Source organism: Capsicum annuum, chromosome 8, assembly GCF_002878395.1.
Source record: "Capsicum annuum cultivar UCD-10X-F1 chromosome 8, UCD10Xv1.1, whole genome shotgun sequence".
Lineage (NCBI taxonomy): Eukaryota > Viridiplantae > Streptophyta > Magnoliopsida > Solanales > Solanaceae > Capsicum > Capsicum annuum.
This window is the reverse complement of record NC_061118.1, coordinates 138,493,072-138,565,160: the sequence shown is the minus strand read 5'-3', so window position 1 is coordinate 138,565,160 and position 72,089 is coordinate 138,493,072.

The window sequence follows — 72,089 nt, the reverse complement described above, 5'->3', positions numbered from 1 at the left end:
TCTGAAAGGTGTTAGTCTGCCGAGGTGCGATGGCTAGACTGACGGACCCTCAAGCTAGTGATGGACCATCAAGTTTACCATCAATAGTTAAGCATTAAGCTCATTTAATTGCAAATATCTGATGGTTGGAGTGATGGTCCATCACCAGACTGACGGTCCGTCAACCAAATCGTCTGTTGAGGGTGAATTGCACTAAAAGTGCATTTTTAAGGTAATATTTTGGAACTTTTCATCCCCAGAAACTTCTCACACGAATTAAATAATTTTTTAAATGTTATTATTCAATCATTATCAGTTATAAAACATCAAAAACCTCTTTTCACTCTAAAAAATAAGATCAAACTATAGTTTCCTTCAGGAAAAAGAAATCAAGAAAATCACTATTTAAGTCTAAGATTTCCAAGGAACAAATAAAGATTCAAGTTTTACTCTTTGAATCTTGTAATCTAAGGTATGTGGGGGGTTTTTCTAAACTACATGGGAATGATGAAATTTTTTCAATAATATTTAAACATTGAGAAGTCATGAACTTACAAAAAGGTATTGAAATTTCAACTACAACTATGCATTTTGAATCTTTCTGGATAAAAAAGTTTTGGTCTTGAGGCCTCTCCCCTTAAACTTAATTATTGTTCATATATAAACATGTATGTATATGGTTTGACATTTGAAACTTTAATTGATATCATGAATATTTATAATCCCTCTCTTGTTATAAATCCCCTTGTGTCCATATGTTTTGAATTGTTTAATTTCATATTGAGAAACATGTACAAACGTCTTTACTATTGTTAAGACTTGGTTTTGATTATGACTTGAAGAGAGAGGGTTTTATATATTGATAAATATTGAAGATATAAAATGAATAAATTGCATGGTTTGTTACAAAATACTTGACCACGATATGTTTGTTGAAATGTTGAAAAGATAGAATTTCTTCATAGTTTGAAACATGTTTTGAAGTTAGAACTCTCTTGCAGTGTTAAATAATTTTTGTGGTTAACTGAATCGATTGGATCGGATGAGCTAATGCATATTGTTATATGGCTTATACATACGACTTTCAAGTGTTGATATGACGATACCAGAGCAGATAATGCCATGTTAGTAGAACATAACAGAATATGGAATTTCCTTTAGATTTTTAGATTTCGCAGTTTAGAATGATGCATGTTTAGACAGAATTAAAAAGGGGCATAAAGAAAGTTAGGTGGTTAACCGAAGAAGGCATGAGCTATAAATCTCATTACCCAAAATCGTGATTGCTGATATAGGTTATGATATCCCTAAAGAGGGATTATATGTTGGCCTAGTTCCCTGTGGCATCTTAGAATTTTAAACGTCGAGTCAAGGGCGAATTCCCTATAGTCCATGGGATTTTAGAATTGTACAGTCTACCACCTAGATCAAAAGTAAAACAAAGAAAGGAATTGCATCTATAGAATTATTTTAAGATTATTGAAATTGCTCATGTATTTTAAATCATTTCATGCATAACATTTTATGAAATTCTCTCACTTATGTTATATGTAAAAGTACATTATTTTGGGTTGCTCTATGTATCATGACATATGTATTGACCATCTTTATCTCAGGATCTGATGTATAGTCCCGGGGTCCCGTCCATCAATAGGCTTGAGTGTGTCAGAAGTTGGAAGTTTTCAGCCTTTTCTATTCCGGAAGGCCTGATTTTTAGATTTTGTTGTTTCCTTCTGTTTATGGTCTACTGGGGGCCTGTCCTAGTTTTATACAAGATATTAGAACCTATGTATTAGAGATTTTGTAGAATGTTATTAGATGTTGTTAGAAGTTATGGAATTCTATTTTGAATTGTTACTTTGAATTATATTATTTAACCATGATTCTATATCGATATGTATTTCTGCATTGTCTTTTATAGTATGTGAAAATGTGTATGATGTCCAAAAACTAAAGGGATCTCGGGCCTTTATGGTTCAGGATTCTCGTCATAGATAGGGTCTCGGCTCGGGTCGTGACACTTATCAGCAAAGTCGCCAGCCTTAACCAGAACGTGACCAACTCCAGCTATAAAATAACGACTTGAGGTGATAAGATGTCAACTAAGTGACGACTTATCAACCAAGTCGTCACCCTTAAATTGTAAGGGTCCAATTCCATCTATGGGGTGACGACTTAGTTGATAAGCCATCAACTAGTTGATAAGCTATCAACTAAGTCATCAACTGAAAATTTTTGCAATTTTTACGTACTTTCCCTTGACACATTTTAGTTTTTTCCTCACTCCAAAAACCTCCCCCACGAATCTAAATCATACCATAAATGTTATTAGTCATCTTTTCTCAATTTTAAAATATCCCAAATCCTCTTCACTCTCAAGAACATGAGAATATTAGGGTTTTTTCAAGGCTAGATTCCAAGGCTAGAATTCTAGCTAATTAAAATTCCCTTTCATCAAAAAGGTATGTGGGGTCTTCCTAAACTTCTTAGGCATAGTGAAATCATTTTTAGAAATTTTTAGAAACTATGAAATCATGTATTTTTTAAAGGGTTTTGAGAACACTATAACTTATATGCTTGGACCCATGTAGATGATATAAAGTTTTGGTCTTTAGGCCTTAATATGGAATTGAAACAATGTTCATGTATATATATGCATTTTCAGTTTTGCAAATTTGAATAGACAGCATGATTAACGAAACTCCCTCTATTGTTATGATACCCTTTTGATATAACATGTTATGGATTTTTAAATTTCATGATTGGAAGCTGATGATGAATGCTTTATTATTGTTTCTGAACTTGATATTAGTTTTGAACTGAAGAGAGGGTATTTTCTTTTTTTTTTCAAGTGCTTTATACGATAATTTAAAGAATTGCTTGTGTTTGACAAATGGACAATCATGTGTTGAAATTTTTAAAGGGGACAATATTTGTATGAGATTGCACATGTTTTTAAATAAGGACTCCCTTTCATGGTTTAAATGTTTTTGGAGGTCAAATGATTGAGTTGATTAAAATATCTAAAGCAGGATACTATATGGTTTAGACATACGACTTACAAGTCTTTGTCTGACGATACAAAAACAGATAATGCCATGATAAGCTTATAACGGAAAAGAAATTTCATTCAGATTTTTTGAATTTAATTTCAAAAAGATGCATGTTTAGAAAAGACTAAAAATGGGCTTAAAGAGAGTTAGGTGGTTACCAGAAGAAGGCACGAGCTCAGATTACTCATTTTCCGAAATTATTATTTGACGATACGGGTTTATTAAGTTCCAAAGAGGGATTATACACTGGTCTAGTTCCCTGTAGTGTATCAGAATCAAAAACTCCAACCCTTGCAGAAAACTTGGGATGGGGGATTAGCCGCCGAGTCAAGGTCGGACTCTATATATCCCTTTGTAACACCCCGTATTTTGGGATAGAAAAAAAATCATTATTTCTATGTGTAGATGATCTAAAATCAATAAATCCTATGCAAATTTTCTTTGTTGATCAATTTTTTAGTATGAGAAATGGAAAGAGCTTTTCGTCGATGTAAGATTCTCTCAAATCCGATACGCGGGCAAGAAATTATGGCTAATTTAAGTCCTAATCATAAAACATCGTCATTTTGGTGCTAAGCGCGTCGCGGAGGTAGTCAATTTAACAATTGTCAAATTCCAGTTGCCTAGAGCAATTGTGGTGCGTCAAGCTGAATTTCCAGGTCCCAACTAGTGGGACAATGCGATGGCTCCGCGTTGTGGTGACCCTAAGAATCCCATTCGTCATTTTCCAGTGAGCCACCCGATAGTGGCGCATCGTGGTGGCCTATAAAACTGGACTCCTAGTTATATTTTATTCCGTCTCATTGAGGGTATGTTGGGTAATTTCCACTCCCCTTATCAACTTAAACATGGAATTTTTCTCCCAAGTAACCACATTATTCAAATTTTCTTCAAAAATTTACAAGAAACTCTCTTTAGGGTTTCAAAATAAAAATTCAAATATCCTAAGATTTCACTATGGGTTTTTAATAATTCTTCAAGATTCAGAATCCCTATTGGGAGGGGTACAAGAAGCACCCATCAATTGTTCAAAAAGCATCCCCAAAATACGAGTTCATTCAAGAGTCATAAATTAAGGTACTCGGGGTTTTTCTAAAATATTAAGATCATAGAAATCATGATTTTAAGAATGAGGTTTTGGATTTATGAATATAATCATGTTTTAGAAGTTTTGACGGTATTGTTTTGGTCTTTAGACATTCCCCCAAATTGATTGAAAATTGTATATATATGTAAGCACGTGTCCTAAAGGTTGATGATTGAATTGAGAGCATGACTCATGAAAAATCCCTCTCTTGTTATGATTTTCCTTTACTCATGATATACTTTGGATTGTTTTGAAATGTATCTTGAGGAGCATGATAGGAAATGTTTTGATTTACACTATGACTTGAATATGATTTTGAAATAAAAATAGAGGGTTATGCATGTTGATAAATGTTGATTATACATATAATGAAAGAGTGCTTGGTTTTGCTAAAAGCATATGACCGACATATGTTTGAAGAATTCTTGCATAGTTTTGACATATGTTTCAGAACATGAAATTATCTCATACTATTGCAAATGTTGGGTGGTATGAATTGAGTTTTAATGAAAGAAATATGGTTATTGTATTATGGCTCAGAATTATCACTTTCAATTCTTGGTATGACGATACTAAAGTAGATAATATCATAACAGACTCAGACAAACATAAAAACTAGATTTTCATGACTTAAGATTTCAGGATGATATTTGTTTAGAATGGATAAGATTGGGCATAAAGAGTTGTTAGGTGGTCCCTCAAAGAAGGCACGAGTTCAGACAACTCATTGCCCAAAACTATGATATGCCGATCTGGGTATATTATATTACGCTGGCCTAGTGCCCTATGGCGTATTAGACTCAAACACTCCAACCCTTAAAGCATACTTGGGTTAGGGGCTTCCCCACCGAGTTAATGGCGGACTCTATATAGCCCATGAGGTTTTAGACTTGTAGGGGCATACCACCTAACTCAGAAGTAATACGAAGATCAGAAATTGCATTGAAAGAAAGTTTTTTATGATTATCAAAATAATGCTCATGTGTTTTGAAAACTATTTTATGTATGATGTTTGGAAAAATTTCTCTTCATTATTTAATTTATATAAAAGATTTATTTTGGATTACTTTGCGTACCAGTATATTTGTATTGACCCCTCTTTCTCCCAGGGTCTAAAGCTCAGTTCAGAGGTCCTACTAAGCCAAGTGTTTTTAGACAGTAGTGATGTATGCAATTGATAAGCCTTCTTTATTCCAAAAGTCCAATGTTTTTCAGATTATGTTATTTATTTTGATTTAGGTCCAGTGAGGGCCTTGTCCCAGTTTTTGAGAGTTGTCATTTGATTATGTAGTTGAGATTTCGCAGGCTGTTTCAGATGTTGTTTAGTTGATTTTGGATTTCATCAATTATTGTTAAACTAAATCTAAAGTATGACCATGTTTTCGTTTCGGATTATATTTCTGTATCTTTTTTTATTATATGAATGTTGTGCATGATTACCAGATAGAGTTGGATGCCCGAGCCTTCATGGTTTGAGGAGTCCATCACGGCCAGAACCTACTTTGGGTCATGACAAACTTGGTATCAGAGCACGATTCATGATCTCAGGGTGTCTGCAAAATCGCATTGTGTAAAGTCTTATTTATGGGTGTGTAGCGCGCCACACTTATAAGCAGGAGGCTACAAGGCATTTAAAAATGTCTATCTTTCTTTATGTTCTAGTTCATGAAATAGAGTCAGAATATTTCTCTTTCATACTCTAATTCATGCTATGGTGTCGCCCATACGAAAGTAACAGTCATCCCAATTCTTTCCTTACTCTGATGTTTTTAGACATGTCTCATTATTGGGGTGATTCAAGTACAAAAGTTTAGAGTCTAAATGACATGGTTCTTCTAATTGAGCCATATGAGATTTTAAAATTGTGCAAGGACTTTTGAAGAGTCCGTTAGTGCCTCAGAGCGTATTGATTCTAGTGTGAACTTTGATTCTAATAAAATGATGTTTTTCATCCTGGGATATTAGGTATATTTAGTCCTTTTCATAATTTATGTTGTAGATGTCTCGCTTAAGCGGGAATGATGTATAGCAAAATGTTGGAACTGTATTTTCACCCGAGTAGTAGTATGTTTTAAGTTTTGGTGTCATGACCTATTGGTGGTAATGTTGGACCAAGAAGTTAATGATGTGAAGTCACAAAGTTAGAAGTTAGAGTGTGGGTGATTTTTGTGTTAATAAATATTTTATTTGAATAACCAATGTTTGAGGATGATTTATCCCTTTATAATCATAGACTAATGTGGTAGCTAGTGGCATGTAGTGGCATGTGTTGATTGTATGATAGTCTGTGAGGGAGTGTTGGACTTAGATTTTTTTTTAATTTTATTTATATAGAGTAAGATATGTATTCTTAGATCATTGATTATTGTGTTTCAAGTTTTTGTCTCTTGTAATCTTGTTATCATTATGTTGTTGAAACTCAAAGTCTAGTGAAGCTGTGTGAGGCCTATTTCATTACTCTAGCAACTTATTTCCCATCTTTTTGGTTCTTGTATTGGTTGGAACTGGGGGTTTGGAGCTTAATGGCAAGAAAAATGGTAAGGGCAATTTATTGAATGTATGTATAGCCAAATATTTTTGCATGAGATTGAGTTTGTATTAAAGTGATATGTCCTTGTGTGTTAGTTTAGTAGAAGGTAGCAAAGGAGTTATTAGTGAAGGTGAGTTGTTGTTTGCTTGGAGTATGAAAATGGCTAGATTGGCCAGTGAATAATAATTATAGACACAAGGTTGTTTGTGGAATTTGAAGGTAGTCTAAATGTACGCTTGACTAAGTAAGTGTGATGTGAGAAAGTGTATAAGTAGATAAGGTTGTATGGGGTTATAATATAAGATTAAGGTTCACCATGTCTATTATGTGACTTTACCCCCCTTGACCTTTTTTTCATTTGTAGTTGTAAACTAGTACTACTTGTGAGAAGGAATGTAGTAGATTTTGAGGCATAGCAGTGATGTCATGATGGTGGATGTGATTATTTCTTGGTTAATGATACTAGTTTTAGGGAAGCGATCTAATAGGCTTGAACAGTGCATCCAAGAGTTTATGTTTTTTTTTGATTCGTAAGGGAGTATGATGTTGTATGTATGAAGTAGAAGTATGCCAAGGTGATATGAGGTTAAGGTATTTTTCTAAGGCTATTACATGTTGTGTGTGTCTAGTGGTGCCTTTGAGTCACTAGGTGGAGAAAGACTAGTTTAATGGTATATAATTTTCTAAATAGCCTAGTTAAGGAGTTTTGATTGATGATGTTGAGCCTTTTGATATAATCATGATTCTCATGGTTTAGAAATATAAGTTTGCAGGCATGATGCTGGTAGACTATGACAGAAGTGGTATGGTCCGTCAAAGGTTTGGAGATATCTATGTTTAGTATTAGGAGAATCTAAGTTGGTGAATGTTTAAGCTAATATATGATGACTTTTGGGGCTATAGAAACCTAAGCGTTGAATCTTAGAAAGAGGTAATAGCATTGGTTGCTATACACGAAGGTACCGTCTTACAGGGTAAGTTTAGTTTTATGTGTATTTTTATATCCCTGACTCTAGAGTAAAGTGATGTCAGTTTATACCAGAGTGTATATAGTGGTCATAGACATAGAATAATGGCTTAAATCTAAGGAAGAGATGATAGAACGAGTAACCAAGTCAAGTTTTCATATGCTAATAGATGTGCCAGTAAGTTGTGGAATTATCCGTGAGAAAGAATGATAATTAATCTATTCTTATTTCAACAGTTTACTTCAGTTATTCCTATACATACTCATGCTTTATGTTTCAGCTTCATGATTATTGTCCGTGTTCATCCATATGATAAGGAATCATGTACTCTCCTAGTTCCTACTATGATGATTTTCCAGTTTATTCAGCAGTAAAATCACTTTCCATAAGGTATAAATTCCAAAAAAATTCAGGTCATGCAGTTCATGACTCTTGTGTACATGTGATACTCTTAACAATCAGTGAAAATTCAGATTTACATCAGGTATGTCCTCAGATTAGATCCTTGTAATGATTCCATGCCATGAGTACTCTATTCATCATGCCTTAGTAAGGTATCAAGTTATGCTTAGCACTCTCCTCATGTTTCGGATTCCGGTATCCCAATTTTTCAGTGACCTTTTCCCTTAGGTCTAGATAGTGATGATGAATAGTTGTCTAGTGGGAAAGGGTAAACATTTCTTCTTGAAGAAAGATGATTGTGTGCTTATTTGAGTTAAGTTAGTAATCGTGGAGTAAGATTGAGTCCAAGTCTTTGATACATGTCAAGGTTAGTTGAAGTTTTATGTGTTATATTTGGGAAAAATTGTTATGTGCTTGTTTTATGTAAGTCCATAAGTTGAACGAATTTTGAGGTGAAGTTTTGTGTATGGCTTGGTTAGTTGAGAATATTTTATGTGTATCATCTGAATAATGTAGGGAAGTTGTTATGGATAGAAGTATTAGAGAATATGAGAAAGATTCTTTATGAGTGTTTGTTTAGAAGTGCATATCTGGGTATGAAGATAGGCTTGAATGTCATATGTGTATACATACGAATGGATGCTTCAAGTGTTTGTGAATGTCTAATGCGAAGTTGAAAGTGATTGCTGGGGTGGCAATAAAAATTATGCATGAGATGAGGAATTGCGAAATGCAAGGTGTATTAAATTCATGATTCAATCTAGTACTACATTATTATGTGGTGCGTTTTGTGATTTTGAGTTAGGCTTGAAGATGGTGAGGGGATTTAGTTCAGTTTAGACATTAGTAGATGCAAATATCAACGGCTATGTGAGAAAAAATTAGTGGAATCAATTAGCATGGTGTTTAAGGGAAAAGTATAGTTGAGAGTGTATTTTAGAAGTGTGTCTAATCTTGAAAGTAAAAGTTTGCAATGCCTAAGGTTTGGTAATTCTATCCTAGTTTACGAGTTATATGTTTATATTTCATGCTATACAGTAGTTTCATTGTTGTGATTCCGTAGTTGGATGTCTTGTGTAACTCATGTCAGATATTCCTTGCTCCCTGAAACTACTAGAACTTCTTTAGAAAGAGTGTTGAAGAGATACTTCAGTTAAGTATAAGTTTTAAGTCTGTGTAGCCAGCAATTCAGCTTAACAGTCAGGCAGACAAGTTACTGTAGTTTCCAACCTTTTCACCATGTCCTACTATCCAAAGTCTCATGCGTATGACCATCCTAAGAGATAATCTATTCCATCTATGTAAATTGAGAATTCAGTTCAGTCTAGGCATCATCTTTCAGACTCAGCTATGTAATCATGACTCAGTTCATAAGAGTTCAGCGCATAATCTTAAATTTTCCCAAGTATTTCAGCTCAGACAGTGTAATACCTTTGTACGATCTAAATCTTGTTGTCTCATGATTCATACATACATAAGTTATCACTTCCAAATCCAATGTGTATGATTTGAGCATAAACACTTCGGAGGGAATCCTAAACTCGCAGCATGAATCAGCTACTTAAAGCAAGTAAAGTCAAGTCAGCTCAAAATTCAGTTTTATGATAAAAGTTTAGATGTTACAGATCAATTATATCCTTTCTTAGAAGACACATCATGTCTGCATTATTCCATACCTTAAAACTTCAACGTTCCTACACATCATTCGGGGCTGAATGATCCCAAGGGGGAGATAATGTAACACCTTATATTTTGAGCTAGAATGAAAACCGTCATTTCTAAGAATAGATGATTCAAAATCAATAAATCCTATGCAATTTTTCTATGTTAATCAATTTTGTTGTATGGGAAATTTAATGAGCTTTCCGCCAATATAAGATTCACCCAAATCCGATACCCTGGCAAGAAGTTATGGCTAATTTAAGTCGTAGTCGTAAAACACCATCATTTTGGTGCTTGATGCATCATGGAGGTGGTCTATTTAACAATTGTCAAATTTTAGTAGCCTAGCGCGATTGTGGCATGTTGCCCTAAAGTTCTAGGTCCCAACCAGTGGGATAACGCGATGGCTCCGCATCGCGGTGACCCCAAGAATCCCATTCATCATTTACCAGTGAACCACCGTGATAGGGGCACGTCGCGGTGGCCCATAAAATCGGGCTCCTACTTATATTTTATTCCATCTCATTAAGGGTATGTTAAGTAATTCCCCCCGCCCCCCTTATTAGATTAAATATAGGATTTTTTTCCTAAGTGACCACATTATTCAAATTTTCTTCAAAAATTTACAAGAAACTCCCTTTAGGGTTTCAAACTAAAAATCCAAAGATCCTAAGTTTTCATTGTCGGTTTTCAATAATTCATCGAGATTCGGAATTTCCATTGGGAGGGCTGCAAGAAGCACCCATCAATTGTTCAAATAGCATTCTTAAAACACGAGTTCATTTAAGAGTCATAAATTAAGGTACACAGGGTTTTTCAAAATCTCATGGGCATAGAAATCATGATTTTAAGAATTGGGTTTTGGTTTTATGAATATAATCATGTTTTAGAAGTTTTGATGGTATTGTTTTGGTCTCTAGACCTTCCGCCAAATTGATTGGAATTTGTATATATATGAAAGCACACATTTTAAAGATTGATAATTGAATTGAGAGCATGACTCCTGAAAAATCCCTCTCTTGTTATGATTTTCCTTTACTCATGATATACTATGGATTGTTTGAAATGAATTTTGAGGAGCATGATACGAAATGTCTTAATTTATACTATGACTTGAATATGATTTTGAAATATAAAGAGATGATTATGCATGTTGATAAATGTTGAATATACATATAATGAAAGAGTGCTTGGTTTTGCCAAAATCACATGATCACCATATGTTTGAAGAATTCTTGCATAGTTTTGACTAATGTTTCGGAACATGAAATCATCTCATACTATTGCAAATATTGGTTGGTCTGAATTGAGTTTTAATGAAAGAATTAAGCTTAATTCATTATGGATCATAATTACGACTTGCAAGTCTTGGTATGATGATACCAAAATAGACAATGCCATAACAAACCCAGACAAACATAGAAACCAAACTTTCATGAGTTAAGATTTCAGGAAGATATATGTTTAGAAAAGGATAATACTGGGCATAAAAAGATTTTAGGTGGTTCCCGAAAAATTACGAGTTCAGAAAAATCATTGCCTAAAATCGTGATTTGCCACTCCTGGTATATTATATTATGCTGGCCTAGTGCCCTATGGCGTATTAGACTTAGAGACTCCAACCCTTGCGGCACACTTGGGTAGGGGGCTTCTCCCCCGAGTCAATGGTGGACTCCATATAGCCCATGGAGTTTTAGACTTGTAGGGGCATACCACCTAACTCAGAAGTAATAAGAAGATCAGAAAGTGCATTGATAGGAAGGTTTTTATGATTATCCAAATGATTCTTATGTGTTTTGAAAACTATTTTATATATAATGTTTGGATAAATTGCTCTCAATTATTTTATTTATATAAAAGCTTTATTTTGGATTACTTTGCATACCAGTACATTTGTAGTGACCTCCCCTACCCTCCCCTCTTTCCTCCCAGGGTCTAAAGCTTAGTTTAGCGGTCCTGCTAAGTGTAACACCCCAATTTTCTAAACCAAAATGCTACACGGTGCTCATGACCCCAAAGGACCACAAGCTAACCGATGACTGATATCTGTACCTGTATACTACATAATATATCATAAAATGCAGAAATATGAACAGGAAAGGCCATAATGTTCGAACTGAATAAACAACTGATAACAACATGTCTGAAAAAGGTATAACAATACCAAAACAAGTCATAAATACTGAAAATAATGAGATCTGAATATCTAATCTGACATCTAGTCTGAAAGCCTCTAACTAAACTTAATAAGGAGTTAAATGAACATGTCTCCAACTAACACCATCTAGCAACTAAATAATAAATATAGCAATAGTCATATCGTCCTTGAATGAGAAGGACTCACTGCAAACTCTGAACATTGAAATTCTACTGCTGATCAGGAGCTCGTGCCTCTGAACCTATGGTGTAACATAAGAGAAAGTACTATAGCGCAAATGCATCGGTACATCTGAATGTACTGAGTATACGAGTGAGGTAATCTAAATGCAAAGGGTTATATGTATGAACAATATTGACTGCTATGAACTTGAGAATACATACGTCCATAAGCAACTATAACTGAACTCGTGGAGATACTGACTGCTGAGTCTGAATATTGACAACATGAGTGTACTAATACTGAGATACTGAATAAATGAACGACTATTTCAAATAGTTCAAATTATGAAGAATTGGTCTGGTTGACTATGTCTAACAGTCTTGAAGGTGAATACTGATATCATGAATTCTAATAACTGATATGACTGATACATGAGTTTAAAAAACTGATATAACTGATATAACTGTGATGATTGTCCTAATCGATGTAACTGATACTGAGCGACTGTATCTGAAAGTCTAAGTTCTGATTGAACTATCTGAGTTTTATTTTGTATGGAGTAACTGAATTTGAGATCAGTCCTATATAGCGGGTGATCTTTAAATCTGATGATTCTGATACTGTTTAACTATAGATGAGATCAGTCCTATCTAATGGGTTATCTTGAAGTCTATTTATAGTGATAAGTATTGATTTTCTCTAATCGTACTAAATCTGTACTACTGAACTGAGTTGACTGTATCTAACAGTCCTGAATTTTTAACTGAAACTATGGGATGTATTCATCTAACCGACATGCCCCAAGCTAAGCTGACTGGGGTCCAATCTCTGCCATGACTGGAAGGGTGTCAATACTGAACCACTGGTAAGGACAACATGTGAGCAACACTCAAATAACAGGTAACTCTAGTGAGAACGGTGGGAACTCTCATATAACAGGTTAAGCCACCTCATCTACCCTCATATAAAAGGCTACGATGTCTCAACCTATGTTGGCTACATAGTTCTGGAACTTTGGGATTGCTTCTAAGGATCTCAGTCCTAACCTAGAGGGTGAGTCCCCATCCCTAGGATCGCTTGATGCTGAATCCTACTCCCATCTGAAAGACACTGAACTAAATAACTGCGTTGAACTTAATAACTAAATTGAACTGATACTGATTAACTGGATTGATACTAGTGGTATTGTTTAGCGGAGCTAAATTAAGTTTACTAGATTCTGGTGACTGACGGAATATACTGAGTTCTGAGGACTGGTTGAGAGTATTGAAGTTACTGAGATTGACTTTGAATGCTGAGGTTATAGATATTACTGAGTACTGACATCACTGAGATTACTGAACTACTGAGATTACTAAGGTTACTGAGCACTGAGATTACAGAGAATACTGAACTACTGAGATTACTGAGTTTTCCTGAGACACATGATTGATTGAATTCTACTGAATCATGGATTCATTTTGTATATCATGAAACATGACATAGCTCTAGGCACAAAGCTATATTTTCAGGTACGAATACCCCCAGGACTCGATGGAAGGAAACAGACACAACATGACTAACTTGATCATAAGATTGGAGTCCACAATTCTCATTGTCATAAGTAGGGGGTATTATACCTCATTTATTTATTCAATATCTCAAAAATGGTAGGATAAAGCATGGGTATATTTCATGTACATAATTCATATCTCTATTATCATACATGCTTTATATTTAAGTGTATAGCTAACATGGACTTGTCATATAGATATCATGGAAACATGTAAATATGAATTTCTAGCATCCTAGGCATTTTATCAAACACCTTGCATGCATTCTTTAAGGCATAGGTGGATTTCATACTTGCATCATATCAAACCACTCAAAGTTTGTTTTTTCAACTAACAACCACATGTATTCCATGAAAACACCTTTAGATATCATCTTGAAACTTAAACAACAATCATAAAAAAGTGCATGCTCATATCACCACAAAAAGTTTACAAAATAACATTTAAAAGCATGATTCTTGAGCTCTATGAACGAATTGAATCCATGGATGAACACTACGGATACCTTAAAGCTTGATCTTGAAAGAGATCTAATGTTTCTGAAGGTTCCTGAAGAATTCCTTAGGATTGACCTTGATTTTTCTCGACTAGGGTTTAACCCATTTGGGAAAGAATGCTCTTGTTCCTGAGGAGATGATCTTGAGAGGAAACCCTAAACTTGTGGTTGAAAGTGTATGGGAGAGCTTTCTGAGATATTTTAACTAAAGATAATGGAAGATAATACGTTTCTTGAGGGTTATAAGTCATGAAAAGTGAAGGTAAAATACCAAAATACTCTTATGAAATAAATTCCCAGTTGCTGAAAATCATAGATGACAACATTTGTGACTAGGCATCAAAAGTGTGGTAAGCCATCAAAAATGTCATCACACAGGAGCTGGAATTGATGATTTCTTCCTAAGTCTGATGAGATTCATGGTAGGGCATCACAAATGTTGTAAGCTACCATGAATTTCGTCACTTAGGAGCTGGTTTCTTCCTAAGACTAACGACCTTCGCGGTAGGGCATCACAAATATTGGAAGCTACCATGAATGTCGTCACACATGAGTTAGTTTCTGCCTAAGTCTGACGACATTTGTGGTAGGGCATCACAAATGTGGTAAGATACCATGAATTTCATCACACAGGAGCTGGTTTCTACCTAAGGCTGACGACCTTCGTGGTAGGGCATCACAAATATGGTAAGCTACCATGAATATCGTCACACAGTTTCCAGCCTGACATGCTGGAGTAAAATAGGAATAACTATTTGCTCTGATATCATATTTAGGTGAAATTAGTATTGTTGGAAATATGATTCAGTTATCTATATGTTGATAGGTCATGAGCTCAAAAATTCCAAGTATAATGAGGGATATGCTCATTTGAAGTTGACTTTACCAATATCCTTCTCAAGAATTCAATCCGTAAGAAATGTTTTGATTTGTCTGGTAGCTGGGAGTTATTTGAAGCCATAATATACATCTAAATTACTCATAAAACTACAAAAGAACCATGATGTACTATGCATGATCTTGGTACATGGCTCTAATATTGGTTTGGATTTTTTAGGGTATTATAATATCTCCCCCTTAGAAACATTCATCCTCGAATGATGCTGCTTGAGAACGGAGACAAGATAAAATGATGCATATATAGCATGAATGACTGATCATGATTTCATGGCTGACATGACTTAAAACTGAGCATGTCATACTCTACATACATATCTGATGCATGGGTAGCTGATTTATAAATGTAGGACTGAGTGTTTCGATAAACTAAGTTTCTCAAACTGAGAATGCATATCTGATAAGATGAATCCATGCATATCTGATGCATGATTATATGACTGACATGATACATGAATACATGACTGAAAGTACTGGTAAGCTGATCACACATATCTGATGCGGGAATACATAATTGAACTGAATCATGAACATGTAATGGTAATGATACCAAGTTTGAACTGAAAACTGAGCATGGGACTAAATACCAAGTTTGGTACTAAAATCTGAATATGAGAATGAGTAAGCTCAAATAAGATTGCTACCATGAACTGAAAATACTAATGAGTCTGAGATTCATTACTCAATATGTATGAGAGGAAACATAAGAACATAACTGAGTCTGGAACATGATACATGAACTGAACTGAGTCTATAATGTGTGACATGGACAGAGTATCGTATCGTGGCTACATTGAGCCATTGAGTACATGGCTTACTGCTGAACTTTGAAGCTAGAAGGTCAGCTCATAAGTAACACTTCCTCCAAGATAGATTTATAAAAAAAATGACATGTTTAAATCAACAAAGTTTGGGGGCTATAGTGTATCTCCCCTTTGGGATACTATGTCCCTTGAAGAATGCTGGACTGACCTTGCTGAGATATGGAGGAAATTCAAGTGATGCACAAGGCACCTAGGTACAAAATCATGATTGATTATTAGAGATCTAAAACTGAAGCATGATGCATGAATGCATAGACATACTGAATTATCTAATTAACTGAGTAACTGGTAACTGCACGCTGGGTATGCAAGACTGAATTACACTTAATCTGAGTAGCTGGGCTGAGGCCATTAATTATTGTGCAAATGATAAGAGACTGAATGGGTAACATGAGGTAACTAACCATGGATTTCATGAAAGCTATATTGTCAGAAAATACAGGACCAAACTTATTACATGATTTGGAAACATTCCATAGACTGAGGTATTGAAATACCTATAATTGAGTAGCTGATAACTATATGCTATGGTCAAGCAAGTCTAAACCTGAACTGAATTTCTGAGCTGAATACTGATCTAAAGCTGACACTATAACTTAAGACTATAACGGGGATCCATACTAGATCTAAATACTGGGTCCTGATAACTGAATACTAAAACTGAGGTTTAAATTGATACTGAAGTGCTTAATTCTGAGACTGAACACTAATTACTAAGTACTGAACTATAACTGAGATAGAAACTAAGTTGTGATAGTTGCACAATGAAGGATGACATAAGTCAAGGATCTGAATATACATTAACACTTTGATTTTTCCCAATTTCTAAGTACTACCTCTCGTTAGCTCCTTTCTTGCATACTAACAGGATATTTTAGCCTAACTTCATATCTACACCCCTGTATAAAACATGCACGTAGTAATCTACTCTTAACATGAAACATTAACTCTCTCCTATCTAAGCAATTTCTCAACACTACACTATTCTCAAAAAGAGAGCTCGCTGAAGGGTTAAATCAGGAGAACCTAAAACATGAATAGACACATAACTAAACTTGGCACTTGACTAAAGTTTGAGGGATCTAATATAAATACCATGTGTGTACCAAAAGGTCTAAACTGAGTGTATGCAGGACATATTCTAAATTTAACTAATCAGTGGAGGCGTATCATGAGTCACGGAAACATAGTATACTGGAGAGCATAATATATGTACATGAGTCATGAGCTGCATCACCTAATTCTGGAATGTCTGAGTTCTTTGAACATGATTTGTAACACTGAGTGATGTAGGACTAAATTCCCTATACTGGAAACTGAAAGTGAACACGATTCTATGGAATGCGTGTGAATGTAAGCAGTATTTATGGAATCTGATACATAAAGCATGCATAGGCATTATGCCAACTAAAGTATAAAGCTTTATGCTGAGATAAGGATGGGTCGAGAATCATCTTCCCTAATTACTTTTTTGTACATACTATCACTACTACTGGAATCTGAGAACCTGACTTGGGTACTTGATCTACCATCCCCACTTGGATTTAAGCCATCATCATAATTCTGTGAGCACTAAAATAAACTCTGAACTGAACTGCAATCATCATCACATACTTACACTCTTATTAACACATGCTTTCCTTACTAAACACATCATCTGCCCCTGTTTCTCTCACATACTACTAGAATCACATTTACACCTTCATGCTTAATTTTAAGTCAATAAACTTTAATTTCTAACTCACACTTTTCAATCCTACTGATTTATTCTAGCATAACTATCCCCATGAATACATAGTCTGTTCAATCTATATATCATTATCCCAACTCTACTACCACTAAACTCCTGGGTTTATGTTTCTGTCTCTAGGTCATATGCTATCATAAGATTCTGAGAAGAGATTTGATGACCTATCTAGATTTGGGTTCGAGAAGAAGTTGTCATGATCATGGATGAAATAGGGATAACTTTGGAACATAACTGAACTGATACGATACTATTGAGCATGTGGGAAATCCCATAGTTGTCTGCAAGGACTGTCTAAGAAAGCCCTATCTTTAGGATTTTAAGCTTCACTGCTTCTGTTACCTTAAAAGTAAGGTAAAGTTGACATGACTAAAGCATGATGAGAATCTACATGAGTTTTCTTAGAGAACCTTTCTATTGCATGGTCTGAGAGATGAAAGAAGGGAAATTATTCCTAAAACATCTCATAGCCTCATACATATAAGTGTGGTGCACAACACACGTATGTACAAGACTCTACTAGATGCGGCTTTCAGATTTCCTATGACTCTATTGAACCTGAGGCTCTGATACCAAGTTTGTAACACCCTAATTTTCTGAACCGAAATGCTACACGGTGCTCATAACCCCAAAGGACCACAAGATAACCCATGACTGATATTTGTACCTATATACTGCATAATATATCATAAAATACAGAAATATGAACATGAAAGTCCATAAGGTTTGAACTGAATAAACATCTGATAACAACATATCTGAAAAAGGTATAACAATACCAAAACAAGTCATAAATACTGAAAATAATGAGATTTGAATATCTAATCTGTCATCTAGTCTGAAAGTCTCTAAATGAACTAAAAAAGAAGTTGAAGGAACATGTCTCCAACTAACTCTATCTAGTAACTGAATAGTAAATATAGCAATAATCATATAGTTCTCAAATGAGAAGGACTCACTACAAACTCTGAACATTAAAAAGCTATGGGTGATCTGGAGCTCGTGCCTCTGAACCTATGGTGTAACATAAGAAAGCACCATAGTGCAAATACGTTAGTACGTTTGAATGTACTGAGTATACGAGTGAGGTAGGATAAATCCAATGGCTTATATGCATGAACAATACTGATTGATATGAATGTGAGAATACATACATGAATAAGCAACTATAACTAAAATCATGGAGATACTGACTACTGAGTCTGAATATTGACAACGAGTGTACTGATACTAAGATACTAAATAGGTGAATAACTATTTCTGACATTTTGAATTATGAATAACTGGTCTGGTTGACTGTGCCTAATAGTCCTGAAGCAGAATACTGATATCATGAATTCTGATAACTGATATAATTGATACATTAGTTTAGAAAACATATATAACTAATATAACTATGATGATCGGCCTAACCGATGTAACTGATACTTAGCGACTGTATCTGACAGTCTAAGTTCTGATGGAACTATCTGAGTTCTATTTTGTATAGAGTAACTAAATTTGAGATCAGTCCTATCTAGCAGATGATCTTTAAATCTGATGATTCTGATACTATTTAACTATAGATGAGATCAATCCTGTCTAATGGGTGATCTTGAAGTCTATTTATAATGATAAGGATTGATTTTCTCTAACCGTACTGAATCTGTACTACTGAACTGAGTTGACTGTATATGACAGTCCTGAATCTGTAACTAAAACTATGGGATGTATTCATCTAACTAACATGCCCCGAGCTAATCTAACTAGGGTCTAATCTCTGCCTTGACTGGAGGGGTGTCAATATCGTGCCACTGGTAAGGACAACATATGAGAAACCCTCATATAACAGGTAACTCTAGTGAGAATGGTGGGAAAGAATGATCTTGTTCCCGAGAAGATTATCTTGAGAGAAAACCCTAATCTTGTGGTTGAAAGTGTATGAGAGAGCTTTTTGAGGTGTTTTAACTAAAGAGAATGAAAGATAATATGTTCCTTGAGGGTTATAAGTCTTGGGAAGTGAAGGAAAAAGACTAAAATACCCCTATGAAATAAATTCCCAGTTGCTGAATATCATAGCTGACGACATTTGTGACAAGGAGTCAAAAGTATGGTAAGCCATCAAAAATGTCGTCACACAGGAGCTGGAATTGTTGGTTTCTGCCTAAGTATGATGAACTTCATGGTAGGGCATCAAAAATGTGGTAAGCTACCACGAATGTCATCACTTAGGAGCTGGTTCTGCCTAAGGCTGACGATCTTCGTGGTAAGGCATCACAAATGAGGTAAGCTAACACGAATGCCGTCACACAAGAGATGGTTTCTGCCTAAGGCTGACGACCTTCGTGGTAAGACATCACAAATGTGGTAAGCTACCACGAATGTCGTCACACAGTTTCTAGCCTGACATGCTGGAGTAAAATAGGAATAAATATTTGCTATGATATCTGATTTAGGCGTTATTGGTATAGTTGGAAAACTAATTCAACTATTTATCTGTTGATAGGTTATGAACTCAAAAATTCCAAGTATAATGAGAGATATGCTCGTTTGAAGTTGACTATACCAATATCCTTCTCATGAATTCAATTGGTAAGGAATGTTTTGATTCGTCTGATAGCTGAGAGTTATTTGAAGCCTTAATATGCATCTAACTTACTCATAAAACTATTAAAGAACCATGAAGTACTATGCATGAGCTTGTTACATGGCTTTAATATTGGTTTGGATTTTTTAGGGTATTACAGTAGGCCGTAGAGTTTTCAGACACAAGTCCTATGTCTTTCAGATTATGTTATTTATTTTGATTTAGGTCCACTGGGGGCCTTGTCACAGTTTCAAATAGTTGTCATTTGATTATGTAGTAGAGATTTCGCGGACTATTCCAGATATTGTTTAGTTGATTTTGGATTTCATCCCTTATTGTTAAACTAAATCCATAGTATTTACATGATTCCATATCAGATAATATTTTTGCAACTTATTTTATTATATAAATATTATGCATGATTACCAGATAGAGTCGGACACCTGGGCCTTCATGTTTCAGGATGTCCGTTACAGCCAGGCCCTAGTTTGGGTCGTGACACCCTTGGTGTCGTACAAATATAGGGTGTACTGCCTAGCTCAGATGTATGACAAAGAGTGGAGTTGAGATTTATAGAAATGTTTTAAAGCCTATTGATTATGATTATGTATTTTTAAATGTTTTATGATTACATGTCTTTTTATGATATTCTCTAACATACATTATATAACAGTATTTTGTTTTTGAATTATTCTACGTACTAGTACATTTGTATTAACCCCCTATATTTTAGGATCTGAGGATCAGTACCAGGGTCCCACTAAGCAGTAGATCATTATCAGATATTCAGAGTTGGCGAGCCTTCCTTATTTTAGAAGGCGTCTTATTCTTATGTGATGATTTCATTTGGTTTTTGTTAAGGGTCCAGCCGAGGGCCGTGTCCCGATTTTAGACAGATGTTGTTTTTGGTTTGGTAGAGATTTTGCAGACTTATAATAGATGTTTTTGAAGATTTATGAACACATTTCGGTATTGTCATTGAAATAAGAAGATGACCATGTTTCCATTTTATTTTTTGCATATATATAATATATGAATTATGCTTGTGATTGCCAGTTAGAAGGGCTCTTGGGCCTTTATGGTTTGGGATTTCCATCTCGGATAGGACCTCATTTCGGGTCGTTACAAGAATTCGTCGACTCTATCAGTGCAAAAGGTTTTGATGGACAGACTACTTTGTTTCTCAACATTTGCTTTGAAGTGCTTTAATTTATGAAATGTTTCTGATTTTCTTTCCAAAAAATATACCCAACTCATGTGAATATAATAACAAGATAAGAATAGAAAATAACGGCTCTTACCAAATAATTAGTATGTATAGGTACACATAATTCAGCATGTATTAATTTGAGACACTTTGAACTCCTCCTAGCCTTTCCAACAAGAAAATACTTTCTAGTTTGTTTTCCATAAGTTCACCCTTCATACAATTAAACAAAATAAATTATTGGTAGTCCATAAACCATACATTTACCACCTAGCTATTTCAATCCAATTATGATGAGGTGATCATACCTCGAATGACATAACTTTGAGTTATCCTATAACACCCCAAATATTTTAGAACATTCATGCATGTTATGTTGTATAAATTACAAGTACATGTATGAATCAAACTTCATGTTTTTATATTATTGGATGTGATTTATACATGTATTAAAGCCTCAAGTAACTCTAGAGTCATAGCCAAATCAAAACCTCCCTTATAATTGATTTCACATGAATTATATTGGTTCAGCCAGATTAAAACGAGAATAACTTTAAGATTATGATGTATCTTTGAGCTCAAGGCCCACCACATGAACGATATTTGAATAAGCTTTAGAATCCATCTCGTTTGGCCTTAATCTGACATTGGAGTAAGAATTTATAGCCATTTTACTGAATCCCTCTCAAAGTTGTCAGTGACCCACAACTCTGACCCACAACCTATGAGTCTAACCAATGTCCCATGGAATCAAGTGGTGAGTCAGGTTCTGAAAGCTCAAAAATTGGTATAATTTCCACACCTGTAACGGATGACAATTAGTCCAACCAACTTCCTTTGGAATCGAGTTTTGATTTGGGTTCTAAGGGCCATAAAACCCCTCTGATTTCCATGGATTGGACCCATGAGTCATGGACTTAATCCATTGCCCATGGACCAAGCCGTGGGAACTTGTTTTGGGGAATTATTTTTATTCAAGCTTAGGACATTTTTGTCATTTTTCTATTGAGGTCCAATGCATATATGCTTAAAACCTCTTTTGAAGTATAACTAACGACCCTTAATAAAAAGAATATGAATAGAAACTCTTCCCCCTCCCCTAAAACATTCTAAGAGGTAAGAACACCTAGGGTTCAAGATTCAAGGCTCAAATTCGAGGTTTGTTCATCTAAAAGTAATGTTGACCACTCCCTACTTATATTATTATCATAAACTATGAAATTTAACTAATCTTGTATATGTTTTAGTTGGTAATTTTAAACTAGGTTTGAGGGGGTTGCTGTGAAAAGCCTTATATAGATTTCTCTTCTTGTTTTATGGGTTTCTCCTAAGCATTATTAGTGTTTTAAGTTTTACATATATTATTTTAAAATGGTGAACTTGTTAACATGGATGTCATGATCCAATTTACTAGGTCATGATAGTGACTACTATAACCTACCTGTAAGGAAGTCAACCCATAGTCCAAAATGACTAGTAATGGACTATCAAATAGAATAAGGCAAGGATGAAGAATAAATATAAAAAAATATCAAATATCTGAATAAATCTCAAAACCTTGTGGAATGAGTATAAGATCTTCTAATATAAAAAGAGTACAAAAGTTGAATAAATGAAATAAATTACACTAATATACCTTATCTCCAAATATAATATAGAGACTAGTCTAACACATATGAGAGAGATAAGTAATACTCCGAACATCATGAGCTCACTCTAAGTCTCTGAGCCTTGACTGCTCTGCATGACACACACACCAACAATGATAATCCACACAATTATCTACAGGCTGCAAAATTGTAGTATGAGGACCCAACGAATGGTACTTAATAGGCCACTGCCAACTGAGCTCCAAAGATAAAGTAGGTTTTTATTACATATAAATAGAATAGAAACTACACCTAAATATCCATCAGACATATAATAAAGCCAATGACATAACAAGGATAGCATATTCTATTTATGTTGGAAAGACTAACATAATAGGACTAAGTATGTTTCAAGGATGAACTATCCTAATCATTCATACTCATGAGTCTCAATACTATACCGTATGTGCCAAACCATTATACGAATAAAGAATGAAGGAAGGATATACTATAATATACAAGGCCAAGGAATGAATATACAATCTGAATAAATAAAGACAGGGATATACAGTAATTACATAGTTACATATAGCTAGATACACACACATATATATACATATATATGTATACAAGGTCATCTTGAATCATAACCTATATCATTATATCTTCTTTTTAAATCCTCATTATCCTATCAGGATTTAATGCTATCATACTTAGGGTTTCGAATTCCACATGGCTAGACCTAAAACAATCATGCATAATAATGAAATTGTAAGTTAGAAGAGGCCGAAAAAATACCTCAAGCTTGATACTGAATCAATGACCAATCTATCATAAACTAGCCACAATAAATATCATAACAATGAAAATAACAATATCAATAATAATGCGAGTAATCGGCTATTCCGAATAACCAAATACCCAGCCGAGTCTATGTGTATTACCACTGCTACAGGCTCGGAAGGTTCAATCAACATATAATACAAGGCATAGTCATCACCTATATTTATCCAACCGTCCCACACTAGCTGATAGATATAGGTGCATACTAGTGACAGGCGATGCACTTGCAAGAATAAAATCAAGGTACACAATCAACATCACAATCTCATCATCATAACTATCTCTCTCATCTTAATCAACCTCTAACCTTGTCGTTTATAAACATATCATCATAGTGACCTCCAGCCTTACAAGGTATTAATATCTTCATCACAGTATCCTCCATCCTTGTTGGGTATCAATATCATCATAACTATATACTTTGACCTTGTCGAGTATTAATATTATCGTAACAATATCCTCAGGACTTGTTGGGTATCAACATCATCATAACAACGTCCTCCGACCTTGCTGAGTGTAAATAATAGGTGCATGGACTCAAGTCATGCCTAAAAGAGTGTAAATCCATAAGTCTTTTGTCCAAAATGATCTTCGAGATAAATCATTGGAACAAATATAAAAAGGATCGAAATATCTCATGACCAAAGTAAATAATAGTGTCAAGTCAAGGACTAAAATATATCTCGATCACATCATTAAACAGTATTTTTAACCTCTTTTATAGTATAAATATGCTATTTAGCAGGCAATTATTAGAGCAAAGAAATCCATTATTACAGTAAAAAGTGCATTTTAGCCCTTGTTTAGGACAAATAGTTATAAGGTCATATTTCATCTAGGATCACATCAATAACGATATGATTATCATAAATGTATCGAATCTACGCATGTCATCACCAGTATTTAATCAATGAAATCATAAGAAACATTTACATATATGTATCCATATTCTAAAACTGTATCCTTTACAAAGATAAATACTTCGTGGATATCAAAACAATATCATAACATGGCCCTCAGTCTAATATGTCAAGAATAATCACAACACCATAATTACGTCCTTAGGCCCATATACTTATCTAAAACTCATATCAATAATTATATTTATAAGTCATAGCTTATCTGTAATCATCTCACATATAGGAAGCATCTAATATATAGGAGGCATAATATATCGATAAAACATAACTCATAACTATGAGGCATTTATACATCTATAAAACATCTCATATCTATAGGTTATACATCATGACTAGGAGAAAATCACCTCTTTTAGCCAATTATTATATCAAAGAGGAATACCATGTCTCTATCCCTAGAGGGATAAAGTAAATGACAAATCCCACGAGCAAGAAAGTAAAAGAGAAGCGAGGAAGAGAATACCTTCATAACCCATCATTCGTCATCAAGGACAATTTATCCATAGGTATATGAATGCATATAACATGAATATTACAATGCATTGTCGGGCCCTTAGTATAATGACTCATAATATTAGCAACAAGAGGGCTTTCTAGCATAATCACTAGTTTAGTTACTAGAAAAAAGTATAACATTAGTAATATCATAGTTCAACACCCGAAATAGTAGGCTAGTCAATAATTTAAATGATAAAATAGTCATGGGCTTAATTAATAACATAATCCATAGCTACACATAGGATTAATGATAATATAGTCAATAACAATACACATAACTTCAAATATTATCCCCATAACTCATTTACCACGATTAGCCAACATGCTCCCAAAGATATTTCCTAAGCGTTTAATAAGCATTTAACGTCTTTAATAGAACTATATAAATCAAAGCTTATGGTGGGTCAAGATCCCACTTCAAATCCTTAATTTCCATTACTAGGAAAACTATGTACCAAACTAGGATAAGCTATCTAGTTTAACTTGTAGAGGTCAGGTAAGCCATAACCAATCCAAAGATATGAACTTCACCTAGGAATATTGGAATTCAAGCCAACACTATCTAAATTACGATTTCAAGATCATTAAAAATAGCCCAAATAAGGTTAAGAATATTAACCATGATTCCAAAACATAAACCACATCCAAACCTAGCATATTATCATATCCATTCTATGAATTAGCTTAATCTAAGAAAAAGGCAATAGGATTCTAAAAGGGTCACAAACATTCCACCTTACTAGTCTGAAACCATCATCTAATTCCCCAAACATAAATAGTTAATACTAGGTTATTTTATTCATAATCAATCCTAACATTCATATTCATATTCCATACTTAACACACACCATCTTTGAAGAAGAGTAGGTAGAATCCTACCTCAACGCCGAACTACAAAACCTCATATCATACACCACATTCTTAACTTCACTTCACAGTCAACAAAATATCATCATGCTATCAAAAATATAATCTACTTATCAATATGAGTTTAATGACACCCATATTGCACTATTGTTCTTTAGGACCAAAACAACACCAAAAAATCCAAGTGGGTCCTACGTATGAATATTGCATTTTTGAGGTCAACCCAATACTTATACATCACCAAGGAATCATAACCCTCAATTAATGGGTGCAAACAAACCAAATTTGGAGCCAAATTAAGTCCTAAGCTAAATTAGAGTTTTAGTCATGAACTAAGAAATTCACCAATAAAGTGATGAAATTTTACCTTAATCTGAATGATAATCATGATAGAAGATTTTTATCAAGCTCCCTAGTCACTCAGAAGACTCAATTTTGAGTTTTCATACTCGTTCAGGGTTTTAGGGTCTAAAAGATGAATGGAAATGCTTAAATTATTGACCTTGGGGTCTATTTATAGACCCTCACTCCCCCTTCCTCAGCAAAGAGATGCTGCATCTCCCTAATAACAGAGTCAAAAAATTATTTTTGACCTTCGAAACTCATTCAAAACCCAAATAATATGATACAATAGTGAAATTTTAGTGTAAACCACAATTCAATTCAATTAGAATCATCAAAAGTTTCATAAGATACTGTTTTGAGAAAATGTGGGGACCACACCTATAGTTCCATTTTCTATAAAATCCGTTCAATAACCCAAAATAAGTATGGGAACCTTGGGGACCTAAACTAAGGGTCACCTTAGCCTATAATAGACATTTTGGACATGATGAAAAAGTCATATTTTCCATCTGAGAACATTTTGACCAAATATGGGTCCCACACTATACCCTATTTTCTCTATTTTTCAGCCAATAGGACAAAATGATCTCGAGTGAATTGGGACCCAAACTAAAGGTCTACCTATACTAGAATCAATATTGCAGATCTACTGAAATGGTTGGAATTTGAATTCGAGATCTTTTCAATAAAGTTTTCGCTTAGTGGCCATTTTGAACCAGCAAAGTCTTTAAAATAGGGAATTATCTCTACAACTAAATTAACTGCCCAGTAATTAAATCGCCAGTCCTAATAAATCATAAATGACTTGGAGCAGCGAAGTTAAGTGGAAATATGAAAAATGACCAGAATGGTCATTATAATAGATTCACAACTTTTAAGATTGGGAATGATGAAAGTATGATACTTATTTCAAAACTATTTTTCAGGGGAATTATTGATAGGTTAAATGACTTTGAAAACCCTTGGGGGTAAGTTTTTGAATTTAAAGATGGACTTTGAGAGAATTAAATATTATAAAAAATGGTTTCGCATGTTATGGATGGATTACAATTCATGGTATGACGATATCAATGTGGGAACCACTTAATGAAAGAATCCATGAAAAAAGTGGTTTGAAAATATTTTAATTGGGCTTGAAAGGGAATTATGTAGTTTTACCAAAAAGGTGTTTGTGCTCGTGTCCAATGCCCAAAACCTATTTTAGTGACATAGGGATGTCATACCTTAATTGTCGTACATCCTCATGACTAGTGCCCAAAACCTATTTTGGCAACATAGGGATTTCATATAATAATTGGAAAATGAATGGTGTCCTTAGAAAGATATTAATATGGTAGCTCTAGTATAGTGGTGATTTTAGCTTAATCTCAGTAGTTGTAACAAATATACACTGAGGCCCTACCAGTTGGGACTTATAGGACCCTTATAGCCCATGGGTTACTTGGTGTAGCTAAAAAACTACGTTGTTCAACATTAATTTTTAAACGGTTATGTATTTATGTCCCATGTCCCCATTCCATTATATTATTGTTATTGTGGATGAAGAAAATAAGTTATAACTTTCTTTATAAAATGTTTATTTCCCTTTCCTTAGGTTGCATACCAGTAATCGTCGTACTGACCATTCTTGGATGCTAAATTATTTCATGATGTAGATTCGGAGGAATTTTTCTGTCATTCTGCATAACACTACGACATTCGTACTATTTCTTGTACAACTAATGACAAGTGGTGAACCCTCCATCACTCGAAATGTATTTGTACTTTCTACTTATGTTTCTATTTTATCATTTCATGGTTTTTATGGTATTGTCGAGGCCATGTTCCGAATTAGGATCTATTCTTAAAGATAGATTCTTTGTCGATGGTATTAGATAACTATTTGGATTATGTTCTTAAGATATTGATATTACTTTATTTAAAGTTATAAATTTTTGCTTATAGACTTGTTTCCATAATGTTTGATATGACTATGCTTATGATAAAATGATAAGGGGTCATCTCTTGCCTTTATCGGTTTAAGATGTCCATCACAACTAGGGCCATGGTTTGGGTTGTGACAAATATGGCATTAGAGGACAAATCAGGGTCCTAAGGTATCTATGAAGTCGTGCCAAGCAATGTCCTTTTTATGGGTGTATAGCACACCATACTTATATCAGAGAGACTATGAGGTATTTAGAAATATTTCCCTTATTTCATGTTCTAGTTCATGTTATATAGTCTAGTTTTAATGATTTTTTTAACTCTTTACATTCTTGAATTTCATATCCTTCGTTCTCGTGAATCTAATGGAAAAAGTAATTCAACTGAAGACTCCATACCTATAGAGGCAAATGCTAAAGAGGTCCACCTTACCCATGGGATGAAAGCCCAGTATGGAGCCTTCCCTTCTAATTCCATTGCTCCTCATGTGGTTGAAGTATCCCCAACCTATCCTCCTAAGGCTCCTAAGACCTTCATTGATTGTACCTAATCTCCACAAAGAGAGGGTTTAAATATTGAGTTTAGACAGATTATTCAAGTACTAGCTCAGATTATATTGTCATTATCCTATCGATCAGATAGTGTTGTCATGGTAATAGTTTGTCAAATTTTACTTAAGTTGGCTTGTTTAGGTAGCTAAACCCCCTACCATCACTGGGTACAAAGATTAGGAGGACCCCCAAGATTTTATTGACAAAATAGAGATAATCTTTAGGGAGATATATGCTAGTGATACTGAGGGGTGGAGTTAGTGGCTTACTAGCCAAAAAGGATGCCTTATCAGTGGTATGCCTAAAAGGAGGTAATTAGGGGAGGTGATTCCAAAACTTCTATTTGGGAGGAATTTTTTTATGGCTTTCTCACTCACTTATTCCCACAAGAACTAAAAGAGGCCAAGACTGAGGAGTTTGTTAATTTGAAGAAGGGCAAGATGAGTGTGATGGAGTATGTTATGAATTTTACTTAGTTGTCTCGTTACACCCCCAAGATTATGTCTAACATGAGATATAAGTGAGGAAGTTTTCTTCATGCCTTTCTAGTGATTTAATACTCGAGTGTAAGGATGCCATGCTGGAAAACAATATTCGAATATCAAGGTTATTAGTTTATATGCAATAAGTGGATAATGAGAAAAATAAGTATGAAGAAGCAGAGTAACATGGCTAATCATGAAGATCAGGATACAAGTCAACAACTCAGTAGAAAAGAGCGCACACAGTGGTTTAAGAAGAAATATTTGGGTAATTATCATCCATATGCTAGTGCTAATTCCAAAAACCTCTAATTGATTAGTGATTCCATCCTAGTAGTGGCCCTATGATGCAAATTTCCCAGTCTTAGGCGGGTGTAGCTCAGTCGACTCCATTTTACCCTCCTTGGTGCACTTGTGGAAAGCTTCACTGTGTCTTTTGTAATTTAGGATGAAATTTGTGCTATGGTATTGGTCAGCCCGGTCATATGCAATGGGACTGCCCTATATCTAGGGTTCATAAAGGGATATCAAGGCCCTTGCTCCTACTTTTTTAGCTCCTAATATAAAGGGTGCAACTTCAGGGATTGGAAATCATTGTAATCATCTCTATGCATTGTCTACTCAGTTTAATTCTGAGGCATTTTCAGATTTTGTCATGATTATGTTATAGATTTTCTCCCCTCATGTTTATGTATTGCATGATCCCAGTTCCACCCTATCCTATGTGTCTCCTAATGTGGTTGTACATTATGTTTATGTTGCAAAAAGTATTTCTGAACCCTTTTCAGTATCTACCCTTATTGGTCTAGGAATTATTGCAAGGAGAATCAATAGGGGTTGTGTTGCATCTATTCTTTATTGGGATATGGTGGTAGATATGATACTTCTTGATATAGTATATTTTCATGTAATCTTTAGGATGTATTGGCTTCACTCATACTATGCCACCATGTATTGTAGAACAGTAAAAGTCACTTTTCATTTTCCTAGTGAACTATGGATAGATTGGGAGGGGAGATTACTAGCACCTAAGGGAAAGATCATTTCTTATCTTAGTTCCTAGAAGTTGATATGAAAAGAGTATTTGTATCATTTGGTTTGATTCAAGGATTCTAACTCTGAGAGGTTCTCCTAGCAGTATGTTCTTATGGTTAATGAGTTTCTCGAGGTCTAATTTCTCTTGATAGGGAGAGATTTTGGGATAAACCTTTTGCCTGATATTCATCCCATCTCCATTCCAACATATAGAATGGCTCTTATAGAGCTCAAAGAGTTAAATAAATATCTAAAATACCTCTTTAATAAAAGTTTTATCCATCCTAGTGTTTTTTCTTGGGGTGCTCTTATGCTTTTCATGCGAAATAAAGATGGGTCCCATCATATGTGCATACACTACCTCCAACTAAATAAAGCCTTGGTGAAAATAAGTACCCTCTTTCTAGAATTAATGATCTATTTGTCCAGTTTGATGGTGTTAAATGTTTCTCTAAAATAGATCTTCATATGGGTTACAATCAGTTAAAAATTAGGGAAGTTGATATTCCTAAGACTTCTTTTTGAACACATTATGGCTAGTATGAATTCTTAGTCATTTCATTTGGCTTGACTAATGCTCCTACTGCTTTCATGGACATTAGTAACAGGGTGTTTAGACATTTTCTAGATTTGTTTGTCATAGTCTTTATCGATGATATTTTCTTGTACTAAAAAGTTAGGAAGATCATGCCAATCACCTCTGAATTGTACTACAAACACTTAAGTATTAGGAGTGTATGAAAAATTTTCTAACTATAAATTTTGGTTGAGTGTTTTGACATTTCTTGGGCATGTTGTTTCTACTGACGGGATTAAAGTTGATACCCAAAAGATTGAGATGGCGAAGAAATGGCTTAGACCCACGATTCCAACTGAGATTAGGATCTTCTTGGCTCTGGTAGAATATTTTATAATATTTGAGGATAGATTACATCTATATATGCTTCACTTATGAGCTTGACTTAGAAGAAGGTAAAGTTTCCATGTTCTAACTCTTGTGAGGGAAGATTTGTAAAATTAAAGGATCGCGTGACTACTAGCCCTGTGTTAACACTTTCTAAAGGTACTGAAGGGTTTTTTGTGCATTATGATGCATCTCTGGTAGGACTTTCATATGTACTAATGCAGTAGATAAAGGTTACAACTTATGTTTCCAATCAACTTACGGTTCATGAGGAAATTACTCGAATCATGATCTTGAGTAAGCAGAAGTGATTTTTTCATTAAAATTTGGCAACCTATTCAAATGAATTGCATGTGGACATCTACTAATATCATAAAATCCTACATTATATATTCACCCAGAAAGAATTAAACCCTAAGAAAAATAGGTAGCTCGAATTGTTGAATGACTATGACATTAGATTACACTACAACCCTGGGGAATCTAAAATTGATGTTGATGCTCTTAGTATTTTGTATATGAGGATTCTCTCTCGTGTTAAGAAAGAGAGAAGAGGTTTGGTGAAGGACATCCATCGACTAACTAGTTTAGGAGTTTGACTTTTGGACTCCGAAGATAGAGGAGTAGTTGTCTATAAAGTGGCAAATTAATCTGTTGGGGCTGAAGTTAAGGAGAAATAGGTTCATGATCCCATACTTATGCAAATCAAGAAAGATATCAGTCGGCAAAATGTTATGGATTTTGAAATTAGAGGAGATGGTGTCCTAAGGTCTTTAGGGAGATTATGTGTCTTCAATGTAGATGTTCTGCGAGAAAGGATTTTGATTGAAGATCATTTTTCTAGTTATAAGGTTCATCCCATTTCAACAAAAATGCATAATGATTTAAAGGAGATGCATTATTATAATAACATGAAGAGAGATATAGCTGATTTTTTTGCCAAGTGTTGGAATTGTTAACAAGTCAAGGTGGAATATTTGAGACAAAGTGGACCTGCTAAGAGATATTTTTAGTGAAAATGAGAGATGATTAATATGGATTTTGTAACTGATCTTCTGTGGTCCCAAAACTAGTATGATTCAATCTGTCATTGTGGATAGAATGACCAAGTTCATCTTTTTACTCCTTGTAAGGACTAATTACTCAAGAAAGGATTATGCAAACTTGTACATTCAGGAGATATTTAAGTTGCATTGGGCCTCAATGTCTATCATATTCGACCGAGGTATGTAACTTTCTTCTCAATTTTGGTGGTATATTTAGAAAGGATTGGAGACTCAGGTGAATCTTAGCACTGGTTACCACCCTGAAATGGATGGGCAAGTGGAGCATACTATTCATATTTTAAAAGATATCCTAAGTTCCTATGTGATTTTATTTAAGAGTAGTTGTGTGGATTACTTGCCACTTATTGATTTCGCCTATATTAATAGTTATCACACTCCAGCATACAAATGAATCCTCTGGAAGCCCTTTGTGGTAGAAGGTGTAGGTCTCCGATTATATAATATAAGATGGTTGAGACTAGATTTTTTATATTTATCTTGTGCATTAAGCGATGGAGAAAGTCAAAATTATCTGAGAGAGAATTAAAACCTCTCAACTATGCCAAAAGTCTTATTCAAATATGAGACAAAGAGAGGTAGAATTCAAGGTTGCCAATTGGGTATTCCTGAAAATCTCAACTATGAAAGAAGATATGATGTTTAGGAAAAAGAGGAAGCTCAGTACTTGATATATTGTTCCAAACCAGATTCTAAAAGTAGATGCAAATGTTGCTTTGAAATTGGACTTATCGATAAGCTTATCATCAGTTCATTTTATGTTTCATATGTCAATGCTCAAGAAATTTGTGGGTGATCCTTTCCTTGTTAATGCACATAGAGGATATTGGTATGATGTATTCCTTATCTTATGTAGAATTTCCTATTAAAACTCCACATGGACAATTTCACAAGTTAAGAAGCAAGAAGATAATTTTGGTAAAGGTATTATGGAGAAATTAACGAGTGGAGAAAGCTACTTAGGAATTAGAGGTGGACATGAAAGCTAGATATCCCTTCACATTTCCATATTTGGATGATATTTCTTGAGGTACAAATCCTATACTTACCCTCAATTAACTTGCTTTCATGTTTTAAGTCCTACATTCTTTATTGCATCGTACTAAGTTCTTATTCGAGGATGAATGATCCCAAACGAAAAAATATAAAACCTCAAAAATTTTAGAACCTTCAGGCACCTAATGTTGTATAAATTACAAGTACATTTAAAATAATACTTCATGTTTTTATAGTATTAGAAGTGATTTATGCATATATTATGGCCTCATGTAACCCCGGGCTCATAGCCAAGTCAAAATCACCCTTACTGATTGATTTCTCAGGAAGTATCTTTATTCAGTCATATTCAAGCCAGCATAACTCCTACAGTTTGAAGTATTATTGAGCTCAAGACCAACCAAATGATATATAGTTCAATTATCTTACCAACATATCAAGTTTTTCCATAATCTGATGTGGGAGTAAGAAGTTATGGACATTTTACTAAAGCCCTATCAATGTTATTAGTGAACCATGACTCGTGAGTCTGGCCCACTCCCCATAGAATCAAGAACTAAATCAAATCTTGAAATCTGAAATATTAGTCTAATTTCCACGCCTCTAACCCATGACCTTTGAGGCCAACCCATAGGCCCTAGAATCCGGTTGTGAGTCAGGTTATATTGTCAAAAAACCTATATGATTTCCACGGGTTGGAACCATGAGTTGTGGATCTAATCCATAGCTTTGGGAATTTTTTTTCTCGGTAATCATAGAGGCATTTTGATCATTTTTCTTATGAAGTGGGACCCTTATATTCTTAATACCCCTTTTGGATAATTAGTTAAGACCTTTTCTAAAATAATACAAATAAAAACTCATCCTCCTACCCCAAAATATTCTATAAGGAAAGAAAACCTAGGATTCAAGATTAAAGGCTCATATCCAAGCTCTATTCATCTAAAAGGCATATTGAACACTCCCTTCTACTATTATTATCAGAAAGTATTGATTTCAACTATTCTCATGTATATTCTAATTGGTAATTCAAAACTAGGGTTTGGGGGATTGTTGGGAAAAGCCTTATGTTGATTTTTCTTCTTATTTTATGGGTTTTTCTTAAGAAATATTAATAGGTTTTGATCCTTAAATATATTATTTAAAAATAATTAAATTGTAAACATAGATTCACAACTTTTAAGATTGTGCATGATGACAATATGACCCTTAACCCATCTTAAACTTATTTTTCACGGGAATTATGGTGTTAAATCCATATTTTGAATAATGTATGGCATAAAAATATGATGAAAGGTTAAATGGCTTTGAAAGCCCTTGGGTGCTAAGTTTATGAATTTAAAGATGGAATTCAGGAGCCTCAAATATTATATGGAAATAAGTTGGCTGGTTATGGACAGCTTGGAAGTCTTTATATGATGTTACAAATATGGAAATGCCTTAATGAAAGACTCCATGGAAAAGAGGGTTATGAAAATGTTTTAATTGGGATTTAAAGAGAATTGTGTTGTTTCTCTAATAAGGAATATGTCCTTTTGACCAATGCCTGAAACTAATGTCTTGCAAACATAGGGATGTCCTACCATAATTGGACAATGAATGGTTTCCTTAACATTAGGATAATATGGTAACTCTTTACTATTACTTATCTTAGTGTAATCTCAGTAGTTGCGGCAAACATGGACTGAGGCCCCATCAGTGGGGGAGTATTGAACCCATATAGCCCATGGGTTACTTGGTGTTGACGAAAAACTAGATAGTTTAGGATTATGTTTTAAATGGCCATGTCTTTATTTCCTATGTCCCGGATCCCTTACTTTATTGTTATTATGGATGATTAATATAAGTTATGTCTTGGTTTATAAATGTTTGTTTCCCTTTATCTAGGTTGCACACCAGTACTCACCTTACTAACTGTCCCCAAATGCTAGATCATTTTATGATATAGGTTCAGAGGCAATTTTCCCATGATTCTATACAACACTAGCACATTCTTACATTCTGTTGGATAGCTGGTGATAAGTGTTGAACCCTCCATCATCTAAAAGAAATTTTATACTTTATATTTTATCAACTCATGGTTTTACGATCTAGTCAGGGCCATGTCCTGACTTTGAAGTTATTCATAAAATTAGAATCTTCGTAGATGATGTTGGGTAATTTTTTGGATTATGTTCTTAAGATATTAATAGTACTTTGTCTAAAGTTTTGAATTTCATTCCCTATGGGCTTATTTTCGCTATGTTAGATATGGCAATGCTTATGATGTAATGTTAAGGGGTTATCTCAAGCCTCCATTGGTTTGGGATGCCTGTTACGACCATGGCTATGTTTTAGGTTGTGACACATCTTTTTCACTTGAAACTAGAGAAAAAATTTCAATATTAGAAACATCCAGCATAAATATCTTATTTGGTGGCATGGCTATGCAAACTTTTTTTCTTGACTTCTTATTTGTAATGAAACAAGCATCATCATCAAACCAAAGTGAATTCCCATTATTCATTAGTTGTCCTACACCCAAAAAATTTTATGTTAAATCAGGTACAAATCAGACGTTATCTAATATTTTTACTTTGTTGTGACTTATGTCGACAACCATAGTGACTTTTCCTTCAACCTCTATCTCTTTTGTGTTGCCAAGATGCACAATTTTATTTTTCTTCTCATATAGCTCATTGAACAATGATTTGTGTGATTTTCATATAATTGAAATAACCACTATCTATAAACCATAAATCACTTGGGTTATTGTCTATATCAACGCAATTTATAAAATGATAATTCTCTCCCTAATTTTCTCCTACAGCAAAATTTAATTTTTGATCTTTATATCATCAATCAACCCTTATATACCCATAGCACTGACAGTCATAACACTGAATGCCATTATATATTCTACCTTGCTTATTGGATAGCTTGTGCCCTATATTCCTTCCTCTACCTCTTTTATAACCACGACCTGACCATCACAAAATACTTATATTCCTCGTCCTATTCTTATCGAACCATTGTTTTCTCCATATTTAGTTATTTCCCCTTCACTTGGAATAGCTTCTCTTCATTCTTTTAATTAGATCAACTGAGTCTCGACTCATGATGTTGAAGATATCCCATCAAGTCATCAGAGAAAAATGTTGAAAGATCCTAAAACTCTTCTATATCATCAACCATATGATCAAATTTTGGATTAAAGCTTCACAATATCCTTTTCACAATAGTCTACTCAGTAACATTCTCACCATAAGTTCATATTTTTCTTAAAATTTCCACTACTCTGGACAAAACTTCTACAATAAATTCTCCACTTTTCATCATAAAGGTTTCAACGTCATACCGAAGTGACTCAAGTCTCACCACAATGATCTTTGGATTGTCTTGAAACTCTTTTGGTAGAATGGACCAAGCTTGCTTTGATGTGTTTTTTGCCATGAGCTGTGCAAAAACATTATCATAGATAGCTTGCTGGATAAATAACAACGCGTTAGCATATTTTTGCAGGCAGTTTCGCAGTCTATAACAACACCTTGGCATCTTTTTGCATGTTGTTTTGTAGTCTATCTCCATCGTTAGGATTTGTAAGTCCACTTTCTACCAAGTCCCTAAGATTTTGGTAATTAAGTATAGTTTTCATATGATTACTCCAGAATTCTTAGCTTTCTCCCTTGAAAATGGGAATGAGTAGTTTTGTCATATCCAATAGATTGTTGCTACCTGATATGGCTCAAATACCAGAGATATTGGGAGAAAATACAGCAAAAACATAAAAAAAGAGGCTAAAAGTTAGAGTACTAGATGTGTGCTGAAATCTCATCTTTTTTATATGTTGAATCAAAGAAATGTGCAACTCTTATATAAGCTTACAAATAAACAAACACTAGGAAATTAAGCTAATCACTTATCGACTAACTGTAAGACCCCATAAACCCCGCAAAAATCCTCGTCATCCAAGTCCCTTAAAGCATGGCAAAAAAGGTCTTAGACTTAGAACATGTTTAGCTAAGTGTTAGGACTTAGTATTTTCTAAAGCCCTCAAACTTTGAGGAATTTATTTGTGAACTTCCCAACCTCTGAAAGTTAATTTTTAAGTTGATTTACGATTGGGGAACTTAATAGTACATCTCAGGTGAGCTTTGAAATTTTCGAACAAGCGTAAGGGAATGTTTGAAGCTCCATAACAACAGCTCAGGGGGATTAACCCGCGGTGCCCTGCTTAGTCTGGTGCTAGGGGAGACTACGATGAAGATCGAGGTGCTCGCCTAGAGAGGCATTCCAGAGCCCACGATGCCCTGGCATGTACGATTAGGGTAATTTCTTTAGTTTTTTCATCATTTTTAATGGTAAATGAGTCATTTTGCCCCACCCCAATCCGTCCAAACATAAAGATTTAAGACTCTTCTAAGATTTTTAGGCTTATTTTCATTACTTTTCTCTCAAGCAATACCCTAAGAACTCTGAAGCTCCTCCTCTAAGAAGTTTAGATCCTCCATTGTTACTCCAAGAATGTTTTAGATTCAGCATTCCTAAGTAAAGATACTCAAGAATCCATCTTCAAGAACGAGAATAGGATCTTCAAAACAAACCATCTTCATCTAGTTCTTCATCCAAGATATGTGGGGTTATGAACAAGGACAATCCTCTACTCCTTGTGCCCAAAACTTATTTTAATTCCAATTTTACTAAATTTTTATATGATTTCCCATGAAATTCAAGTTAGGGTTTATACCCATTATTTTTATTTACAAGCTTATGATATTTCAAGTGATTAAATGTTAAATTGCATAACTATTTTCATATAATTACGTGTATAATGCGATTTTCCATATTTTTGTAGTGGAGTTTAGGCATGATATTGAGATTCTAGATTTTATTATTTTGATATTGTTGAAGTATTTTTAGGAAGCATATTGAGAATGAAGTTTTACTATGATTTTGGATAATTTTGAAGCATGGTTCATTAAGACCTAATGAGTACTGCTATTTCAAGATTGATTGTGCTATGAGCACTTTATGACTAGATTCTTTTGAAATTATTGATAAATATTTGACCTTTCTGTCTGAAGAATAGATATAAAATCCAATTTACATATTCAAATTATAAATTTAGTTTTAAAGATATACAATTTATTTTCATTATAAACCATTATACTATTTCAAAAAGGGATTTCCATTAGAATGAGCATACAGATTTACCAGGAGTAGTATTTAGCACCGAGACGGGTACATTAATACGGTCTCATACCCCAAAACTACGTTCCACCATAGAATTTAGATTATTCTCACTTCTACGTGGATGACTGATATGTGATCACTTAGATAGGTTATACTCTTTGGCAAGAGTATGAATCATCTCCCCAACGTGAGTATTCTTCCATAGAAAGATGAAACGTTGGACTCAATGAATGCTCACATGATTTATTTTTGTTAGAAGAATCTCCCTAAAGCCTTTAGAAAGTATTTCCCTTTCAGATAAAGCATTTCCCCATGCAAAATAAGTTTTCAAATTTCTAAACACTTAGGATAAATTATTTTCTCGAGTACAAAAGAATAACATAAAATCTTTTAGATACTAAGTGTAAAGGCTCATAACTTTATTTCAGATTATGCTTTACAGAAAGATCATAGTTACAGATTCCAGCTTTCAGATTTCAGATTTAAGAGTGAGTTCTTTTTACACATAGGCAGTATGATTTAAAGAGAGAAGATAAGTACAACTTTTAGAACTAAATGTTATGGCTCATGAGATTTATAAAGTGTGTTTTGCTTCTTATTGCTACATATTTGGGTACTTCAGATATTCTAGCTTATGTGAGTCATTTACATTTAGCATGCATTGTTTGACAAATTATGATGATGAGATGATATTTTAATTATGCATTTAACCACCAAATACTCAGCACATCCTCAAAATATTGATCCACATATATGTTTATGTTCTACATTGTCTCATAATGTAGGTATGAGTTGTAGCACGCATACCCTATTCAGACAGTTTGTAGATTTTAGCCAACAAATGATGAGTCCTCCTACTTTGGGTGCTTTAGTTAGATGTTATTTATGTACATTACTTTCTTGCTCATATGTATCGATTAGTGGTAGTTGGAGTCACGCCCCAGCTATCTTTATTCACTATAGTAGAGGCTTCACAGATGTCAGTTAGAGTTAGTTTTGAAATTTCAGTCCCTCTTTGCAGATTTTATCAGAATGTAAAATTATATTAGTATTATATTTTCACAGATTCCATCATTATTCTATTTCCGCATAGTAAACTCATTATTTATTTTATATTTGATTAGTTTCTTAGCAGTATGCCAGTTCATGGGTTAGCTTGGGATAACTTGTGCTCCTAAGAATCGTGTGATGTCTCAGAATAGATTTTTGGCGTATTATAAACTTGGTATCAAAGCACAAGGTTCAAGTGTACTAGGGTGTCTGTGAATCCTTGTCTAGTAGAGTCTTGTAGAATGGTACGAAGACATCTGTACTTTTCTTTGATAGGCTACGAGGCATTTAAGAAAAGTTTTCTTTCTTTCCTACTATAGATCGTGCAGTAAAGTTGTTTTCTCATAATCTTCAGTCTATTCATGTGTTACCCAGAAATTCATCATCTATATTTTATTCTTAAGATAACATAATTAGCAAGTTTCAATTCCTCTCCAGAAAATGCTCATAGATTTACTAGCAGAAACTTCAGAAGTCACACAAGGGGCTTGAGAATAGCTCACTAGTGTGTTAAGTTCTTTAAGTTGAAAGTTTATGTTCTCATCCTTATGAGTTATTTGATTGAGACAAAATTCTATATGTATTCAGATTGCCCATTGACCCTTTTCAATATAGTTAATGCTCATGAGAGGAGATAGTATGAACCTAGACTATTAATATATTATGCATTCAAGGGAAATTATGAACTTCAGTGTTATGATTTATGAATAGTAGAACCTTATTATAATTTGACTTATGGGTATAGAAGAGTAGTAACAAGAAAGGGTTGGAATGACGATTGATCGAAAGCATAGAGGTAAACTATACATGTTATTAAGTTGTGTTAAGGTGGTTCTTGTGTGTTAGCTTGGTGAAGGATAGAGAGGGAGTTATTAGTTAAGATGAATTGTTTTTTGCTTGATGTACGAAAGTAGTCATAGATGGTATTTATTTTGATTAAAAGGTATAGGATATTAATGAAGTGTATGGTGGTTTAATATCATTAATTTAGGCTTTCCTTGAGGTTGCAAAAAGGAGCTTAGCTTAAACTTATCAAGCTATGCTAGAAATTAGATGTATAGAAGGGTAAATAGTAATGATGTGTGGAAGGAGGATGTGTTAATGGATAATGATAAGATAGGCCATATGATTATAATCAATTATTGTTGTTATGAAATTCTTGTGGACTAGTGTTTCTTGATGCTTTATTTTATTGCTTCCAAGTGAGGATAATATGTAAGGTGAATTGTTAAATTATGCTTAGCACTAGACATTAAGTTTGAACAGTTGATGGTCATCAAGGTGGATGTGATGATTTCTTAGCTAGTGATACTAGTTATATGGAAGTGATCTTGTAGGATTGAACAGTATGTGCAAGTGTTTGAGTCTATTTTAATTCGAAATTAAGTATGGTAGTGTATGTATGATGAAGAAGTATGGACAAGGTGATATGGGAATGCATTATTTCTATGGTTTTTACATGTTATGTGTGGTAAGTAGTTCTGTTGAGTTGTTAAGAGAAAGGAGACTAGTTATATTGTATATGATGTTCTTAGTAGCTAAGTTAAGGAGTTATGGGTAGACAATGTTGAGCCTTTTTGGTATGATCTTGATTCTCATGGTTCAGAGAAAAATAGAAGTTCGAAGATGTGATATTATGCGGTAGTAGCCGAGTATGAAGAAAGTAGTATGATTTATTAAAGGTTGATGATATCCGTATTGAGTGTTAGAATATAAGTTTGAATCCTTGAAGATTAAGCAAATAGAAATAAGAGTTGAAGCTCTAGATGGTGTCAACTCAGGATGTAGTGATACTCATGAAGATTCTAAGTTAGTAAGTGTTCAAGATATTACATGATGACTAGTGGGGATATAGAAAGATAGAGTTGTATCTGGGAAAAAGGTACTGGAAGTGGTTATTTACTCTTTCAGGTATAGTCTTATAGAGCATGTTTTTTATTGTATGTATTGTTCCATACTCTAGAGTGCAGTGAGTGTAGTTCAGTTTAGGGTATAGAAAAGGGTTCCACAGACTTAGAGTGATGGCTTAAACCTAAGGGGGAGATGATAGAATGAGTAACAAGGTCAGAATTCCTTATTCTAGTAGGGATGATGAGTAGTTTTGTGTGTGATGTTTGGGAAGATTAGAGTATGCTTTATTTAAGTAGGTCTATAAATGAAGGAATATTAAAGTGAAGATTTTGTGTATGAGTTGGTTATTTGAGTATATTTATGTGTGTCTTCCTAAGAATTGGATAATGCATGGAAGTTGTTATTGATAGAGGTATTAGAGAATATGAGAAAAATGCTCTTATGGGTATTTTTTTAGAAGCACATACGTGATTATGAAGATAGGCTTGGACGTCATGTTGGTATATAAGGGGATAGTTGTATTGTACATTAATAAATTTCTAGTAAAAGGTAGAATTTAGTTGTTAAAAGAGATAAAAAGAATCTTCCTAGAGTGAGTAGTTATGAGCATGCTTGGGGTATTAAATCCATGGTTCAGGCTAGTATCATGAGGTTATGTGCAATACCTTGTGATTCCGAGTTAGGATTGACCTTGATAATAGGATTTAGTTTAGTTTTAACTTTTATTAGACGGATATATTAATGCCTTGTGAGAATTATAAGATAAATCAAGCAAGTATGGTATTTGAAGGGAATAGTATAGTTGATAGAGTGTTTGACAAGTGTTGTTAAGCTTGAAATTACTAAGTTTCATTTATTAAGCCCCAGAAATTCTACCCTAGCTTATGATTTATAAGTTTATGTTCTATGCTACAGAGCGATAGCAATGTTGTAATTACTTATTTAGATGTTTTGTTCAGATCATGCCCAAAGTACTTTAGTCCCTAACGTTGTTAGAGTTTCTTAGAAAAGTGTTGAAGAAATACTTCATCTAGGTATGAGCATTCAGTATGATTCAGTCCGTATAGCCTGCAATCTAGTTTGATAGTCAAGCAGACAAATTTTTATAGCTTTCCATATTTTGATTAAGTCAAGTCTCACTACCTGAAAGTTTGTGAGTATGACCATTTCAAAAGGTAGTTTGTTCGCACCTAGGTAAATGGTGAAATTAAGCTTGGTACATTCATCATGCATCAGTTTTAGATTTAGATATTAAGTCATGATTCAGTTCGTAAGTATCATGTGTATCATCTCAATCTTTTCCTAGTACTTCAATCAAATCGGACTCATTCGAGGATGAATATTCCCAAGGGGGAGATATTGTAAGACCTCGCAAAATAGGTCCCAAACTTGGGAAATTTTCAGCTAAGTGTTAGGACTTAGTCTTTTCAAAATCCATCAAACTTTGAGGAACCTATTTACGACCTTTCTGACCTCTGAAAGTTAATTTTTAAGTTGATTCACGATCGGGGAAGTAAATAGTACATCTCAGATGAGTTTTAGAACTTTTGAACAAGCATAAGGGCATGTTCAAAGCTCCAAAACATTAGCTTAGGCATATTAATCTACGGCGCCATGCATAGTACGGTCCATGGTGGAGCCCGCGATGGAGGCCGCGGTGCCTCGCCAAGAGAGGCATTCAATAGGCTGCGGTGCCCTAGCCAATCCGGTCCAGGTAACTTTTTCAATATTATTCCATATTTTTAAGGGTAAATGAGTCATTTTACCCACCCCAATCTGTCCAAACACAAAATTTAAGCCTCTTCTAAGCACATTAGGTTTATTTTCATTACTTTTCTCTCAAGCAATACCCTAAGAACTCCAAAGCTCCTCCTTTAATAAGTCTAGATCCTCAATTGTTACTCGAAGAAAGTTTTAGATTGAGGGTTCCCAAGTAAAGATACTCAAGAATGCATCATCAAGAACACGAATAGGATCTTCAAAACCAAGCTTCTCCATCTAGTTATTCATCCAAGGTATGTGGGTTAATAAACAAGGACAATCCTTTCGTCCTTGTGCCTAAAACTTATTTTAATTCTAATTTTTACGGAATTTTTATATGATTTCCCATGAAATTCAAGTTAGGGTTTATACCCATTATTGTTATTTACAAGCTTATGAGATTTTAAGTAATTAAATGTTAAATTGCATAACTATTTTCATATAATTACGTGTATAATGCAATTTTCCAGATTTTTCCAATGGAGTTTAAGCATGATATTGAGATTCTTGATTTTATTATTTTGTTATTGTTGAAGTATTTTCAAGATGCATATTTAGCATGATGTTTTTCTATAATTTTGCATGACTTTGAAGAATGGGTCATTAAGTGCTAATGAGTATTGCTATTTCTAGATTGATTGTGCTATGAGCAGTTTATGACTAGATTCTTTTAAGATTATTGATAAAGATTTTACCTATTGATCTCAAGAATAGATATCAAATTCACTTTACAGATTCAGATTACAGATTTAGTTTTACAAATATATAGTTGATTTTCATTATAAACAATTATACTATTTTAAAAGTGGATTTCCATCAGAATGAGCATACAGATTTAATAGAAGTAGTATTTATCCCAAAGATGGGTACATTACTATAGTCTTAAACATCGAAACTACATGCTACCATAAGATTCAGATTATTCTCACTTCTACGTGGATGACAGATATATGATCACTAAGATAGGTTCTACTACCTAGCAAGAGTATGAATCCTCTCCCCAACGCGAGGATTCTTCCTTAGGAAGATGAGACATTGGACTCTAACAATGATCACATCATTTATGTCGGTTAGAAGAACCTGCCTGAAGCTATTACAAAGTATTTCCCTTTAAGATAAAGCATTTTCCCATGCAGAATAAGTTTTCAAATTTCTAAACCATTACAAAAAAGTATTTTCTCTAGTACAAAAGAATAACAGAAATGCTTTTAGAAAATAAAGTGTAAAGGCTCACAACTTTATTTCAGACTATGCATTACAGAAAGAATATTGTTACTTATTCCAGCTTTTAGATTTTAGATTTAAGAGTGAGTCCTTTCTACACTTAGACAGTATGATTTAAAGATATAATACAAGTATATCTTGTAGAAATAAATGTTATGGATCACGAGATTTACAAAGTGTGTTTTGCTTCTTATTGCTACATATTTCAGTATTTCAGATATTCCAACTTATGTGAGTCATTTACATTACAAATAATGATGATGAGATAATATTTTACTTATGCATTTAACCCTTATATACTCAGCACATTCTCAAAATACTGATCCACATATATATCTATATGATACATTGTCTCATAATGTAGGTATGAGTTGTAGAAGGCATACCCTATTCAGGCAATTTGCAGATTCCAACCTACATATGATGAGTCCTCCTACTTCCGGGACTTTAGTTAGATGTTATTTATGTACTTTACTTTCTTACTCATATGTATTGATTTATGGTATTTGGAGTCGCGCCCTAGCTATCTATAATTAGTATAGTAGAGGCTTCACAGATGTCAGTTAGAGTCATTCTTGTAATTTCAGTCCCTCTTTAAGACTTTATCAGAATGAAAAATTGTATCAGTATTATATTTTCACAGATTCCATCATTATTATGTTTCCACATAGTAAACTCAGTATTTATTTCATATATGATCAATTGCTTAGCAGTATACCTGTTCATGGGTTAGCTTGGGATCACTTGTGGTCCTAAGCAACGTGTGATATCTCGAGACAAATTTTGGGGGCATTACAAACTTGGTATCAGAGCACAAGGTTCAAGTGTACTAGGGTGTTTGTAAAGCTGTGTCTAGTAGATTTTTGCGGAATGGTACGACGATGTTTTTACTTTTCTTCGAGAGGCTATGAGGCATTTAACAAAAGTTTTCTTTCTTTCCTTCTCTAGATTATGCAGTAAAGTTGTTTTCTAAGAATCTTCTATCTATTCGTGTGTTATCCCAAAATTCCTCATCTATGTATTATTCTTGAGATAACATAATTAGCAAGTTGCAATTCCTCTCTCGACAATGCTCTCAGATTTACTAACAAAAACTTTTGAAGTCACATCAAGGGCTTGAGAGGAGTTCCCTAGTGTGTTAAGTTCCTTAAGTTGAAAGTTTATGTTGTCATCCTTATGAGTTGTTTAGTTGAGATAGAATTTGATATGTCTTAAGATTTCCCATTGACCCTTTTCAATATAGGTAATGCTCATGAGAGGAGATAGTGCGAACCTAGACTATTAAATATAGTGAGCATTTGAGGGATATTATGAACTTTAGTGTTATGATTTATGAATAGTAGAACCTTATTATAGTTGGAATTATAGCTATAGAAGAGTAATGACAAGAAAAGCTGTGAATGACGATTGATAGAAAGTATAGAGGTAAATTGTGCATGTTATCGAGTTATGTTAAGGTGATATGTTCTTATGAGTTAGTTTGGTAGAGGATAGAGAGGGAGTTATCAGTTAAGATGAATTGTTGTTTGCTTGAAGTATGGAAGAAGTCATTGATAGTATTTATTTTAATTGAAGAGTATAAGATATTAATAATGTATTTGGTGGTTTTGTATCATTAAATTAGGCTTCCCTTGAGTATGCAAAAAGAAGCTTAGCTGGAACTTATAGAGCTATGATAGTAATTTAGATGTATAGAAGGGTAAATGGTAATGATGTGTAGAAGGAGAATGTGTTAATGGATTATGATAAGATAGGCCATATGATTATAATTGATTATTGTTGTTATGAAGTTCTAGTGGACTAGTGTTTTTTTATGCTTTATTTTATAGATTCCAAGTGAAGATTATCTATAGGGTGGGTTGTTAAATTTTTTTAGCACTAGACGTTAAGTTTGAACAGTTGATGGTCCTCAAGGTAGATGTGATGATTTCTTTGCTAGTGATGCTAGTTATATGTAAGTGATCTAGTAGGCTTGAATAGTATGTGCAAGAGTTTGAGTCCATTTCAATTCTAAATTAAGTAAGATATTGTATGTATGATGAAGAAGTATACCCAAGGTGAAATGGGGTTGCATTATTTCCAAGGTTATTACGTGTTGTGTGTTGTTAGTAGTACCATTCATTTGCTAAGAGGAGGAAGAGTAGTTATATAGTATATGATGTTCTTAATAACTAAGTTAAGAAGTTATGGGTAGATGATATTGAGCCTTTTTCGTATGATCTTGATTATCATGGTTTAGAGAAAAATAGAAGTTTAGAGATGTGATAATATGCGATATTAGCAGAGTATGAAGGAAGTAGTATGTTTTATTAAAGGTTAATGATATCCGTGTTATGTGTTAGAGTCTAAAATTGAATCCTTGAAGATTGAGCAATTAGAAATAAGGGTTGAAGCTCTAGATGGAGTATACTCAGGATGTAGTAATACTCATGAAGATTCTAAATTAGTAAGTGTTAAAGATATAACATCATGACTAGTGGGGCTATAGAAAGATAGAGTTCTATCTCAGAAGGAAGTATTAGAAATGGGTACTTACACTTTTAGGTATAGTCTTTCACAGTAAGTTTATTATTTGCATTTATTTTTCCATACACTAGAGTGCAGTGAGTGTAGTTCAATTTAAGGTATAGCAAAAGGTTCCATCGACTTAGAGTGATGGATTAAAGCTAAGGGGGAGATGATAGGATGAGTAACAAGGTTAGACTTCCAGATTCTAGTAGTGATAATGAATACTTTTGTAGACGGTAGAAAATAAATGTGCTATGTTTGGGAAGATTGTAGTAAGCTTGTTTTATGTAGGTCTATAAATGAAGGAATATTGAGGTGAAGGTTTTTGTGTATGACTTTCTTAGTTGGGAATGTTTTATGTGTGTCTTCCTAAGAATTGGATAGTGCATGGAAGTTGTTATTGATAGAGGTATTAGAGATTATGAGAAAGATGCCCTTATGGGTATTTTTTTTATAAACACATATGTGGTTATGAAGATAGTCTTGAATGCCATGTTGGTATAAAAAGGGATAGGTGTGTTGTGCATTAATGAATTCCTAGTAAGAGGTAGAATTTAGTTGTTAAAAGCGATAAGAAGAATCTTCCTAGAGTGAGTAGTTATGACCATGCTTGGGGTATTAAATCCATGGTTCGGGCTTGTATTATGAGGATATATGCAGTAATTTGTGATTCCGATTTAGGCTTGACCTTGATGAGAGGATTTAGTTTAGTTTAGAATTTAGTAGATGGATTTATCAATGCCATGTGAGAATTATAAGATGAATCAAGTGTGTATGGTATTTGAAGGGAATAGTATAGTTAAGGGAGTGTTTGAAAAGTGTTTCTAAACTTGAAAGTACGAAGTTGCATTGCTTAAGCCCCAAAAATTCTACCCTAGCTTATGATTTATAAGTTTATGTTCCATGCTACCGAGCCGTAGCAATGTTTTAATTCCTTATTCAGATATTTTGTTCAGATCATCCCCAAAGTTCTTTAATCCCTAACTTTGTTAGAGTTTCTTAGAAAATTGTTGGAGAAATACTCTATCTGGGTATGAGCATTCAGTATGATTCAGTTCATATAGCCACCAATTTAGTTTGTCAGTCAAGTAGACAAATTTCTATAGCTTTCCATCTTTCGATTTAGTCTAGTCTCATGACCTAAAAGTTTATTAAGGTAGTTTGTTTGTACCCAGGTAAATGGAGAAATTCAGCTCGGTACATGCATTATGCATCAGTTTCAGATTAAGATATTAAGTCATAATTCAGTTCCTAAGTATCCTATGTATCATCTCAGTCTTTTCTTAGTACTTCAATCAAATCAAACTCATTCAAGGATGAATGTTCCCAAGGGGAAGATATTGTAAGACCCCGCAAAAATCCTCATCATCTAAGTCCCTTAAAGCATGCCAAAGAGAGGTCTCAGACTTAGAAAATTTTCAACTAAGTGTTAGGATTTAGTCTTTCTAAAGCTCTCAAACTTTGAGGAATTTTTTTACGACCTTCCCTAACTCCGAAAGTTAATTTTTAAGTTGATTCATGATCGGGAAAGTAAATAGTACATCTCGGGTGAGTTTTGAGATTTTCAGAAAAACGTAAGCGTGTGTTTGGAATTCCAAAACAGCAGCTCAAGGTGATTAACCCATGGCCCCCTGCCTAGTCCAGTGCTGGGGGAGCCCGCGATGGAGACCGCGGTGCCTCTCCCAGAGCGACATTCAAGAGCCTTCAGTGCCCTGGCCAGTCTAATTCGAGTAATATCTACAGTTTTATTCTTTATTTTTAAGGGTAAATGAGTCATTTTTCCCACCCCAATCAGTCCAAACACAAGATTTAAGCCTCTTCTAATCACAATACGCTTATTTTCATTATTTTTCTCTCAAGTAATACCCTAAGAACTCCAAAGCTCCTCCTCCAAGAATTCTATATCCTCCATTGTTACTCCAAGAAATTTTTAGATTGAGGGTTCTCAACTAAAGATACTCAAGAATCCATCTTCAAGAACGCGAATAGGATCTTCAAAACTAAGCTTCTTCATCTAGTTCTTCATCCAAGGTATGTAGGGTTATGAACAAGGACAATACTTTCGTCCTTGTGCCTAAAACTTATTTTAATTCCAATTTTACTGAATTTTTATATGATTTCCTATGAAATTCAAGTGAGGGTCTATACCCATTATTGTTATTTACAAGCTTATGAGATTTCAAGTGATTGAATGTTGAATTGCATAACTATCTTCATATAATTATGTATATAATGGGATTTTCTAAATTTTTCCAATAGAGTTTAAGCATGATATTGAGATTCTTGATTTTATTATTTTGATATTGCTGAAGTATTTTCAAAAGCATATTGAGCATGATGTTTTTCTATGATTTTGCATGAGTTTGAAGCATGGTTCATTAAGACCTAATGAGTATTGCTATTTCAAGATTGATTGTGCTGTGAGCACTTTATGACTAGATTCTTTTTAGATTATTGATAAAGATTTGACCTTTTGTCTGAAGAATAGATATAAAATCCACTTTACAGATCCAGATTACAGATTTAGTTTTACAGATATACAGTTGGTTTTTATTATAAACGATTATACTATTTTAAAAGTAGATTTCCATCAGAATAAGCATAGAGATTTAATGATAGTAGTATTTAGAACCGAGATGGATACGTTATTATGGTCTCATACCTAGAACTATGAGCCACCATAGGATTCAGATTTTTCTCACTTCTATGTGGATGACAGATATGTGATCACTTAGATAGGTTGTACTCCCTGGCAAGAGCACTCCTCTCCCTAATGTGAGGATTCTTCCTTACGAAGATGAGACGTTGGACTCTATGAATGCTCACATGGTTTAATTCGGTTAGAAGATCCTCCTTAATGCCTTTAGAAAGTCTTTCCCTTTCAGATAAAGCATTTTCCCATGCAGAATAAGTGTTTAGATTTCTAAACCCTTAAAATAAAGTATTTTCTCTAGTACAACAGAATAACAGAAAATCATTTAGAAAATTGTGTGTAAAGGCTCACAACTTTATTTCTAATTATGCTTTGTAGAAAGATTATAGTTACAGATTCCAGCTTTCAAATTTCAGATTGAAGAGTGAGCCCTTTTTAAACTTAGATAGTGTGATTTAAAGAAAGAATACAAGTACAACTTTTAGAACAAAATGTTATGGTTCACGAGATTTATAAAGCATGTTTTGCTTCGTATTGCTACATATTTCAGTATTTCAGATATTCCAGCTTATGTGAGTCATTTATATTTATCATGCATTGTTTTATAAATTATGATGATGAGATGATATTTTACTTATGCATTTCACCCCATATACTTAGTACATCCTTAAAGTAATGAACCACATACATGTCTATGTGCTACATTGTCTCATAATATAGGTACGAGTTGTAGCACACATACCTTATTCAAACAATTTGCAGATTTTAGCCAATAGATGATGACTTCTACTACTTCGGGGACTTTAGTTAGATTTTATTTATGTACTTTACTTCCTTACTCATATGTATTGATTAGTGGTAGTAGGAGTCACGCCCCAACTATCAATAGTCAGTATAGTAAAGGCTTTACAGATGTAAGTTAGAGTCAGTCTTTTAATTTCAGAGATCTGCCTCTACCCCTAACTAGGGGCGCTGCTGGTCTAATATGGGACTTATAACTCTACTATGGACACCTCTACCTATATGCCAGACAATCTCTGCAAAGATGATCCTGACTACCACAGTCTTAACAAGACTTAGGATCCATTAACTGTCGAGAAGTATCTGAATATTTGGTATGGCCACCACGGCCTGAAAACCGCTGAGTTGAACCCTGTGGAGCCTATCCCAAACCATAAGAACTCTGACCTGAATATCCACTCTATGTTGTCTGCATCACTGCCTGAACTAGCCTACCATGCTTAGGGAGAAAATCTCTTCTGAAAGAACACCTACTTCAAGATGAGGTACTACTGAATCGGCCTGAAGTGCGGGACCGTTTGTCCCTCAGATCCCTATACTCCTCACAATACATAAACTTAAACTCCTTTGTCAATTCAACCACCCTCTAAATGGAAGCCCCAAATTGGGCTACGATAAACACGACATCTCTTATCCTAAGTGTCAAACCCCTTATAAACCTCACGATCATCTTGGCCTCACCTGATAAGATCATCATTGCATAATAGGCTAAGGCATAAAATTGTCTCACGTACTCAGCCAAAGAAATGCCCTCATGCGCTAAATTCTCAAAATGGTGCCTAAGCTCCTCCTTCAAGCTATGAGGAACGAATCTATCAAGGAAGGCTTATGCAAATATAGCCCAAGTCATCGATGGAGAACCTGCTGTTCTAGTGTCAATATAAGAGTGCCACCACTACTTTGAAAGAAAATGCATCTGTAATATAGTATAAATAACCCTATGGGGGTCAACCAACCCCACACTTTAAAGGCTCTTGTGGCAATTGACCAGAAACTCATATGCATCCTTACACAGATCACCCTGAAACTATGGTAGGTTCATCTTTCTAAACTTCTCAAACCGTTGTTGCTCCTCATCAGACATAACTGCCATAACTTTACCGGTAGCTCCAACCCCAGGTAAAGCCATACAATCATTCCTCGGTGCTGGCTAAACCACTGGACCCTGATAGATCAAAATAGACTGCTTATCTAGGGTCTGCACCCTACCCTAACATATGAACCTTGCGGAGTACCGAGTGATCTGCCTCCTTGAACTATAGTCTCCAAAACACCCAATATTTTACTGAAGTTATTCTGAATAAGAGATGCAATAACAAACCCCAGTGGTGCCTGACTTGGGCCCACATTATCAGCTAGATCTTGAACACCATCATCACCTGCCTCAAACTCAACCTCAAAAGACCCCATCCTACCAAAATCTTAGAAGCTCCTCGATCCTTCTCTCTACCATGACCTCTTCCCTTACCGTGTTTTCTACCCCATCTAGGTATCCTTCCTCGAGCAATCAGCTCAGGCACTGGTGGGGGATCCTGATCGCGATCTCGAGGTGCACGAGTCCTCACCATCTGTGAGAGAATAAGATAAGAATTTCAATCTTTAATTTTAAAGAATAAACATTGTATGATAAGAGAGAGAGAGAGAATAAAACAAATGTTTCCTAAAGTCCTATAGCATCCTGAAGATAAGTAACGGATGTCTCTATATCGATCTGCGAGACTCTACTAGACTCGGCTTATACTTGTGAGGACAATTAACCTGGGGCTCTGATACCCTTTGTCATGGCCCAAATTCAGGGTTGTGATGGCACCTATAATACCCTCCATGATATGTAAGGAAAATACCCAATTCCAAGAATAACATCTCAAACTCAAAGAAGCAGAATAAAATAAGAACATAACCAATTTAGAATAATCTCAAAAGTAGATTAATGGACTAGTGAAGTCAAATCATAGATAATCCTAGGTCTGAAAGTCACTAATACAAGCCATTAAATATACAACTAAGAGAAAGTTTGAGTCTTTCAAAATGCGAAAAATGCATAAGGACAAGGCTAAAGGAGATTGCGGCAGTCTCTAAAGCCAGTAATAGCTACTTCGAATCTCTAATGATGCTAGCAAAGAAGGAACCACAAGAATAGTATTCAGAGGTTGTCGAATCTTTACCTGCACGTAAGGTACAAAAAAAGTAAGAATGAGTACGGAACTACATGTACTCAACAAGCATCGTCAATCGATCCTATTTCAAAGTGGTGACGAGTGACATAACAACAATCATTAAAAAAAACCATACAACCTGTACTCCAAAAAACCACACTAATCTAACTGAATAGTCAAGTTTTAACAGTCATAATGATATCATAACAGAACCCAAGAAATTCTTAATCTAATGAAATAAATAATACATATACAATAAGTATAAGGTCAACAAATACACTTTAACAAATCTGAACCAAATGAATCAATCCATTGTGATGCAATGTATATGTTGTATACACACTTACTAAGCAATGACTTCAAGGTCAGGACCCATTGGGGACTCACAAGGTCCATGTACTGTGCAGGCGTGCACTCCGATCCCAATATATATATTGTATAGGCATGCACTCCGATCCCAATAAATATACTATGTAGGCGTGCACTCAGATCTCAATAAATATATATAATATTGTTTAGGCATACACTCCGATCCCAAATCATCAATAAAGTCAAGCAAAACACTTCATATGCTAAACCATATCCGACATCAATTTTAATGTCAACTCAACTTATCTAGTGAGAGTATCATCCTTAGCTAGATTTTTCAATAATTTATTTTTCTTAATAAATCAGTCCATTAGGCTAGCAAATAGGGAAAAACAATTTAAACATACAATCAACTTATTTTATCCCATCAAACGACAAAGGTACCCGCATAGATGCTCGTCACAATAACCTATACAGGACTCCCATTTTTCATTACTCCCAGTACACATAACTAACAAAACAAGCACTTTGAAAAAAGAGTCTAAGGAAATTCTCAACTTGCCTGAACTCGAAGCCAAGCGTCAATTAATAAACTTGCTCTTACGTAAAGACTCCGAGTAATCAAAATATGTTCCAAATACATAACCTCCATAAGATTATATTTTCAATGACACCCATCTTACTAAATTTATTTTCAACTCGAAAGTCGGATTGAATAGCAATTTCAATAAATTTCAGACATACAACTAATGCTTAACCATCTACACTAAACATATTCTTTATCTCAATATAATAGTAGCATCACTATCGTTACGATGTTACGTAGGTAATTAGAAAACAAGTTCAAATCTGCAAGGGCGTATCACTCCTACCAACCATGGCAAAATTTTCAAATTACCTCCTGTTAACAACTTTAATTGACCCATCACATTATTCTTAAGAAATTTTCTAAATGAAGACAAAATTAATCTTCTAATAAAGACAAAAAAGAAAATTTTTTTAACTTAGTTTAACATAAAATATAGTATAAACAAGACTTTTCCACAATGTTACTCACGGTTTTCATAGCATCAGTGGGAACAAACTTGTTAATTTACTTGAACTTTGACATTTTTTTTGTAATTTTCCTATGATTGCTTATGGATCTGTCACTAATCTAACCTTTACACAATTTAATTAACTTCTTTACACTTACAATAGCCTGACATTCTATAAAACCCGCGTGAAGCATTAACTCTTCCCCTCCCAATTCCTTTTCATCCAATCACATAACCGTGAACTATGTTTAATCCTAGGAATAATTATTTGTTAAACAATCTGAGAGAGCTTTTGGATAGGGCTTACCTGAAGCAGTAATTTTTCTTCTTCCGAAATTTCAAATCGCAAACCGTCCTTTGCTTGAACTTCCGCTAACCTCTTTCTCTTAACTTCTGATGTCATTATTATACAAATATGATAACTTATTCCCACTTAAACTTTAAACTTATAAATAGGTTTCAAGATTTAAGAAAATATTAGTTTGGTCCATTACTATAAAATATTATCTAAAAATTATGAGGTGGGTTAAAACAGGATAAATTTATAAAATAAATTTGCAAGGTCGTTATAGAAGATTTTTATGTGTACTCGTTCTCTTTAATTCTTATCTTATCAAGCTTTTCTCTATGAAAAACACATGCTACATAATGTTCCTATAAATATAATGTTCCACACGCTGCATCTGTAAGTCAATGATATATGTGAGTAGTTTAGAACGCACAAGTCACATGGTTAAATATACACAGTGAGAGACTGACACAAGGAAGAATGAAAGTCGAATTTATGTTTGGTCTTTTAAGACTGAATAAACAATAGTCCAAAAAAACTTCTTATTACGTCAAATGGGTTGTACAGTTCTCTTTTACTTATCTTTAACAATGTTGTGTGTGTATCTCTATCGTCAAGTATATTTATTGATAGTTGGATATGATTGACATTCATGAATTTCGATTTCGTGATGACCTTTGTGATCTCTATTGCAATGCTGCTCATTTTGACGGCAATACTATTATTTTTGCAGGTCCATGTGCTGGTTAATTGATTTATTACATAAACTTTTATAATAAGAAATGAATCACCGCTGAGTACCACCATCCATTTTCAGTTCCATTTCAATAGAGTTCACCCACAACCATTGAGAACCACTAGATCTCCATGAAGAATCCTCTCGATCATCGCTGAATCAAATTGACGAACACCCATTTGATATCGAATAAATGATTAAAAGCTGTAAATGTGTTTTGGATGAAAAGTTAAGATTTTGTTTGAGTTCTTCAGTCTATCTTCCTGCAACCATTCGATACGTTTAGTCACCTGGTCTTCCAAAATTATAAATTTTTATTGGAAGGTCCATTTCTTTCTCATCTAGTTTTACCGTACTTGCTTTAAACATTTTCTCTATAGTGTTCTTTTACTATTGATTTGAGTATGTGATTTTATCCGTCTTATATATACAGCTGAAAATTGTTGGTTATGTTAGTTTTCAATATGAATTCTCTATATATGATAAGCTCAATTCCGAGTTTGGGTGATAAAAGAGACAAGAAAAGTCACCTAGGTTTATCATGGGACATTACAGATTTATCAGCTTGACGATACCTTTGGTACATTTTGTATAATTATCCATTGTTAGGTTTGTACTTTTTCATTATTTGGCTCATGCAACATAAATTATATCATACCAGGACATACACACTTTTCTCCATATAATATTTACTCTTTTTGTCATCAATTTGTAATACTGAATTTGATTTTTGTAAGGCATAGTTGTGAAGAAGAGCATATTGTAGAAAGGAGCATCAACATTAGAATTTTTTAATCTCAAATAAACTCTTTATTACTCTATCAAGTTAGGTGAATGATATTTTCACATAAAATGATTACTTCATAAAATGACGTCTTATACCAAAAAATGATTCGATGATCATCTTAGTTATTATTATGGGATATTTTGGAGAAACTGAGATTAGTACTTGAGCAGCCAAGTAGGAACTACGAAATTGGCGGACTACTTGGGTTATCAATTTAACTATTTTCCCAAACTATTATATTAACTGTAATTAAAAACAAGTTATAAAACATACTTTATATGGTTAGGTGAATGAATATATCCAGAGAAGACTTTCATATGAAAGAGACAGTTTAGTGACATCCTTTGTTTCTTTCATACATACATGGTATCCTATATATTTCTGATAATTGATTTTTGAGAATGAAAAAATTAAAAATAGTTGAACATTGGAGGAGTAAGAAAAAACTTTTTACGAGAGGATTTTTAAAAATAAATCAATCAAACTTTGAATTATGGAATACTTTGTCAAACATGAAATAGAGATTATATCATTTTTAATAGGCTGAATCGTATTTATTTATTAGTTGTCATTCTGTGTACAAATTTAAAAACTTATCTACTATACATTTTTTCTGTTGTTTTCAGAATATTGTCAATGTATTTTTTTTCATAATATTAAAATACAAACCTTTTTAAATTACACAATTAAAAGTAACTACATATAGTAAAATAAATAGATAAGCTTAGAAAGAAGACAACAAATTATGTTGAATTTGAACCCAAAGGTTATACTGTTATACTAAAGATAAGTTGTGACATGTGAAATAATAATAAAAGGAATTCAATATGAGAAAATAAAAAAAATCATAATAATTTAATATTGTCCACGCATCGTATGGAAACGTATACTAGTACATATTAAAAGTAAAGTGTGCCACATAAGTTGAGACGGAGAAAAAATAATTCATTATCATAAGTACTTAATGAAATTTTCTGTCCTTAAACTCTTGCTATAAATACCGTTTCTAACTAGCTACTATTATCATCACAAATCAACTTAGTCATACGTAGTATTGCCAAATTTTCTCTCATCATTAAGAATTCAATACCACCAACAAGATCATATTCATTCTTCATAGAATACTCCACTAGTACTCTCATCAAATCCATTCAACCCAAAGAACAAGCCACTACTTTCAACCACCAAATTTGGGCGAGAATCCACTTTGCCAATGAAGTGGACGTGCCACATCTTCACAAACTCGTTACATAAATGGAAAAGTACCATGGACTATCGCGAAAATTCACTACGCGAGAGACATCCCTTTACAAAAATTTGTTCAAATCATCAAATTCTCCTTTTCACTCTCCCACTGCCCCCATCTTAGAAATTTCTCCTAACCCTTTTCCTCAAATCACAAAATCATCCGACCATAGAACTAATTTCTTCCCTATTATCAAGAATAATTACAATCTTGATCATTTGGAAATTTTGGACCCCAATCTCAACACTTATAGGTACAAATTTAATGGTCGTGAGAATAATAATTGTAATATTTATAAAGCGGGTCATATGCCTTGTTTTTCCTAGCTAAAATTGTTTTTTGAGAATCCTGGTTTATTTCTAGACTAAATGTTTGTGAGGAAGTGTTATAGGGGGCTGAGGCTTGGAAAGTTGTTATTTTCTGCTGTTGTAATGGGAATAGGGATGGTTGATTGGCTTGTGGTTGACTAGGATGAAGAAGATATTAATTTCTAGTAGAAAATAGGAGTTCATGATATTCCTTGATATAGGCTTTGTAAAAGGTATGTGATAGCTTCAAGCGTTTGGCAAGAAATCTGATTGATGACCACCTTTTCAGCTTCTTAAATGCTAGTAGTACAAGTTTTTTTTTTAAATCTAAGATGTGTTATACTAGCTAATACGTTAGTTTGAGTCATTTTAATATTGTATATATTGATTGCCTCTTTTCAATGACAGTAAGTAGCCATAACAAGTCTGGGACGTGGGAGTTACTATCGCTTCATATTTGTGATTATGTAGCTTTTTTTGGTTAAAGTTGGCCAGAAATGTTACAACTTATTTCCATTATGATGCAGTTAGAAAACCACGTTTTGTTGACCTTTATTTCCCATGTTACTTTCTTTAGTTTCTTTTTGATTTGATCAACAGCTTTACTATTTCATTTGTGGTTTTATCCGCAATTAATCTTATTAGTTAGTTAGTGTTGGTAGAATGTGGTTGTTGTTCTTTTTTAACTCTTGTAATTCTTATAACTTCTAGGTAATAGATCTTTCATGTTTACTTTAATACCAAAAAGACTTTCCTCTATAAATAGTGGTAGTCATGCATATTTTTTTTTTCTAAGTACAAGAATATATAGATTGCTTAAAAGTTAGTAAAAAGAGAGTTTATTAGGTGAAGGGCGGTGTTCTCGACTCTTGTTTAGAGTTTGTTGAGTTGTACTTTGTGAGAAAGATTTTGTATTATGGAGAAAACAAGCCAAGAATACTGCTACTGAACCATAAAAACATTTGTCATAGTGTTAATCTCATTAAAGAGAGTGAGGTATTCTTGCCTCAACCAAGAAGAAGATATTTTTTTTCTTCATTTGTATTTTTTCAATTGTAAATTTTATAAGTTTCACCAACAATTTTACGGAGATTAAATGACATTAATTAAAAAATCCGTGGATGTCAAGATAACAGATCTTAACAAGCCATTATGGTTCAATGGAACTTATTTAAAGAGGCAGAAGGGTTAAATACTTTTCTACTTAAGTTTTCTCAATGTTTCTTATGTGTTGACAGAGACGAATTCTAATTAAACAGAAAACTCCACCATGAATGATGATGAACTTATTTCTCTCCAAGAGAAAGTTGAAAAATATGATGGTAACTCATACAAGTGTCAGTATTTTTTTACTTATTTGTCTATCCAATAATTTTTTATGTCTATTAAGATAGATCTTACTCTAGTGCAAAAAAAATTTGAAGCATTACTGAGAGTATAATACCTAGGAGGCTGTATGTCACTACCCAAGCCGATGCCCTGGCCATGATGGGCATCTCAAACTAATAAAGACCCGAGAAGACCCCTTAACATTACATCATAAGCATAGCTTTAATTAATGTGCGGAAATAGACGTTATAAAAGGAATTCAGCTAAATTAAATAAGGCTTAATAAAGTCTTGCAATGTAACTTCTATATTTGATAGTCTGCAAGACCTCTAACAAATTTAAAGAAAGGTTATATATCGGAATATGGCCCTAGCAATACCATAAAAACATCAATTACTAGGAAAAAAACAACATAGGCCTTACGGATGATAGAAGGCTTACCACTTGCTACATTCTAACCGAGAAAGATCTATCATTGTGAGATGCCATAGAAATGTGTTTCTAAACCTGCATCATGAGATGATACATCCGCCTGAACATGATCAATATATGGAATGTATTGGCATATAGAAAACAAAACAAATATATAGCAAGTAAAGGTTTTAAAAACTTAAATTCAATAAAATAAGTAAAAACCAAGGCACTATGTAAAGCTTGAGTTTTTAACTCCACTTGAAATAAAACCCACACTTCTTTGTATTAGTTCTTAACTAGATGGTATCACTAACTTTCATAAAACACCACGGGTTATATGGGTCCGATCAATGTTCAACCAGCTAAGTCCCAATCTAGGTTTACTGCATGAATAAGGATTAGCATTTCTAGTATACGAAAGCGTAAAGAAAGTATACAATAATTATCCATATTTTAGGACAGAATCCATCCCGCATCGACAACACACGATTTCAGAAATGACCCTTTCGAACTCATGGCTTATCAATTGAATATCTAATTTGTAATGCCCTAAGTCTATACCCCAGACGCCACACTGTGGTTATGACCTTGAAGGATTACAAGCTAACCCATGACTAATCTCTATTGTGAGCACTGAATAATAATACTATAATAATGCGAAAGTTAGGCTGAAATGCCATAAGGTTCAAATCTGAATTACTGGTAAATAATAACATCTGAAATTTGAATACTGCCTAAACTAGTCTAGTCTGAAAAGCCTCTAACTGAAATGTCTGAATGTAGAGGTTATGGGACAAGCCCCCAACTAACTTTGACTACTTAAATGCTAAATCTACTGAAAATACTTAACTAAATGCATATCTTTGATAGATGATGACTTACTACATAGTTTGTGCCTACTGGATGAATTTGTCTAATACAATCAGGAACCTGAGCATCCAAACCTATGATATGAGACATCATTGTGCAAAGAAAAAGTATGCATCAGTATGTGAAATGTAATGGTATGCTTGATGAGGTGAGGATGATTGCAAGGGTTCATATACATGAACAATAACTGACTAATAATATATAGTAACTGAATAAGAGAGTACATGGATAACTGAACTACTGTAAATATTGAGTATGCAATACTGTGCATATACGTGTATGTATAATGTATCAGAGCTTTTACTGAAGCTGAGTATAGAGTTCTGATATTTATCAACTAATATATGAGATTACTTGTAACTGAATTATTGATAGTTGAGTAACTTTGTCTGACTGTTCTAATTTTGTAGAACTGAACTGAGTTCCGTACTGAGACTGAAACTTAAACTATGGGAAGTAATCATTTAACCAACCTGTCCTTTTTCTGTATAGATTAGGGGTCCAACCTATAACCCCAGCTGGAAGAGTGTTAGTACCATGCTACGGGTAAAGACAATCTGATGAGTTACCCTCATCGGGAAAGTACTCTAATGAGAATGGTGGTACCCTCAACTGACAGGTTAAAACAGCTCATCAACCCTTAACTGGAAGGTTGATGCCTCAACCTACAATGGCTACATAGTTCTGGAATATGATAACGCTCAAATTACACTCTTGAATGGGCGTAAGCAATCTTTGTCAATATAAAACCCAACTAGGTTGAGGTCAAATCCCATAGTGAATAGGGTGTGAACTTCGATTTGTTTACGAAAGATTTTACTGGTAGTTTACTACTTCAGAAAGATGGGGGTTTAAGTTCACAGTGTGTTAAATATCACTTTCAATACTTCATTGTTTGTAATCACGATAAATGGGAAGCCAGAGCTATGTTCACCAAGGGTTTCAGGAATTGACAGATAGTAGGTAATGCTAGAGATTCTCGGAATGAGTAGAACAACAGAATATCCCTGATGATTATACTATCTGACTTATCTCTCAAGCTCACCAGACAATTTATTATCTAATTCTCTCGAACTTAGATAACTTATTTATTTCCAATAGGATGTTATCTCAGGTAGATTAATCCAGTTATGGCATTAATCATTAAATAGAAGGTTGGTAGCTTTCGAGTCCCTGTTGATAATTCACGTACTGTAGTCTAGTTCTCCGTTAGAAGCAAATAAAACCTAAGGCATAACCTAATATTTGCAACCACTAGATTTTAGTTAAAACAACAGAATTTCAAGATGTTTTACTACTCTTTGAATTTGTTAAACACCTAGTATCATATCAAACCCTAATCCATCGATCCCATAACTCCGGCTAATGAAATTAGCCACTCATGATTTGATGAACGAAATAACAAGTTGAATTCATGATTATAATGATAAACTTAAGAATGGATAGAAAAAAACAAGTAGTTCCTCTGATTTAATGACAAGGTAGAAAACCCAAAAATAGTTGATACGAAAATACAAGAATAATTTATGAAAGAGAGCAAAAATATGTGTCTCTCCTGTTAGAATTGATGTCTAATAGATGAATTATTCATTCCATCAGAAACCCTAAAAGATACTATTTATACTAAAGCCTAATTAGGGAAATAATATAACGAACCTCCTTTGCACTACCTTAACTTGTGGGGTCCACTTATTAACCTTTTTTTCTTTTTTTTTCTTTTCTTTTTCTCTTTTTCTCCTTTTTCACTTTTTCTATTTTCTTGATCTCACTTTCAGGATGGGTGCACTTTTTTTTTATTCAGGCAGAGTTTATTTTCTTGCTCTTTTTCACCAACACCCAACCTTTTATTCTTTTTCTTTGATTCTTTCTCGTCTACTCTACCCTTCTTCATACCCAACTTATATCACGCACCCCTATGATAGCCACCCTCAACTTAGGTTATTTTCCTATGTTAAGGTGCACAGTGTCCAAGAAGGACCAAGGCCAAAACAGGTTCATTATGATTTAAAAAGGGAAGGTGATAGGTATCATAGAAAGAAAAATGGTCAATTAAGGCTCAATCCGGGATCAAGGGATATCATGCATTAGAGGAAGGTCATTTAGGCTAATAATGACTTAAATTCAAAAATGGCCTATGATCCTTTCCTAACCCCAATCTTTCAACCATGGTAAGATTAACTGGGCAAGTTCTAGATTTACACTACAAAGAGAACTCGGTATAGTCTCACACACACATGGCACACAAGCAATATCACTGGCTACTACCTATCTGGTTCATGCAATTGTTCAGCAGTGATAATCAGGTAACTAAACTAATGCCATGAAGAGATGTACAGTGGTCATACTAAGGTGCAATTCATACAGTCATGCAAAACAAACCTTCGGAGAGGTGTTCAAAATCACAAAATTAGTTAACTGCCTACAAAACTTATACTACTCCTAGTTATTTATAGAATATGCTACAACAACATGCTACCCTACACCCTCAACTTATAATCAAAACAAACTAAAACTATGGGTTAGGGCATACCTGGAGTCACTCAAGTCTTAAATCATGGGTCCTTAACCTTGCAACAATGTTATCCTCATCAGGAGCTTCTCTTTGCTTTGGTTCAGCTATTCTGCTAGATGAGGATCCTATAGCCCTCTCTTACAGTGCTTCTTCCCATTTCCAGTTGTCCTCTCAGGACACTTGCATTACCCTTTTCAGATCCTCTTTTTCCTGTCCTGTCAACTCATCATCTGCCTGCAGTGTCTTTTCTGCCTTCTTCTTCTTCTTTATATTTTTCTCAGCCTTGATCTAATTCTCATCATCTTATTGTCTCTTTCTCTTACCCTTTTCAGCTTTTTTGTCTTCCTTCTTTTTTTTACTGGCTCTATAATTAGATCAACGATTAGAGATTCATCCTCAGATTCCTCATCAATTTGCCATGCAGGCATCATAAACTGGTGTTGTTGTACTACCACCATCTCAACTTTTACCTTTTGTAGGGCCACTCTAAATTCAGCAAGCTCTGCTCCAGTCAGCTCCTATGCCCTTTCATCAAAACGGTTCTCCAAATCTGCAGCCCATGCAGGAAAAGTAGCAAAGGGCTCAAGAGCAGCCCTGATTCTTTTATCTACAACAGTAACAAACTGCTCAACAAAGGCACGTAGCTACGTCTCACACCATCTGGCCTGTTTGGCCACTTTTCTGATATCTATAGGCTGGGATGCAGCTTTCGCTGGTGCTGTAGGAACTAATGGACCTGGCTCATCATCAGGAACTGAGCCTGCCTGAGCATCCTCAGAAGCTTGCACCTCAACTTTAGGTACTGAACTTAGGCCTACAACTGATGGGTTCACCTCAACCTTACCTCTCTATCAAGTGTCAGCCTTGGCTAATTTTTCTCATAGCGAATAGGGTTGTGGGTTTTAGTGGCATATAAAGTCTAATCAATCCCAGCAATATATGGTACCTCTGCCTCTGTTCATAGCCTGGTAATCAGACAAGAGAATGGATAAGTTATGTCAGAGCTCGTTACCCGAATCTTGATCTCTTTAGCAATAATCTCCGTAAAAATTCTGCTTAAGGTTGGACACAAGACATGCGACCAATATTGCTCGATCATCACCCAGAATATTATCTCCATCGGTCGGCATTAAATTGGTGCTCACAACACCCCACCAGAATTTTGTCTCTTGAGTAAAAGAAGCCTTGTAAATATAATCACTGGGTCGGGTCATCCATAAAGGGTCTCCCTCAGCTATAAGTGTAGCTAAACAAGGACGTTGGTCATCCTTACTCTTCAAACGATGGTAGAATACAGGATTTGTGACTTGAGGATTGAAGTTGGGTCCATGTAGAAACCTGTTCATAGTTATATCAGTAATATCTATATTTACCCCACGAACTGGAACTCTGGTCAGCAAAAGATGGTTTGCTGTGGTCTCTCCACTTTTACAAATGCTCTCTAATCTAGCCTGGTATTTCGCATAGAACTCCCGGACTACTGTAAGGCAAAATAGTTTACCTCCCTTAGCAATCCATCCCAGCCCATAGTCTCTGAATTTCTTCTTAACTGTAGGATACCCAGGCAATCCGGTGATGATGACTCTCTTCTCTGGAAACACCGGCCATCTGGTAGATCTTCTTTTTGTTCTAATCAACCCTTTGAGGAAGATGTCTTCTACTTCAGGGATCTGCCATCTAGCACTCTCTCAAACCTCCAACTTCTTGCATTTTATCAAAGTTCCCCGAATTGGGGGTTCCTTCTAAGTTTGATTTTCAGTCACGGGAGTTTCAGAGGATATTCCCTCAGAATCAGCCTTCTCAAACTCAAGCTATTTGGACTCAGTTTACTTAGAACCTTCTTGCTCAGAAAATTCACTCTCAGCTGTGGTGGTAGTCTCAGTATCATCACTATCCTCCACCGTAATGGATTTAGGTGGATGAGGTACCTTTGGATTGGGTTTGTTTCTCCTCCACCTAAGTAGTGGTTCTTCATCTTCGTAATCAGAGTCTTTATCAACAAGCTTTCGAACCACTTTAGGCTTGGCAGCTTTATTTAGAGTGTTAGGATTCTTGCTTTTAGGTGCCATTAGAATGTTCCTGGACCATAAGACAAACACAAGTTAATGATCAAGGTATAACAGTCAAAACATGCTATTCATGTTCACTTAGCATCATCATCTAATTTGTGATGACGTGGCTGATAAGGCGTCACATTTGTGATAACCTATCAGCTATGTCGTCAGCCTTAAATAGAACTGGCATACATTTTTCAAACTTGTGATGACATTCCTGATAAGGCATCACAGTTGAGATAGCCTATCAGGTAGGTCATCAGCCTTAAACAGTGAATGATCCTTTTTGCAAATTTATTGATGATGTAGTTGATAAGGCGTCATGCTTGTGATAGCCTATCAGCAACATCGTTAGCTTAGAATTTTACCCCCACTCAGCTTTCATTCACAATTTTGGGACCAAATTCTTCGTACAATCATATGGTATTTTTATTTTTGTACTTAGGGTTTTCAATTTTTTGCAATTTAGGCACAACTTAACCCTAATTTCCGATTTCCATGCTGTTACAACTTGAACTCAAGTTTCTTCCTTTAGAGCATCATGTTTTTAACAACTTTCCCACTTCAATGACAGGAGAACAAAGTTATGATCACACTTAATGAGTTGACTCCACTTGATTACGCGAGAGATAAGAAAAGATGAGAGATATACTCTGATTTTCCTTGCATTCCCACAACTATTAGGAATGAGGTTTCCTTGTATACTCGGGAGTTTTTTGAAAGGAATTAAATACCCTACTAAGGAAATAAAATAATACTTAAAGAAGGAAATAAAATAAAGCCGGAACCTGAAGAGTTTTACACCTGGGCTGTGTCAGATTTGGAACGAATTGGGCCCAGATTTTTTCAAAATATCACAATGGCTGACTCCAACTCATGATAAGACGTCAGAAGTATAATAGCTTATAACAGAGGTCATCATACTTAACACAGAAGGTCTCACCCTCTGATCTTTGTGATGACATTGGTGATAAGCCATCATAGTTATGATAGCCTTTCACGAATGTCGTCCAGACCACTTGACTTGCACTCTTCAATTTTTGCCTTGACCTTTTTGTACCCCTTCAGTTCCTTCCGATTACTCCCTAATTTAATAAAAAAAATATATGAAAATAAAATTTTTGGTTGCCTCCTAATAGTGCCTGATTTAGTATCGTGGCACGACTTGGTTATCTCGACTACTCAGACTTCGTCAAGATGTCGTATCACTACCTTATTACCACATTCCTTGAATACATCCACAACTGAGAAGATGTTCATCTCCTTCAAATGCTTTATAGGATGTTGCATTTTAAATTTGGCCTCCTTTTTTCCATATCTGAACTTGAGCTCATTGAGCTCCATATCAACCAATACTCTTCACGTGGCTAATAATGTTCTACCCAAGATGATGGGTACCTCAAAATAAACATCACAATCCAGTATGACAAAGTCTATAGGTAGAATAAAATTATCCACCTTTATTGACACATCCTGCAATATACCAACCGACCACTTAACCGATCTATTTTCCATAACAAGATGCATCATTATGGGGGTAGGCTCCCCCAATCCAAGCTTCTTGTAGATATCAAGCGGCATCAGATTTATACTTGCTCCTAAGTCACATAAAGTTTTGGTAAACTTTATGGACCCAACTGTGCACGGTATGGTAAATGCTCCAGGATCAGGCTTTTTCTGCACTAAGGATTGTGAAGGCACAACACCACTGTGATGGATGCTCTCCACCGGCTCATAACTTACCTTCCAATTCTTTGTTAGCAATTCTTTCATATATTTAGCATAGTTTGGCATTCACAGTCAGTTATTTCATTATTGCCATAAACTTGCTAAATTTCTCATTATCTTCTTTCTTTTTCAACCTCTAAGGAAATGGAGGTGGTGGTCTGGTATTTGTTTCAATACCACTTCCTCTTTCTTGTCGTCTTCTTTCTCTGACATGTCAATAAATCCATCTATTTTATCAGACTCCACTGGATTGCTTTCTTTTGATTTATCAACACTTACCACTTTCTCCACAGCTTTACCTATAAAAGGTCCAGATAACATCTTACCACTACGAGTGGTAATATCCATACACGAGCCATCAGTCCATGGGTTCTGAACTGTATCACTAGGTAAAGTGCCAAATTTTCTCTAATTTAGAGTAGCCGAAAGTTGGCTCATCTACTGCTCCAACTGCTTAATAGAAGTTCAGTGTGAGCTAACCAACTGACTGTGGGTAGAAAAATCACTTTTCATATTAGTTACCCTAGAGTTGGTTTCCTCCACTCCCTTCAATAGATTTTCCATCATGTCCTTCATGGACATCTTTCCAAAACTAGTTGTTGCAGCATCCCGACTTCTAGGAGGAATATACAAACCAATCCTGTCCTTGTTGTTTCTCCAATGTCCCTTCTCCCTATCTTTATAATCAGGCTTATCATTGAAAGTCTGACCTTGGTTCCCTTGGCTATTGCCTCGAAAACCCCCTAATTACTCACATAGTTTGCCTCCGCATCAAAACCTGTAGATATAGTACCCTGAGATTCCACAGCCTTGACCATTTCAGTCTTGTCGGATAGCAAATGCTTAGCCAGCAAGTCCATCTGCATCTTTAAATAGGCCATGTCCTAATCTCGCTTCTCATCCCTTCTACGCTACTCTACAGTAATACCACCAGCAGCAGTATGGCTAGTCACTACATAATCCCTAGTATTCCAAGCCCGACTCTACTTGGTCATTTTATTTAGCATATCAGAAGCATAAAAAAAAGAGGTTAATAAACAAACAACCTGCAGTGTTGTCGACAATTGGCTTTGTCACAGAGTTGAAATCTCTGTACAAAGTCTCTATCAAGTGCAAGTCTGTCATATTGTTGTTCGGACATTGTGAAAGTTTCTTCTTAAACCTTTTCCAAGTCTCATGCAGTGCTCCAGTCGGAAGTTATTTGAAGTTACTAATCTCTTCCCTCAACTGTACCCTTCTGGAGGGAGGAAAGAACTATTCTAGGAACACATCTTTCAACTGTCTCCAATTAGTTATAGAGTCGGGCTCTAACTTATTCAACCTTATTATTGCCTTTCCAGACAGAGACAATGGAAATAACCTTAACTTGATCGCATTCTGGCTCACTCCCAGATTGTCAAAGAATTTGCAGATGGTGATAAAGTTCACCAAATGCATGTTTGAATCATCACCAGGCAAGCCTCCAAATAACCCTATCAAATTCAGGAGTTGGATTATGGTACTTGTTATTCTGAACTTTCTACCTGCTGCCAACGGTGGCAAATGATAGGACTCATTGCATCAGCTCCATCCATTCTTTCATCATCTTTATTAGCCTCATATTGTATAGGTTGTTGACCATACCTTCCTTGAACTAGACAATTTTTATTAACGTTTCGCTAGACTGGTGTAGAAACTTGCTCAGCTCTTCTTAGTTTTTGAGGATTTAGAAATTCGTTATCACCCAAGTTTTTATCATCAAGGTTTTGGTGACGTGCTTGTTGAGCTAAATTTTGCACATTCACCAGAGCCCTGGCTAAAGCATCTAGTCTTTCTCCTTCCTGTTGTTTAGCAATTCTCCCAATTAGTTGAGGTTCCGGATTGATTCAGAATAGAGGTTCTCCGAAACTTCTCATGCTTGTCATAAACAACACAGTACCTACAATAAAAAAATAACAACAAATAAACGTAAATCATGAAAACTTAACTATCTGCAAATTTTCACACAAAAAATTTTCAGTCTACAACCGTATTCCCTGGTAATGGCGCCATTTTTGATAACGCTAAAATTATACTATTGAATGGGTGTAAGCGATCGTTGTCAATATAAAACCCAACTAGGTTGGGGTCGAATCCCACAGGGAATAGGGTGTGAACTTTGATTTGTTTACGAAATATTTTACTGGTAGTTTACTGCTTCCAAAAGATGGGGGTTTAAGTTCACGGTGTGTTAAATATCACTTTCAATACTTCAGTGTTTGTAATCACAATAAATGGCAAACCAGAGCTATGTTCACCAAGGGTTTTGGGAATTGATAGATACTAGGTAATGCTAGAGATTCTTGGAATGAGTAGAACAACAAAATATCCCTGATGATTATACTATCTGACTTATCTCTCGACCTCACCAGATAATTTATTATCTAATTCTCTCGAACTTAGATAACTTATCTATTTCCAATAGAATGTTTTCTCAGGTAGATTAATCCAGTTACAGCATTAATCATTAAACAGAAGGTTGGTAGCTTCCGAGTCCCTGTTGATAATTCACGTCCTCTAGTTTATTTCTTCGTTAGAAGCAAATAAAACCTAAAGCATAAAATAATGTTTGTAACCACTAGATTTTAGTTAAAACAACAGAATTGCAAGTTGTTTTACTACTCTTTGAATCCATTAAACACCTACTATCATATAAAACCCTAATCATGGATCCCATAACTCCATCTAATGAAATTAGCCGCTCATGATTTGATGAACGAAATAACAAGTTGAATTCATGATTATAATGATAAACTTATGAATGGGTAGAAAACAACAAGCAGTTCCTCCGATTTAATCACAAGGTAGAAATCCCAAAAATAGTTGATACGAAAACACAAGAATAATTTATAAAAGAGAGCAAAAATTTGTGTCTCTCCTGTTAGAGTTGATATCTGATAGATGAATTATTTATTCCATCAAAAACCCTAAAAGATGATATTTATACTAAAGCCTAATTAAGAAAATAAAATAACAACAGTAATAAAATTGTATGGAATAGGTGACGCCTAGGCTGACGCCGCGTCAAGAAGTTGACGCCCTATCACGGATGGCGTTAGAGAGGCTTCAGTTGTCTTCAAGTTTTGTCATAGGCTGATGATGTGGCTGACACCACATCAGGGTTCTGACGGCGTATCACCGATGTTGTCAGATATCTTCTTCCCATGCTAACTTTCTACTTAAGGCTGATGCCATTCTTGATGCCTTATCATGAGTTTGACACCACGTGACTGGCGTCATCAGAACAGCTCCTCAAATTGCAATTCCTTGGTGAAGGATGAAGGCAATGCTAATAGGCTATCACAAGGCTAACGACTTATCACGAAGGTCGTCAGCCATGTTTTCTTTTATTTTTCTCAGATTTTTAACTCTTTTGCTCCATTTTTGTTTATTCACATTTCTTCATCCTTTTTCTACAATATCATGAGCAAACACATCAAAACAAAAAGATTTGTTTCAGAATTTACAATTATTTTGAGCTAAAAAGCATTAAATGTGTTAGCTTTTGCTCACACATCAGAATGCAAGGTCTTCTTCTAAGGATCACACCCTCTACAAGTGGGTTAGCCCCCATCCTTGGCTTTACTTGGTGCTAAATCCTACTCCAAACTGAATAGACCATAGACTGATTATCTAACGCCCTGAATCTGGGATCCGAAATGCTACACGGTGCTCATGACCCCGAAGGACCACAAGCTAACCTATGACTGATATATTTTCCTGAACACTACATAATATACTGTATAAATGTGGAAACATGAATTGAAAGGCCTTAAGGTTCAAAACTGAAACATAACTGATAAATTATAACATATGGATGGGGTATGAAATACCCAAAATACTGAAATAACTGTTTGAATATGATAGTCTGAAAAGCCTCTAACTGTCTGTATAAGAAGTTAACAAGACATGTCCCTAACTAACTCCAACTATTAAATCAATTATTGAAATAATAAAGAAATAGTTTTGTCCTCGAAGGATGAGGACTCACTGCTATCTATGACTGCTAAGACTGGAATGCTACTGATACTTTGGATCTCATGCTTCTGAACCATGGTTTAAAACGCCATAGTGCAAATGCATCAGTACTTTGAATGTAATGGTATGCATGGAAGATAGGCTGAATGTAAAGGGTTTACGTAAATGAACTATACTAAATGACTGGAATGCATGAATTTATAAAAACTATAACTGAGTTCGTGATAACATGATTACTGAGCCTGAGTATTGATAACATGAGATATTGATAACCTTATAACTGATGTAACTGATATTGAGTGATTATTTCTAATAGTCTAGATTTGGATAGAACTAACTGAGTTCCGTACTATTCTGAGTTGACTGTATTTGACAGTCCTGATTCTGTCACTGGAACTATGGGAAGTAGTTATCTAATCGACATAAAGAGACATGGAAGACTGCATGAACTAAGGCTAGATATGAAAGAAATTCGAGCTCATAATCTACCTTTCTGAATCAACTGAGAATCTTGAAGGTACCGACATATCGGGGACTAAGCTTTACCTTCTTACCAAATATCTTTACTCCTTTCAATGGAGATATCTTTAGATAGACATAATCACCAATCTTGAACTCGAGATACTTTCAGCGTAAATCTACATAAAACTTCTATCGGCTCTGAGCAGGCTGGACTCTTTATTTAATCAACTGGACTTTCTCTAAGGTGTCGAATACCAAGTCAGGCCCTATGACTAAGGCCTTACTAACTTTGAATCAGATGATTAGAGATCTATATCTCCTACCTTATATATCTTCAAATGGATCCATCTTAATATTGGAATAATAACTGTTTTGTATGCAAACTCAATCAAAGGCAAGTGGTCATCCCAACTACTCTTAAAATTAATTGCACATGCTCACAACATATCTTCTAGAGTCTGAATGGTCTTTTTTACTTGACAATCTATCTGAGGATGAAAGGTTGTATTGAGATAAACTTGTGTTCCAATACCCTTTTAGAACAATTACCAGAAGTGAGACGTGAACTCGGTACCTCTATCTAAGATAATAGATAACGGAACACCATACAATTTGACCAACTCTCTAATGTAGAGTTTGGCATAATCCTCAGTTGAATAAGCGGTATGGACTGGAAGAAAATGAGCTGATTTGGTCATCCTGCCTACAATGACCCAAACTAAATCATGCTAATGACGAGTACGAGGTAAACCCATCACGAAGTCCATATTCACTTCTTCCCACTTCCAAGTAGGAATATTGAACTCCTACATGGATCCCCTAGGCTACTAATGCTCTATTTTAACCTGCTGATATGTAGAGCTCTTAGCCACAAACTCTGTAATATCTCTCTTCATTCCAATCTACCAAGAGATTGCCCGTAAGTCGTGATACATCTTTGTGTCCCCTGGATTAATAGAGTAGTGCGCACCATGCACTTCTACAAGAATTCGCTGCCTTAAGTCGTGTACACCTGAAAAACACAGATGACCCTGACAATGCAATACACCATCTTCCCCTTGGGAGAAAATATCTACTTTCTAAGCCTTGACTGACTCTTTCAACTTGAAAAGGCTGGGATCTCTATCTTTCTTTTCTTTCACCTCAGAAACTAGAGATGATTCTGAACTACTCTGAACCCATATGTTACCCTTATCTGAATCGACTAAGAGAACACCTAGTATGGAAAGATGGTGTATTTACTTAGCTAACTTTTTCTTATTGTCTTCAACATAAGAAACACTACCCATAGACATTCTACGAGAGCGTCGGCCACAACGTTGGCCTTGCCCGAATGATAAAGGACACTCATGCCATAATCTTTCAAGATCTCTAACCATCTTCTCTGATAAAGATTGAGATCTTTCTGAGAAAAGGTATACTAAAGGATCTTATGATCTGTGAACGCATCTACATGAACTCCATATAGATATTGCCTCTAAATATTCAAGGCAAAAACTATGACAGCTAACTTGAGATCATGAGT